Below are 62,096 nucleotides of genomic sequence, written 5' to 3' on the forward strand. Positions count from 1 at the left end.
AAAAAAATACAAATACAAATAAAAATATGACTAAATCTATGACCGCCACTTCGCTGCGCGGCCACTGTATATCACATGACTAGTGTGACTGCATTGTCCCACAACATGTGACCTAAAGACACAATGTCAGCACATGTTTTCTGCAGACACCATGGTTTTATTCCCTCACCCACTGTCAGTAAAAGAAACCGCCTAGCGGTAATTATTGGGATCCAAGAATCATTGAAAGAAGCATTTGGAAGTTCACCAAGGACATGGGACAAAGCGTAAGCACACCAAATTTTGCATGTCTGTTAATGAGTTATTATGACTGCCGCACAGCAAAGCAGCTGTCATAGGTTTCATCAGTTTTTTTTTTCTTTTTTTTGTGCGGAGCAAATTGTTTGCACGTAACAATACAGAGATTGACCCAAGACAACACAAAACAGCCAACAAAAAAGAAATGAATAAACAGAAATGACAATAGACTTACTACAGAGATGACAATGATGATCCAACATCAGACATTGATACACACACAACTGAAAGACATGCATGGAAAAGACTGATATTGTGACATCTACAAAAAGAAAAAAAAGTCATAAAAAGAATAGTTAGGGAGCTCATCTACCATCCATTTAAAGTGCTGGAGTTAAAATTAAAGTACCAGTGTGGGATTGAAGTGCTTGCTATTTGCTTGATTATTATACAGTCTGATCGCTGCAAGGTTCAAATGATTTGTTGTACCTTTCTGTTCTGATTCTTTGTTTTAAACTCTACCAGTTGACATATTGCTTCTCATAAATTGATGGTGGAGAGGGTGAGTAGGGTCGTTGAGGATTTGATCATTCTGTTTTCGGATAAGATCATTGTACAGCTGAACTTTTGACACCTGGTCATGTCCAATGATGTTGCTGGCCATCTTGATCATATGCTGCAGTCTCTTTTGGTCCTTCACATGCATGTTACCAAACACGCAGAAAAGACCAAAGGACACAACACTCTGAAGGAGACTTGTGTCAAACATAACAAGAATGCGTAAATCCAATCTGAAACTCCGGCATGAGTTGCTAAGAAGAAGGACAACATTCACAGTGAATGATATAGTGAGATTGTAAGTTGATGTTAGTAATTGTGAATTGCTTAACGTTATCTGCATTTAGCAATGGGGAAGGAAAGGCAATATTGTACTTTTCTATTTCAACATTGATTTTGGTATAGCTAATGGAGAATTATGGAAAAAATACCAACATTGTGAACAACCAAAATTAGGCTATATTTAGCTGACAGCTGTATCTCTAGTATTTCAACACAATATCAGTGATGTTGGTATTCTCAATGGCGAGTGAAAACTAAGTGGCATTGTAGTATTAGTTGTTGCATGGGAAAAACTGAGTCTTTCAATTCATTGGCTAGATGGATATACAAAGATGTTTCAAGAGAGTTGGTGAGCAGGAGAGAGACAAGGGATTTTCTTAAACAAAGAGCACGATGCGTACTGCATGCTTTCCCTATCTTGAGTAGTACTGCAGGACCTGTGTAGAATTCAGACGTTTCTCTTTGCCAAGTCACAGTCATGGGGTTAGCCCAGATGTAAAGACCTTCAAAGAATTGAATAAGCCAACCGGATGCATTAAGCTATTTTGAAAGTTAAAGAAAGTAACCTACATAGGCTAACATTGCTGGTAAATGAAGGCAGCTGTATAGGCTATGATACTAGATGCACGTAGCTGACAGCTGACTTCTAAATGAAACTACGGCCAGTCAGATGATAGATGATAGAGTTTCGTACTCTTTGTTTTGGGCTTGTTTTCAGAGATCCAGTTGCTTATTTTTCTCTAAAGCCTTGGCAGCACTGGCACAGGTAGGGTACAGGGTCTATGACTGTTTATTGCATGCAATCAAGGAGTGACCAATCGTTTAGGGGTTTGTTTGCAGTTGTCTATGCACTGACAGCTTATAACTGTCTACCGTCTAAAGGTCATTATGCAAATTGAGTGGTTTGTCTGCCCTGTTATTACCAGGTCACCTTTGCTTTTTTCACTCCCCGGCTTTGCTGTATGAAACAGGCTGCATATCGACAGATTTGAAGAGTTTTCTTTTACGTACATGTACAATTTATTTTTGTACATGTAACATAATAAAAAAGAATAGAACAGTGCAAAAGGTGAGTCTGTCTTCATTGATTCAAAATTACTTGGAATCAGACTGCAGAGGGAAATTGGAGGGAAAATTGGAATTTGGGATTCTGCAACCCTATAGGGTCTAACAGCACTATAAAAGTAAAGTAGCGATTGACTTTGACATAGTGAGATTGCCTTCAAGGCTATGTATGCTATGCTATTTTGTTGTAAGTGCATATTCATTCATATTCAACTAATTACAGCAAACAAGCCTGCTGCAACAAGGACTCTGTGCAGTTGTACCACTCATAGATGATCACACTGCCAGAAACCCTGAACATCCTGGAGATCAGTTTTACTGAAGAGTGCTCACTTCCTTTTCAACATGACAACAAAAGGTACCAGCATCTGCATTAAAACAGAGAAGATTGGACAGGGGGAGGCAGAAAGCAGGATTTAGTGCAACACACGGACACACGGACACACACACACACACACACACACACAGTCAACTGATAAAGACCTCATCCTTAAAGGGAACATACTGTATAATGGATGAATTGGGTATTGTGCTGTATTCTCTGATGTTAAAATAGTATACATATTCTACTTTGATTTATGAAAAAAAAAAAAAAAAACTTCAATTGCAATTTTACAAGCCCAATTAAAAACGTACAGTATATTTAGTATTGAAATGGTCCTTTTGACTAAATGGCAACCACAATTGAACTACAACAGCTTTCTGCTATTAGACATCACAGGCGTTCTAATTCGCCCATGTTTTAGTGGCTATTTCTAAGTTCAAGGAGGGCACAACCATGCCTCATGTTCATGATAGCTCTTTGGTTATGCACAACCTCTCCCAATTAGGTGCTGTGTCCACCAATTACGTTTTTTACACTGAGAGCACCCTCAATCTCCTTTTCTCGGGGCTTCGAGAAGTGTTTATTGTTGCTATGTTACCAAAACCAGAGACTGTTTATAACGAGAAGTGACATTGACGAGCCCGGCGCTGTTCTAAAAGTTGAACAGATTTCAACTTTCAGCACTCTGAGCGCTGCGGTAAAAAATGGTCTGCGCCGAGAGCTTTTTTTCCGCCGAGGGCACTTAGCGCTGTGAACGCTGAGCTACATAGACTTTATATTGAAAATTGTCGCCGTCGGCGCAAAAAACGTGATTGGTGGACACAGGGCCTTAATCAAAACCCAGACAAAAATTGTTTCATTCTATGTCTACTTTAACCCTCATGTTGTCCTTGGGGAAAATTTGACCCCAAGCAATGTTTAACATCATAAAATATATGGTTGACTTTTTTTGTTTTGCTTCAAGTTTCATGACTTTTCCTCATTTGAAGGGTACAACAGAGTAAACATGAAATTTGCACAAAAATATGTTTCCAATGTCCTGTAAAAAAAATAGTTACGTTGGTGTTCTTGGGGTCAATTTGACCCCATTTTTATGAAACATGAGGTAAATAAATATATGACACATTATAGATATTATTATTGTAATAGTATGAGAACAAGTAGTTATTATCATTATTACATATACAAGTACATACTGTATTACATATAAGCTATTTTGGCAGGTCTGAAAAAGTCCAAAAAGTCAGCCTTTGGGCTGTTGACACTGGATTGGCCATATTGCCAGCCAGGGTTCCAGGATTCATAAAGGGGTGTGTGTGTGTGGGGGGGGGAGGATTGTTTTGTAGGGCTTTTGATGGTGATTATTACACTCTTGTTACTGTAAGTACCTACCACTAAAAAAACTGGGTAAAAAAAAATATTTTAATCATTTTTTGAGAGGTTTTTTTTGAGTCAAATTGACCCCAAGGATAACGAACGTCGGTCAGATTTGAGGACAGCATGAGGGTTAAGCAGAGCATGCAGGATAACTGTCTTGGCTTCATGCTGCTCTGACTCATTATTGATCAAGTCATGTCATGTTTTTTGTTGTTTGTTCATGTTGCTCATTGTTTGCTACATCTCTCTGCCTCAAACAGACCTGCCATCTGACAAGATTTATGCCAAAGCATTGTTCAAGACGCTCACTCGTGTTGCCTCTCCGCTGACCGTGGGCCTGTACTCATCATGCCAAAGTCGCATCAAGACGATTCTTACAAACATAGAGAGTAGGTATCTGGGGACACATCCTTATTTCAATGCAGAAACTTGCTTGGAAAACCAGTGCATAGGCTAGTTTACATTAGATGACAGGCCAGGCCTATACAATGTTTTCAATACAGTATATTTAGATACAGCTCAGCCATTGATTTCATTAGAGCATATGCTGAGGAAATTGATGAGGCGGTGTTTACACGGTTGAGACCTGAAACCATCTGGCTGTGCACAAGTTTTACGTTAATTTATGATTTATAATTGCCGCATCTGGAAGAATGGCGTACATACGTTGTTTTGTGTGTATACGTTCGTTTTCTCTGAATCACATGTGCGATCATTACAGAAATGATCTAAGATCAAATGAAGGATAGTTTCTACGCAATGAGGTCAAAGGACTACATGATACATATAAAAAGATATTTTCTCTCGTCTTTGTTGGAATTAAGTGTCTGTCTCCCTACACCACCCCTCCTCATCCACATCTCTTTCCCTCACTCTCTCCCACATTCTCTCACTCTCAGATGAAATGGAGCAAGAGACCACAAGAACAGATGGGACAAATCATGATGCCAATGCCTCGCCTCGTCCTGTCCCGCCTTCTCTTTCCAGTACCCTGGCTCTCATCTGGCGGCTGCTCTTCTTTCAACCCGTGTGGACAAAGGAAAACCAAAAACAGAAGAACGTCCGCTTTGTGTTCGTGAGGTTCAGCGCCTGGCACTTTGCCGGCAGTGACCTGCTCTGGGCGGGGCTGGTGATGCGTCTGTGCGTGACGCTGCAACACAAGTTCGGCCGACTCCAGCTGGGCCTCTACCGCATGTGTCAGCACGACGAGGAGGCAGCCGAACACAAGAAAGAGGTCACGGACGGAAAAGCCAACTGGAGCTCCAAGAAGATCTGCTGCATCCCTCTGCTGCTTCTCGTTGCCCTCGTCATCACTGGAGCAATGGTCATCTTGGCTCTGCTCATCACGTTCGGCTTCCCTGAACCAGAGGTTGAGGAAGATGGGCAACCAGAAGCTGAAGAGAACGCAGGGTTTGGAGTGTTAGAAGGGTTTGCCATTGCTGCCCTTGGGGTGCCGGCGGCCGGTGCGGTTCGATTCAGCTTCATGTTGGGGAAAAACCTGATGGTCCACCAAGACTTCAACATCCGACGTAAGATGGACAACAAGAAGGTGAGCGGAAAACTGGGATTCATGAATGTCGTGCGGAAGGAGATGAAGCTGCTGTCTTGCTTCATCCATTTCATGGAGGTCTTTGAGAGGAGGAAGATTCGAGTCGTGCTGGAAATCACCAACCTCGACCGCTGCACACCGGAGAAAATCGTTGGCGTCCTGGAGGCCATCAACATCTTGCTGTCTGACGAAGAGAGTCCCTTCATCTCTCTTCTGGCAGTGGATCCTGAAGTTATTGTGGAACAGGTAAACAACACTGACTGCCAAAAAGACCAAGCTTTCGGTTTCCTGGATCGCATCATCACACTTCCATTTACAGTGCCTCCGCTCTGCGACGCATCTAAGTGGACTGTGTTCAAGAACATTGCGTGTCGATGCTCAGAAATTCCAATCGTATCTCCTCCAAAAGATGATGAGAAACTCTGTGAGAGATCTGAGAGTGGTGAGGGCATGCAATTACTTCCTCAAACCAACCAAACTGAAGATCTGGAGGTGGAGGTGAAGGTGACGGGTACAGATGACGATGACGATGACGATGACGTTGACGTTTTCCAGACTAAATTGCATGAGTACCTCTCTGGTGATACCATGTCCATGAGAAGAATCATCAACTCCTTCCGGGTGACTACCATTATTATGGAGGAGCTCCCCAACTTCCAGTGTCTACCAGCAGAGAAGGTACATGTAGCAGCCTGGGTGGTGTTGGCTGACCGCTGGCCCTGTCGCCTGAGCTGGATTCTCCAGTGCATTGAGGACAAAGAACAGAGAACAGAGATTGACCAAGGAGAGGGCATGGACAGCTCCATGACGCTCTGGCAAGTCTTCAGTAAGCATAGAACTGAGCTGAAGCTCATGAAGGAAGCGGTGGAGGATCTTCTAGAAAGAGATGCTGACCCGGAGCTTTTCGAGAAGTTCCTGAAGGTGGACTTCCCTTTCACTGTGAGTGAGGCGGAGAGGTTTGACCAAAGCACCGTCAATCTGGACGTTTCAATCAAGAGGAAACTCGCCAGGGTTAGAGGGAGCAACAGAAGTCACGAGGAGAGCAAACCAGCTCCAACACAGTCTGGCAAGGCTATCTGACCATCCTGTCCAGGCCATGCTGCTGCCTGTAGAGAGACCAATGTTTAACTGGGTTCTAAGTGGTGAGGGATGAAACCAAAACATTTAAAACATGTTGGGCACATTTTCAGTCATCCTAGCTATTGGAGTAGCGTATGTAGTAAAGATGAAATTCAGAAGCTTGTCTCACAGTCTTAGAGGGAGATCCAAGGGCGTAGATAGATGGGCAGATTACACTGATCTATAGTAGTCTTAAAAGACATTGTTTTAGATTTTGCAGAAGGGAATAGTCTTGATTTAAGAATATACTGCCATATAATGAATACAGTAAGTTCTTCTTTCGGGTACAAAGTACAATAGGGTGATATGTTCATAATTTGGTTTTCCCCCTAATAAACACCTTGTGAAAATTTGTACTTACATGTGATTTGTGAAAACTTTTATTAACCAGTGGCCATTCTTTTGGCACTTTCCTGGATTGAGAGAAGCAGGTCAAACAGTTTACTACTGCTTTAGGTAGCTGCTTTAAGAAGAATATGGGGCCATTGGAAATGCTGCTTTGCCAGTGCCCATACTCACTCTGTTTCATTCAGCAAAACAACTGCAAAACAGGATGTGAGCTGCTGCAAAACAGGATGGTGCATTGGTGCACTGGTTGTTGATGGCAGAGATAGACCATCACTCTAGACCAGAAAGACTCCCTTATTGAGGTCAGCCCTACTGTATGTTCCCACGGCCCTATGTTCCCCCATTTCTAAGAATTGTTTTTTTTTTTACTGAACATTTTGAAAATTAGGCCCCATGTTCCCACAACCATATGTTCCCACAGTCTTATGTTCTCTCAAGGTTTTTCTCATTTCAAAGGTTGGGTTAGTGTTTGGGTTCAGGTTAGGGTTCAGGTTAGGTTAGGGTCAGGGTTAGGTTAGGGTGAGGGTTAGGTTAGGGTCAGGGTTAGGGGTGTAAGCGACTACCAAATTGGTAGAAATGGCGATAAAATCTGATGCAAATTGATGATAAAGGCAATGTGGGAACAAAACTTTGGAAATGATGGACATACAGTAGGGTTGTGGGAACATACCTTTACCGTGCCTTTACTTTACTGTTTCATTTGCAGCACAAAACAACTGCAAAACAGGATATGAGCTACATAACAGGACATGATTGTGGCATTGGTGGTTGATGGCATACTGTAGATGCTGGCACCACTCTAGAGCAGAAAGACTACTTTCAAAGCATCGGCAAAGAAGTACTAGTGTTATAGTAATCTGGTACTTAAGAAGCTCACAACTTGAGTTTAATGCCCCACGCTAACAGAGATGGACCCAACACTGCTCTGTCTAATGTTCTTTGTTGTGGTCCATCACAGTTCTGTTTGTGCCAAACCACATCCTAGCAATGGATTACAGGAATGCCGCAAGAACCTCAGCCTTCTGGCTCTGGAGGTCTTACCTGGTGGGGGCTGGGACAATCTTCGGAACAAGGATATGGGTCGAGTCATGAATTTCAGTTACTCCCAGTGCCAGACCACCGAAGATGGTGTATATCTTATTCCAGACGAGGTGTTTGTCATCCCGCAGAGGACAACAGCTGTGGAGAGAAGCTCAGAGGTTTTTGAACACTGGCTAAATCACACCAGCTCAACCTCACAGACCATCAATGCTGATGCTTCTTTCTTGCCGGTGCTCAGTGGAAAATTCTCCTCTGACAGTCAACAAACCAAAACCTATCAAGTGCGGGACAATTCTGTCACATCTCGTGTGCAGGTAAAATCCATTCAGATGTTCAAAGAGCCTCTGTTGTATGGTATACTTATATCAGGATTTTTGTCTATTAAAAGTGTTTATGAAATATACTTTGCAGGGGACATATTTTACCCATATCTCTTGCCTTGGTGTTAGCAAATCTGAATTAGCTGTGCAGGTCGGTCTGGAAAGGAACACCTGGAAGCAGTCAAATGGCAAATTCAGAAACAGCCGTCTATGGGCCTCTTTCTAGACAGACCTGCAGAGCAAAGCACATTTGTTGACAGGTTCAGCTAGGTTCACCCAGGGTACCTTTACCCCACAATCTTAAATAGTGTCTTGAGGTCTTCAGATGTGAAACATCTGTGTCACACTTAAATACAATTGGGGTGTGTGCTAGCAGACTTGATGTCACTTTAGTTAGCAAATCTGAATGATTCCCTGAATCACATTTTCAGACCTAGACAACCATAGACAAATGCTTATTTCATAATTCTTTTGCATCGGTACTCACCCAAGATGCTCAGATGAAGAGATGAGACCAAGTGAGAGATTTAAATTGAATTCTGCCCACTATAGGGAGCCAGTGGAGGAGAGGAGTTACAGTACATGTGTCCTCTTTGGCTGACTAGGCGTACTGCAGCATTCTGAATCAGTTGTAACAATTTTAATACACAATCAGGTACATGTAGGCCAGCTAACAGTGAATTACCATAGTTCAGATTGGAGATAACCATGGCCTGTACAAGAAGCTGTGTTGAATATTTTGTCAGATAAGGTCTGATTTTCCTAATGTTGTAAGGATGAACCGACATGGTTTTGCAATTGAGGCTACATGCTCAGAGAAGTTAAGTTGGTCACCAATATGACATCCAAGTTTACATGCCAATCTAGTTTGAGGCAGTTAGCTTCAATTGACACCCGGATCTCCTTATATGGGCAAATATGGCAGCTTTGGTTTTTTTTGTAGGCGAACTTCAGAGGTCTATAGCTGTTTTTGCTGGAAACACCAAGTGCTCAGTTTTTGAGAGATTACAGGTTGAAATACTAGAGTCCTCAGGTGGGGAAGATAGGTAAAGTTGAGTGTCATCTGCATAACAATGATAGTCAAATTCATGAGAGTGAATGATCTCACCTAAGCATGTGGTTTAAATAGAGAAAAGGAGGGGCCCTAATACTGATCCTTGAGGGACTCCTGTAATGAGGTCATAAGACTTTGATATCTGTCCCTGCCAAGACACGCTAAAAGTTACCCTTTAAGTTAAGATTTGAGTTAAGCCTTTTTTAAGTGATTTTTTTTTGGGGGTATGACAGTATTGTAAATATTGACTAATATTTACTAAATGTCTGCATTTATTGTGTTTGGCAGGTGAGAAACCATATATACACAGTGGACAACTATCCTGACTTCACCCTGGACTCACGCTTTATAGAGCAAGTGAAAGAAATAGCAGACGCACTGTTAAAGAACAACACTCGACGTGCAACATTCCTCTCGGAGATGATGGTGGTTGATTATGGCACCCATGTGATCACCTCAGTGGATGCAGGCGCTATTCTGGAGCAGGAAGATCATGTTGAGTCCACTTATTATCAAACAAGTGAAAAATCTCTATTCTCTAGTACGGCTGGCTTAAACTTTTTCAAAATCATTAAGTTTGACATGGACACCAAAGAGAGTCAAGAGACAACTCAGACTTTGGAATACAAGACCCACGTCACCCACTCACTCACACAAAGCCACGGGGGGCCCGTATTCTACCCAGGGATCACTTTGAAGACCTGGCAAGAGAGCACGCTAAACAATCTTGTTGCCATAGACCGATCAGGCCTTCCTCTGCACTACATTCTGAACAGAGCAACTCTGCCAGACCTTCCAGACACCATCATAGAGAGTGTGGCCCAGTCTGTGCGCAACGCCACACAGCTCTACTACGATGTTAATACACGACCAGGATGTGTAGACAGCAGTTCGGCAAATTTCAATTTTCAAGCTAATGTCGATGACAACTCTTGTTTAGGGCCGGCGACTAACTTAAGCTTTGGTGGTATTTATCAAACATGCACCCCCCTCACTGGTGGAGATGCAGCTCAGCTTTGTGTAGGGCAAGAGCAGATGAATCCTGACACTGGGGCCTACTCATGCCGTGAGCCTTATTTCTCCACACTTTTACAGTCTGTTGTGATTGAGGAGCATTACAGTTACACTGAGTGTCATGACGATTGCGAATCCTTCTGTTTATTTGACTGTTGCGATAGAGTTTGTAACACTTGGGCTTTAGTTAGGAAAGTAGAGGTCAAGACCTACTGGTGTGCCACAGATAAGTTTACAAAACCTCGCTCAGGGTACCTCTTTGGTGGTCTGTACAGTCCATATGTCGAGAATCCATTAACCAGGTCGAAGAGTTGTCCACTTTATTTTTTCCCACTGACTTTTCTGTCCAATGATTTTAAGATTTGTCTGAGTAACGATTATGAACAGGCTTCTTCACTGTCTGTGCCTTTTGGAGGGTTTTTCAGCTGCAGGGCTGGAAACCCCTTGGCTTGGTTTGAACATCGCTGCCCACCACAGTTCAGCCAACACCTCGCCACGATAGACGACGGGTGCCAAATTCTGTACTGTGTGAAGTCTGGAGCATTTACAGGTGGGCAGCTGAAACCCATCAACTTGCCTCCGTTCACTCACCCAGAATTGATCAGAAAGGTTGACAACAAGACAATGATTATGGTAACTGAGGGAGATCAGGTGTGGCTTCGAAGAGGAGATTCAAATTCATGGAAACGTGCCGAGACTGGGGAAGTAGCTAAATATGTGAGACAGCTCCACACTTCAGCAGGGGGGCAGATTGCTGCAGGATTTCTTGTCACGTTTTCAATCATCTTAGCTATTGGAGTAGCGTACGTAGTAAAGAGGAAATTCGGAAGCCTGTCTCGTAGGGAGGGCTATGGGACTCTTCTCGACACTGGGGTGTAGAAAGAAGAAAGAGAACTGACCATACAGTAGCTTTAAAAGCCATTGTTTTAGGCCCCAGCCGTGGCACGACTGGCTGGGGCACCTGCTCCGCACGCCAGCGACCCGGATTCGATTTCCGCCCTGTGGTCCTTTCCGGATCCCACCCCAGTTCTCTCTCCCACTCACTTCCTGGCTCTCTTTCTACTATCCTATCCGATTAAAGGCAGAAAAGCTTAAATAAAAAAAATTAAAAAACATATAAGAAAATACATTGTCTTAGATTGTGCAAAAGAGAAATAGCTTTGACTCAAGATTATACTGCTGTATAATGAATTCTTACTTCTTACAGGGTATAAGTACAGTGGGGTCGTATGTTCATAATTATGTTTTATTTTAAGACATTGTTTTAGATATATGCATAAGGGAATAGCCTTGATTCATTCACCTTGTGAAAACATTGTAATTACACTGTATTATTGGAACACCAAATTAATAAAAAATGTTGCCAAATCCACCAATTTTCACCAATGATGAAGCCTACTTACTGTAGGAGATATCGCAGGCATGATATATTTCACTGTCTGCGCTTGTGGCACGTGTCATGGAAGTAGGGTGAAAGTCGGCAGCCGCTGTTTTAAATGCAGAGTGGATTTCCTCACAGAAACATTGCACAAATTAAAGCACACGTCTCCACTGAGGAGAGCCTACAATGAGTCTCCAGAAGCTGGTTGCACTGTTAGCACGCCACACTGTGGCTGCTCTGAGTGAGTGATGGGCCAGTAAGGGGGGGAGACCCAAGTGTTGCACTTTCCCCGCCGTCATCTCATCTGGAAATGCACTGAGAGGAGCATCCCCAAGTGATGCGCACCAGAGAGGAGAGCCCGGCAGCACATCTGATTCATCCTCTGAGGGCATCCCAGTGAGGTGAACAGGGAGTCATCCTCTGAGGGCATCCCAGTGAGGTGAACAGGGAGTCATCCTCTGAGGGCATCCCAGTGAGGAGAACAGGGAGTCATCCTCTGAGGGCATCCCAGTGAGGAGAACAGGGAGTCATCCTCTGAGGGCATCCCAGTGAGGAGAACAGGGAGTCATCCTCTGAGGGCATCCCAGTGAGGAGAACAGGGAGTCATCCTCTGAGGGCATCCCAGTGAGGAGAACAGGGAGTCATCCTCTGTGAGTCATCCCAGTGAGGTGAACAGTGAATCATGTGAGGTGAACAGGGAGTCATCCAATTCATCCTCCGAGTTGCTGGATGGAAAGAAAGTATCTACGCCTCTACCCACACTTCCTGTTTACCTCCCACGTGAGGCTGGAAAATAGTTTCTGTCTTTCTGTTTGGGACACTTTGCACTCCATCGCATTTCTTGTAAAAGGTTAATTTATGATTAACTGATTTTTACACTCATTTGCCCTGTACCCTCTCCTCTTAACTGAGGTGAAGCTGTCTTGTGATGTTAACATAAACTGTGTGAGACTTGGCAGACACTTTTGTCCAAAGCAACATACAAATAAAAATAATACAATAATTAATTTAACAGTGAACAATTTAAAATGTTGGTCAGACCACATTAGGGAGAATAGCAATAATAAACAAAGTCAATTCAATCAATAGCCTAATGAAAATAAACAATGAAAAAAAGGAGAATAGCAAATACACAATAATGTCCATTCAATAAATCATATAATAATAATGGCATGGTAAGGCTACATTAAGGAGAATTGCAATAATAAACAACGGCAATTCATTCAATGGCCTAATTAAAATAAACAATACTGTATACAAACCATAACACATAAGAAGTGCATGTTGAACAGATATGCCTTTAGACCTCTCCTGAAAGACCCCAAATACATTAAAATGTATATATTACAAGGGCGACTGACCCCTGAAGAACTCAGGGTTGAGTGCCTTGCGCATTGCTGTAGAAGCCAGGTATGCTAGCCCAGCTTCTTAACCACTACACTGTCATAAGTCCAACGCCCACCAGAAGCGTACGCGGCGCGCCGCGCCATGAAAAAAAATTGAATTCCATTGTTTTCAATGAAGCATCGCCCACTGGAAACGTCTGCCGCGCAGCAGCCGCACAGAGATAGAAAACTATTCTAAAATCCTGCGCGGCAAGCCCAGACCGCAGAACACCGCTGAACGCCGCTTCTGGTGGGCGCCGGACTACTGTGTATATATATGGGTATATAAGACAGGTATGCTAGAATAGAATAGAATAGAATATATACTTTTTTGATCCCGTGAGGGAAATTCAGTTCTCTGCATTTAACCCAATTTAACCGAATTAGTGAACACACAGCACACAGTGAACACACAGTGAGGTGAATCACACAACCCAGAGCAGTGAGCTGCCTGCCCAACCAGCGGCGCTCGGGGAGCAGTGAGGGGTTAGGTGCCTTGCTCAAGGGCACTTCAGCTGTGGAAGACTGGTCGGGGATCGAACCGGCAACCTTCCGGTTATAAGCCCGTTGCGCTAACCAGTACACCACAGCTAGCACAGCTTCTTAACCAATACAGTGTCATATACTGTGTACAGTATATATATATATGGGTATATATGCCCATGGTATACTTAATATTTGCCAGCAGAGCTACTCAGCTCAGGCCACATGTTTTTAGTCATGAGATGCTATACACACATGGACCAGGTGAGGGCAGCACTGCAACAGGCCAACCACATTTGGAGCTGAAAGTGTGTATTCAGTTCTGTAGTTCTGTCCCATCATAGGCCATGAGTGTAGCGTGGTGAACCCAGGTGAGTCTATGAGCACAGCAATCTGACATGGGGCGGAGATTACACGACACACAACAGAAGAGGTTAGCAGTGCTGTTGAACACTGCACTGACGGCATCAGTTAAAGATGAGCTATGCAGGTTCAGGTATTTTTGGCGACTGTAGTGTAGAGCTTCCCCTAGCATTGCGATATATATTTTTTACTCTGCTGTTATAAATAGTCTGCTTCTTGTGGCTTGTTCCCCCAATACAGCTTTTGTTGTGGTGGTGAAGGATTAAAGGTTTCCTGTTGTTTTCCCGTTCTTCACTCACAGGTTTCTCTGCAGAGCTCCTCCTACAGCTTCGGTGTATGTATTTTACGACACTCCTCAATCGGTCTGCCGTTTCCTTTTTCCCTGTTCCTCCGCCAACGGTTAAGTATATGGCAAGAAAATACTACTTAAGTATACTTTTTTTTTACCTGGGTTTACTCACTCTCAGCTTTGTAAATGATTTAATGCAACATACATGACATAGGCCTACCATAATATCACAACGAAAGTGTTCACAATGCGTATACAAGTCCTTGGGGTGGTGTGAGATTATTATTAAGACTACAAAATGAGATATAGATACATACCTGAAACAGGGAAGAGGAGTCAGACAGCAACCCATTTTTTCACGTTTTTTCTGACAGACAGTATTCCAGAACATGAGCAACAGAACTCCATGTTAAACTGACCGTATTTGTCCTTTAAGTACATTTCAGAGCCAATATTAATGCAATGCATTACACAAATGCTTGTGTACGTACGGATATACGTACACAATCCTTGATGGACAGAGCCCAAAAGGTCAACGTTTTTTGGAAAGATCCAAGGAATTATTGATCATCAATTGTACACTTGTTCTCCATGATTTGTTTTGTGAGGCTGACACATTGATCTTGTATGAGGTTTTAGAGGCTAGCTGCTTCACTTAGTTCCCTATGGTCAAACACTCACACACACACACACACACACACACACACACACACACACACACACACACACACACACACACACAAACACACACACACATACACACACACACACACACACACACACACACACACACACACACACTCACACACACACACACACAAATTAGAGTTTTAACCATTACTGAGCAATGCAATAGAGCATGTATGATATGCGATGTTGAAGGAGTTGCAGGAGTAGAGGTGTAGAGAAACTTCAAATCAAAAGTGCTGAGTGGCGGTCATATTATTTACTGCTGTATGGTTTTTTCTCAGAATAGATGTGTTTCCCTGCAAGTCTCAATGTCTCCTCATTGCTTTTATAAAACTAAGCTAAATCACCAAAAGATGATTCTGTATACCTCCTTTTACGAAATCTTTCCAGGGGAGCCTATTACTGTGAACGGTGCTGCATTTCCAGTGCCCTTACGTTTCATTCAATCAGTACAACACATAGACGTGGTGCAAGACAATACGGATATGAGATGGTGCATTCCATTCAAAGGTGTCGGTTGTTGACACTGATGATACTGGCACCACTTCAGGATAGAAAGACTATAACTAGTGTATCAAAACATTGACAAGGAAGTTCTGCTGGTTTTATCTGACACAGTAACCTGCCACTTGAGAGGCTTGAGTTTAATGTGCCACACTAACAGAGATGGACCCAAGACTGGTCTCTGTAATTTTCCTTGCTGTTGTCCATAAAAGTTCTGTTTGTGCTGGGCCCCATCCTAGCAATGCGTTACGGGAATGCCGCAAGAATCACAGCCTGGCTCTGTAGGTCTTACCTGGTGGGGGCTGGGACAATCTTCGGAACAAGGATATGGGTCGAGTCATGAACTTCAGTTACTCCCAGTGCCAGACCACTGAAGATGGTGTATATCTTATTCCAGACGAGGTGTTTGTCATCCCGCAGAAGATGACTGCCGTGGAGAAAAGCTCAGATGTTTTTGAACACTGGATAAATCACACCAGCTCAACCTCACAAACCATCAATGCTGATGCGTCTTTTGAGAAAGAGCTTGGTGGAAAGTTCTCCTTCAAGTGCAGGACAAAGCTGTGACATCTTGTGTGCAGGTAAATAGCATTCAGATGTTCAAAGAGCCTCCGTTGTATGGTTTATATCAGGGTGTTCGTCTACACTCTCATCTGGCGTAATAAACAAGGCAACTTGCAGCTACTGGCACTACTACTGCTTGTTGTCTATGGGGACTATTTTCAGATGCTGCGTACGATATCACTGCGCCTATGGTACGTTTGCAAGTTGCCTTGATTATTACGCCAGATGAGAGTGTAGTTCCATGTCAAATCAGCCTAGAAAAACACCAGGTTTCATTTTCAGTTGGTCTTATTGCACTTTCTAACTTGAGAGGAGACACGTTTTAAATGGGAAAATTACCAGAAATCTTAGTCACTTTTAAACATGAAGCTAGCAGGCGAGAAGCTAATGGTCTAATCTGATTCAGTGATCTATGCTAGGCTGAAGCTAAACGTTGTATCGCCAGACTCACAGAATGGCTGGATGAATGGGAACAAGGTAAATATCGATTGTTTTTCTCGAGGGGAGGTGGAAGCGTATTTCTAAAAATGGCGGAATATCCCTTTAAAATGACTGACCTAAATCAAGAGTGAACCAGCTAATTGGTTTGCCTGAGTGCAGTGGATGTGTACAGTAGCCAACAGTTATATAAAGACACCACATCTGGAAGGTCCAGTCACTGATCAATCAGTATTCCTGACTATAATTCCACCATGTAGACAAAACAACACTCCAAACAACTCAAAGAAAAGATTATTGACAATCATAATTGAGGGGAAGGATACAAAACAAATACTCTAATACAAATACCCCTAGAGTTCAATGAAATCCACAAAAAACGTTTAACCCTAACTTTTATTATTTACAAGAAACATATGTTTGATAAAAACACTTGACAAGAGCCAAATGTATCACATTTAATTTTCACTGCTGGTTATACCCCATGGAAATCGGAGATCGGAAGTGACCAAAGCGTCCCCTGACCAATGCCATCTCAGTGGAGGGTAGAGGCGGCCTGGCGTTGGCCAGTCTACCATGATGAAGTGTTAGGTGCAGTTTTCCTCTGCACTTTGTTTTTAAAAAGAACTGGGCTGTCACATGAACCACTGCACTGGTGTTTGTTTTAGCTTCATTTCGCCAATAAAAGGAAGCTATGCCATAACATGCAAGGGGAAAATAGTCTTCCTATTTTGGTTACACACTTGCAATATAAAATCGTCTCTTGTCAACAGAATGTGTATTTCTGTACTGTCGGATTTATTGGACAGACATGGGAGCAGCTTTGAGGAATCGGATCCCGGGAGCCTCATTCCTGACTTGATGGCCTCGCACATGGTTTCCCATCCGAGGACCCGTTAAACGGCGGGGGCGTCTGCTGGGAGTGTCGAGTATTAAAACAGGCGAAGGATTGGCGTGGCTGCGGCGCTCTTGGAGAGGTGAGGGCAGGAGGAAATATTTTGAGACGGCCAGCGTGTGAAATTGACCGAGAGAACGCAGCCTGTGTAGCCTATCGCCTGTTGGGTGGGGGAGACGAGGCACACCATGAAGAAAATGACGCTTTTACATTCAATCATAACCTGTCCTGTCCTGTCCATACAGTATGTCCAGTGCCTGACACCAGGGGTTCCTATGGGGTTAGAATGATTCTAAGGGCCCAGCACTGACAGGGGGCCCCAGAGAACACTACATAATGCCGTCAAAGTTATACACAAAACATGTTATAAACTATTGACAGATGCAGTGGTAATTCTTGGTCTCTTCATCTCTGTGTGGGTTGCAGGTGGACTTCTCTTGATTCTACTCTCATTCTGACATATGATATTTGGAGAATATGTGGAGAAACTCTGATTATTGCTCAATGTATTGTTGTATTACTGTAAGCTAATGTATTATGGCATGGGAACACCCAGACCTTTCATTGTGAAATTATACGATATATTGCTGTGTGTATTGAAGTACATGTCAATATTGGAAAAATTGCTACCGCAGTCACGGTCAATGACAAGGACGGTCTCAGCCGTGAGTGTTCTGAGGAGAAGCCAACCCAACAGATGTGTTTGTGAGTGCTGACGTCACGTGGCTTAACCCACAAACTTCCCTTCAAACGTAAAGTGGACCTCTGAGGCCTTATGTCAATTATTACATGCTGGTCATCAGTCACTTGAATGCATTTTTCCAGTCATCGTAAACGTTTACTCAACAATAAGTCTAATTCTCAAAACAATTTGTTCAAACTGCCCTACACAGTGGATTACTGGCAGAAGCCACACGTTGCTCAACAGGCTTACTTGTACCCCAGAAGTCAATTCTGATCTGCAAAATACACCAAAATTACTGAAGAAAAACCTTAAAAATCACTAAATACATTGTGTAGTGTATAATTTAATAATTGTTGTATAATTAAATGTTGCAGTAAATAACCACAATCCAACAATACACTCAATTGAATGCATGTGCATATTTACAATACAAATATTTATTGACAATACAGTCCAAGATAAACAAGGCAAAAAAACGCCCTGTAAAAACATTTCAAACCAACGACTGAAAAACACAGTTTAAAAACAGTATCAGAGAAACCTTGTCAAAAATGCCAACCTATGGTATGTTTAGTCTGAGTGGCTCTTTGTCCATTATCAAAACACGCTTTTCCATCAACCGCTTAACTTGAATGAATCTAATCATTTTTAACAGCTGCAAAATGTAACATACAGTATGTTCTAGCTTGTGGCTTTGCTCCTTACATTCTTAAAGGAAACAACAATGACTAAACAACAGAAAACACAGTCAGAACCATACGCTGTTGAATCACTGGCCTAGTAGTAATTGAGTTTCAGTAAAATACACATAAATATGTATATAAATAAAAATATTTCGTTTAAAAAAAGAGAAAGGGAGGTCAAACAATGACACACACACACAAACGGACACACACACACCAACGGACACACACACACACACACACACATCTGCAGACCGACGGAGCATCCACATCTGTGAAGCGTGTAGTGTAAGTGAGCAGCAGCAGCAGGATGAAGGCAGAAATTGAGTCGGTTATCACGGTCCGCTTCAGTGTCCTCTCTTAATGCCTCCAAACACAACCTGTCTCTGGGTCCAAGTGGATTATGTTTGGGGGGGATGCTGAGCCTCTTTCCCTCACACACACACACACACACAGATGCACACACACACACACACACACACACAGATAGGCCAAGTGGAGGAGGTGAAGAAGAGAGGGAGGAATAGAGAGAAAGAGAACGAGAGAGCGAGAGAGTCCAGGGGTCTCCAGGGCTGGCTCCTGCCGCACCCCCCACCTCCTCACCCCCCACCCCTCCCGGTTTATCTCCATGGTGCACACATGCAGAGCTGGAGTGTTGCTGTGGCTTCATGAGGGGGTTGTGTGTGTGTGTGGGGGGGGGGGAAGGAGGCTGAGGGCTGGGGATGAAAGGACGCGGCTCTTCAGCGGGATCCGCTCCAGGGCCTAATTGGATGGAGCGCGTGGCGGGTCGATGGCGCGGCCGCGGTCGTTAGAACCAGTAGAGCTCCTTGCCTTTCTTCTGGGGCTGGAGGCCTGCGGCGGAACACAGAGACGCACACAATAGAACCCGCCGTGAGGACAAGGGACTGCTGTCGCCATGGCTGCAGTGCAGCCTAATCCAAACACTCAGTCGCCAAGAGGAAACAAAACGCTTTGCTAACGCAACACGATGCTGCTTAGCGTGTTTGCATGCTATGGACACGTTTGTGTGTTGACATAACGTCATAACATCATTACATATCGTTAGGGAAAGCTGGGTCTTATGGCATATGGGCACATGGAGAGTCTTATTCTATGTATACAATCATATGTATAATATAAATTATGATAAATGTGGCTTGGCACACATAAACCCCCAGGACATCCCTTTCTACGTCATTAGTGAGGGCTAAGCAGAGTGTACTGTAGCTCAATGGGATGGCAAGTGTACGTACCACAACCATAAAGAGAAGCAAAATATTATTCAAGAACACCTGATCCTCAAATCCTGAGAAAGCTGAGAAACAAAAGCTTTACAATATGCACAGATGTGATGTGCTGAACTGTCCGGATAAGAATCCTCTTTAGGGGTACTTGTGGACTCTTATGCCAATAGAGAGTAGTTAGACTGCTCAAAGCTACATTCTCAATGTATCACTTGATCCAATTGCATTAGTTGAGAGAGTACAGTATGCTGTGTGTATATTGTAAAGAATCCCAACAGTATCATATTGTGCTAGTATTGTACTGATGCCTCTGTGGCAATTCAGACAACACATTTCTAGTAATCCTGACACCTACAGGCAAAACCTGTGTTCATTGACATTTCTATGAAATTTCTGTCACGTGTTCATGAAATAGCAGAAGTTCATTAGACTCTATAGGCTGGTTTCCCATACATGATTTAAGCCTCGTCTCGACTAAAACCTTTTTTTTTTTTAATCCAATTTGCTTTGTCCGTTTGCGTTTGTTTCTCTCTCGCTGTCGGACTAGGCTTAATACGTGTACAGTTTGTTTCTCTCTCGCTGTCGGACTAGGCTTAATACGTGTACAGTTTGTGTCTCTCTCGTTGTCGGACTAGGCTTAATACGTGTACAGTTTGTTTCTCTCTCACTGTCGGACTCGGCTTAATACGTGTACAGGAAACCGGCCTGATTTGTCCTCACAGCAACAAGGAAGCTGTTGTGGTACGCGGCCTCCGCCGAGGCTCTCGTCTTGCGCCAGGGGCCGTCGCCGTCGCTCTCACCTGGGTCCATGTTGAGCGCCAGGCTCTGGGCCACGTCGCCGGCGGGCAGCAGGCCGGGCCACGTGGGCGTGTGCTCCAGCTTGCCCACCTCGTAGTGCCCGGGGAGCGGGCCCAGGTGCGCCGGCCTGACGGCGGGCATGAGCAGCGGCCCGTAGTGCGGCTCCAGCCCCGGCGCCGCCGTGTACAGTTCGTGGAGGGGCCGCGGCGGGCCGTACGCCTGGCTCTGCGTGTAGCTCCAGGAGTCGGAGGGGTGGGCGTGCGGGTGGGGGTGGGCGTGAGGGTGGGGGTGCGGGTGGGGGAGGCCGGGGTGCAGGGCGCTGTGAGCGTAGGGGTCCATGGAGTATGGAGACACCCCGGGGTCACAGTGGCCTCGAGCGGACGGAGAGGGGTAGTTACTGTCCCAGAAAGATGGCGGGAAACTGCGCCGATTGACTGGGGAAGCTGGAGAGAGAGAAGACATGAATCAACATCAACAGGAAGTAGAGATGGTAGAGAAACATGAAGTAACATCAACAGGAAGCAGAGATAATATAGAGAAGACATGAATTAACATCAACAGGAAGTAGAGATGGTAGAGAAACATCAACAGGAAGCAGAGATGGTAGAGCAACATGAAGTAACATCAACAGAAAGTAGAGATGATAGACAGAAGACATGAAGTAACATCAACAGGAAGCAGAGATGGTAGGGAAACATGAAGTAACATCAACAGGAAGCAGAGATGGTAGAGAAACATCAACAGGAAGCAGAGATGGTAGAGAAACATCAACAGGAAGCAGAGATGGTAGGGAAACATGAAGTAACATCAACAGGAAGCAGAGATGGTAGGGAAACATGAAGTAACATCAACAGGAAGCAGAGATGGTAGAGAAACATGAAGTAACATCAACAGGAAGCAGAGATGGTAGAGAAACATCAATAGGAAGCAGAGATGGTAGAGAAACATCAACAGGAAGCAGAGATGTAGAGAAACATGCAGTAACATTAACAGGAAGCAGAGATGGTAGAGAAACATCAATAGGAAGCAGAGATGGTAGAGAAACATCAACAGGAAGCAGAGAGGGTGAAGCACAGAGGAAGACAAGAGCATGTCCACAGCATGCAGATATGATAAATCAACAGTATTTGATTAAATTAATCATGACATAAATGGAAACATGGAACAGATAAAAGATATTGAGGTACATAAATGCTTTACACACATCAACATAACTTCATTGCACTTGCTGTCACTGCAAGGTGACAACAAAGGATCTGGTTTCATATGACCTTAAATTCACACCAACCTCCAAAAATTCACAACATTCCCAACTGCTCCCACTTTTCCTGTTCCAGTGGCCAGCTGGGTGGGAATGCGAAGGGAAGTGATTGGGAGCCAGAGGCTCAGTAATGTTGTGAGCTTAAGCCTCTTTTATGACCTGGCGGCCAGGGCATGTCAGCCGTAGTTCTGCCCTCAGGACGTCTACGCTGCACTCCGGTAACTGTGCAAATCTCTACGTCATGCGTCACACGCAGTGTTACCTTATGGTCATCAGAGATAAAGTGATTTATTATATAGTTTGGTTGTGCATCAGGATATGCTATCTAACTATGTTTATGCGTTATTATTTACACTATTGATTTACACATGATTAAATATTTATTGATATTATTTTGCATAGTCTTTACCTGCAAGCTGCCAAGAAGTAATAGCACATCTCAGCAAATAACTTGTACTACTATTTAATGAAATGAAACGTTTGGTCCTACACATACAGTATTTTAGATAGATTATGTCCCAAATGAATAAGTGTGATTTCCACATGGCCAATGGCAAGGGCATAGTCAGTCCTCTGGCGCATGGCAGGACCCCTCCGGCTATGCCCCCATGCCATTCCAGATGATGCCATAACTACGCAGGCCAACACAAGCAGCGGATGATGCGCCCCACACACTTTTTCCACCGTGTTGTTCAGTCGTTTACGATAAATGCTGAAAATATGATCTGGGTCAAAGTGGCTTTTACAAGGCGCATCTGATGCCAGCTTGTGGTTCGGGTATCAGGACGGTCTCATAAAAATGGCAACAACATGTAGGATCAGAAGAGCTCGCCGTGTATCACTCTTACTGAGGTTTTGTTTTTAGATAGCAGCCGAATCACCTTAGTGACAGCCCGTATTTAAAAAGCCGGAGCGCAGAATGCCTTCTTGCTTAACGTGTGTGTGAGCAAGCACACTCTATTCCTGCTATGCAGCCGGAATTATGCCCCAACTGTCATGCACAACCTGTCCGTATACTTGTGGGCACATATCTTCATGAAAAGGCTAATTGAGACATGCAGTACTTTTCTCAGCAATATACCTATAACGGTTTTGTACGTAAAAACCTTATCAAGGCACACAAAAAAGTGTTAAGCATTTAAAAACTAAAGCGTGTTAATTTTATGTAAATCTGATTGATACCATATTAAGAATACAAAGACATTTTGTATTTGTTTCTTATTTATTGCTTTAAAGATGGTGCTACATGCATTATATTAGGGCTATATTATATTAAATAATATTTATATTAAATCTCGATTTTCTTTTCTCAAAATTCGATTTTCGATTACGATTACGATTATTTTGTGAAATGACAAAAGGCAAGAAATTATTTCAAATATGCTGATTTTTATTGAACATTAAGCAAATAATTTCGTCACTGGGATTTAAGTGCAAATCTTGCTCTTAGACAATATTAATTATTAATAGTCAATTTTAAGTGATTAATATTAAGAAAAAGTATTGAACCACAAATTTCAACACTTGCAAACATAAGTATCGTATACCCTAGTTAAAGTGAAAAATCGATTTTTTACGATTTCACATTTTTGACATCGATTTAAACACATAATCGCGATTATGATTTAAAATCAATTAATTGCACAGCCCTACATTATACACAATATATACCAATTGTGTTTGTGCAGAATATTCGGTTTGCTGCAGACTGGAGGTGGTGTAGCTATGCTGAAGGCATTCATAAAAGACATGGAGTGGTGTAGCTATGCTGAAGGCATTCATAAAAGACATGGAGTGGTGTAGCTATGCTGAAGGCATTCATAAAAGACATGGAGTGGTGTAGCTGTGCTGAAGGCATTCACAAAGACATGGAGGTCACGCTATCACAAGACATCACGTGATGGACTCCAGCCCAGATGTCTTCTAGGCCAAATCATATGGAGCCTGCTTCCTTCCAGGAGCATTATCACACAGCACCAAAATAACACACACACACACACACACACACACACACACACACACACACACACACACACACATACACATCCCAATTGCAATAGCGAGGGGGGGGGGGGGGGTGCTGAAGAATCAGGGAGAGAGAGAGAGGAAGAGAATGAGTGAGAGGGGAGAAGGATAAAAGGATACAGTATAAAAGAATTAATGAGGACAGATATAGATAGACATACTGTACAGGCAGACAGAAAGATATAGATAGACAGATAGATAGATAGATAGATAGACAGATAGGAAGATAGATAGACAGATAGATAGATAGATAGATAGATAGACATACAGGCGAACAGACAGAACAGACAGGTAGATAGATAGATACCGTAGATGGAAAGAAATGCATGAGGTGTGAGCGAGAAAGTGAAGAAGGAGAAGAGTGAGATGAGAGGAAGGAGGTGCGGAGAGAGAGAAGAGAGGAGGGAGGTACGGAGAGAGAGAAGAGAGGAGGGAGGTATGGAGAGAGAGAGAAGAGAGAGAGGAGGGAGGTATGGAGAGAGAGAGAGAAGGGAGGAGGGAGGTGTGGAGAGAGAGAGAAGAGAGAGAGGAGGGAGGTATGGAGAGAGAGAGAGAGAGGAGGGAGGTGTGGAGAGCCTCATCAGTGTGTGCAGCCGGTCTATATAAGGCAGCAGCTCAGCAGCTCAGCAGGCTGAAAACAGTGCACCAGCCAGTGCCCTAAATCACTTGTTGTGGTGACATGTCTCACTCTAGTGTCAGATCTGCAACGCCACAACTCCCAACACACACACACACACACACACACACACACACACACACACACACACACACACACACACACACACACTGCTGCCCTCCCTGAAGCCGAAGCCCCCACCTGTTGTTTTCTCGCCCCCCCGCTCTACCCCCGGTGGTATGGCTGGAGGGTGTTTTATGTTTTTAGCCGTTACTTTTATATTTAGACTATTCCACTGAAAAAAAAGCCCCGTGATGCTGCTCAAATCAAACGGCGGAGAGAGGGGGGGGGCAATAAATCAGCCCTCCAGGATTGTGGGGACGCGAGGTAGAGTGTGTGTGTGTGTGTGTGTGTGGGGGGGGGGGTATTTGAACGTGATACACCCACGCGCCTCAGCACTTACAACCGCGTATAAACATAGCATCTGTTGGAGGGCAGGAAGTGGATCTGCTGCTCAATGAAGATGTCATCGGAGAGAGAGAGGGAGGGAGAGAGAGAGGGAGAGAGAGAGAGAGAGAGGGAGAGAGAGAGGGAGAGAGAGAGAGAGAGAGGGAGAGGGAGAGAGAGAGAGAGAGAGAGAGAGGGAGAGGGAGAGGGAGAGAGAGAGAGAGGGGGAACAAAGAGAAGCAGACAGAGACAGGCAGACAGAGAGATACGCAGGTGAAAACAGAGAGATAGATAGAGGGAGAGAGAATGAGAGAGAGAGAGAACTTTTTACACTGGAGACATTTTTCATTCATTGACTTGTAGTGGTCATGCATCACACCTCCCCATTATCAGAAAAGCAGCCATGACAGCTGAACTGAGAGCCATTGATTTGTGATTTATGATGTGCAATGGCCACATGTCAGAGTGTAGCGCTGAGATGGTGATGGTGTATGCCAATCGATGGACTATATCTGTGCAGCGACCAATCAGTGGACCATATCAGGGCAAAGCCCAGTGCTCCATCGCCACTCTAATCCTGATGCCTTTCAACTAGCGTCAACAGATCTGACCAAGGTGCTACCATCCCACCAATTGGGGGCAAAAACGCCAATGTCTTTTTTCATCCAAATATAGCAAGGTTGCTTTTATAATTGCATATGTTTTATTGCATTTTCTATGTTTAACACTAGTGAACACCCTCTTGTTCTGCTCCATCTCTGCGTCTCCTCTGAACCCACACGCATGTTGTCTGCACTTGTATTCGCTACAGCATGTAACACTGTTGTTGTTTACAGTTGTGCTTCAGGCTGAAAAGAAGTGCGCAGCATAACCTACTCATATGACTCCACTGGAGACACCATCTCCCCACTGGACCAGGTGTCTTCACCTGTCCTGCACACCTGTCACCTGACCTGCACACATGTGCCCCTGTGCCCGAGCCTCACCTGTCACCTGACCTGCACACCTGCACACCTGTGCCTGAGCTGAACACCTGTGCCGCTGTGCCTGAGCCTCACCTATGCCCCTGAGTCCTGCGCTTGCTCTCTCCCTCCATGTAGGAGCTGAGCCTCACCTGTGCCCTTGAGCCTCACCTGTGCCCCTGTGCCTGAGCTGAACACCTGTGCCACTGTGCCTGAGCCTCACCTGTGCCAGCGTGTGGCGTCCTGCGCTTGCTCTCTCCCTCCATGTAGGAGCTGAGTGCGCGGGAGAAGTGCTCGTCCACCACGCTGCTGATGTCGCCCTGGTAGTAGGTGAAGAGGACGCAGCGCGAGCTCAGGTACTCCGCCTCGGGCGACTCCTGCTTCTCCTTGGGGCCGTCCTGGGCTGGCGACGCGCCCGCCGTGTACGAGGAGGACGAGGAGGAGGAGTGCGGCGGCGGTGCGGAGGAGGCGGCGGCGGCGGCGGCGACCGCTCCAGAGGGGCTGTCCGTGGGGTGCGAGGAGGCCACGCTCTCCATGAACTCCCGCGTGCGAGGAGAAGGGCTTCTCACACCAACTGGAGCCTGAACACACACACACACAGCCAGACACAAACGGACACACACAGTTGTCAGGGGTGATGAAATGTACTCTCTCTGTCTCTCGCACACACACACACACACACACACACTCTCTGTCACACACACATGCACACACAGACTTGGAGGAAGTGGACAGTTGTCAGGAGATAACTGCAGCTTCTACAGTATGTGGATCTTTGCATGTGTGTGTGTGTCTGTGTTTGTCAATCTCTCTTTCTCAGTCTCAGTCTTTTTTGAGTGTGAGTGTGTGTGTGTGTATATATATATATACAGTATATATATATATATATATATATATATATATATATATATATATATTTAAATAAAATAAACAAAGAGAGTGCATACACATGTCTACATATGCATATATATGCATGAATATATGCACCTATGTGATATGTGTTTGGGCCATCTGTGCAATACCTCTAATTGCTTGTATAAAACTTTGCTGTTGGTATGTATAGGGCATCTTTTAAAAAGCTGAATTATACAGCGCAATTAAGAGTTTCAAATAATGATATAATGTCCTCCCAGATATGCTGGCTCAGGTTTTAACATAGCAATATAAAAACAGACTAAGCTACTGCACAAACTATTTGTTTCCCAAAACACACTGATGTATGATAGAAATGACAATCTCACACCGGCAAACTGATATATAATAGAAATGACAATCTCATACCGGCAAACTGCTGATGAAAGCGGAGGCAGCTGGCGCGTACGGTGGGTAATGTCCATAGGCTGGGTACATAACATCCAAACAACTCATGATCACCTCCGTCCACTCCCTCGGGCTTCGACTGCCGCGCTCGCTCGTGTTAAAGAAGTAGACGAGCGCGGGACAACATTCCGGTGGCAGCCGAGCGCCAGAGTTCGGTCAATCAGTGCGCCACGAGCACAAGGGCGCTGCTCGGAGTCACCAGTGCGCGCGACGACAGCTGCTGCGCACGGCAGACGGTGCGTGAGGTTTATAGCGGAGAATGACAAACAAGATTGTTCTTTACATGTCGACCCCTCCCACCCCTCCGCGCGCAGAGCAGAGACTCCCACGGACACATCTCCACCATGAGTACCCGGTCATGGCACGTAACGTGCATCTCTGCGTGTAAGCCTACATGTACACTAAAATCCGTTTTGTTCTCCGTATGCACGTATGTGTATTATTACTCCTAATAGAAGAGAAATAGTACTTTAGGAATCAATGTAATAAATCAATCAATCAATAATTAGCCTACTTGCAGATACTAGACATGGGATCTTTCTAACCGCACACTTCACACATGCTGGTGTTCATTTCCTGCTCTCATATTTAAGAGGGGAGATATTTCAGTGATGTTGTTCAGCGGCTCCACACATTTCTGGTAAATATTTCTGTTTGAGAAGTCAAAGGCTGATTTCAAATGTGAAGGCAGTGGGAACATCCGTGCAGTGACAGGAGTAAAGTCGTTTAACTCTGGGGTGGATTCTCAGGGTGGCAGGTATGTGTGAACTGCACAGCACATACCCTGGCCACTCTAGCGCTGGAGGGGAGAGAGAAACTGCACAGATCCAGGACAACTGATAATCCAGTAGTTATACGTGAAAACCCTCAATGGTGCCACCAAACTTTGTTTATCTTCCTGGATGAGCCTCATTGTGATGAAGTTTACAGCCAGTCACAGCTATCACTGCAGATTAGAGGCAGAATGCTCACTATGGCTTTTGGGAGGCCAGGCTCAACCAGCATGCCACTCTTTTTGACAGACACTCTAGAACGCCAGATAGAATTGTGTAGAATATTTGCAGAATTCCATCCACTGGTGTCATATGATGTGGAATGTCTCTGATGTCTGGTTCCTGGCCTAGCAAGGAGGATGTTAGCTTGGACTCCAGAGAACAAACACATGACAAAGAAATTCTCAGGAGCAGAGGAGGGTAAAGGATTACCACAACACTTACGTTTTTGCATTCATTACACAATTATTATTCATGTTAAATGTTTTTACCACAACACTTACGTTTTTGCATACATTACACAATTATTATTCATGTTAAATGTTTTTACCACAACACTTATGTTTTTGCATACAATAAACCCTTGTTATTAATGTTAAATGTTTTTACACAATGATGAATAAGGCCAGTCAAAAAGCACATTTATAATCTCTACCAGACTATGCATAGCGCTTTGGTTTATATGTCTGGATCGGTGCGTAGTTTGCTGAGAGCTGGTGTGTTGGACTGTCTACGTGAAAGGAGATGGTAGTGTGTGTGTGTGTGTGTGTGTGTGTGTGTGTGTGAGAGAGAGAGAGAGAGAGAGAGTGTGCATGTGCATATTTGAGAGAGAGAGAGAGAGAGAGAGAGTGTGTGTGTGTGTGTGTGTGTGTGTGTGTGTGAGTGAGTGCATAGGCGTAGCCACGGGTGGGCCCGGATGGGCCTGGGCCCGCCCACCTGTCAGTCAGGCCCACCCAACTCTGTGCGTAAAAACGCAAACACTTTCGTTTTACTAACTCAAAACTATATCGCTGACTGATGTGGCACTTTCAGACGTGAATGAACAAGAGGAACATTGTGGCAATATTCTGATGTGGTAGTTACCACTACCTGGCGCCCAACACCTACCCACGATTATAATAAAAATAGGTTATATATTTTGCTCTACGTCAGATGCACTAAACGCTGCCATTCTCTCTCGTGCGCAAACAAAATGTGTGCGCTCCGAACAGCCCAGCTAGTAGGCTACGTTATTCTGGCTCATAAAGTTGAACAAATGCATGTAGTTATTTTACAGAAAGAGATAACTAGCTGGGAAGCTATGGTAGGCCAACATGGAGTGAATATATACACAGGGAGATTCTTTTGGTACTCGTAGCTGAGCAGGCGCCACTGGCTGCTAGGACCAAACACGCATCTGCCAGGGCTTCAGCGTCATATTATTTAAAAGTAGACGAACGAAGCCTAGCTATTTGAAGCTAAACAAACGAATATCTGTAGTCCTATGAGTGCAGTTCATTAACCTACTAATCAAAGTAGACGCAGCAGGTCTCAATGTCCCTTCGTTACAACTGCGGCTGATCATATTTTGAAAGTAGGTATTGCCTAAATTGTCACTATAAGGTCGACTGAAATAAAATCTCCGACCCCGGGAATCAATGCTGTAAAGGACGTGAGAGAGTGCAGCTGACTGACATAATAATCTCACAGGTAAATGGCACGATGTCCACAAGCAGTTGCATATGTCTAAATCAGTATCAGCAAACGTTTGGGAACTGGGAGCATAAGCGAATTAAATGAAAAAGGAAAACATATTTTATTTGAACATTGATGGCAATACCCAAGATATTCTTTAAAGAGAGAATCCTGCACACTGTCCATTAAGCATGCAAACATGTACAGTATTCACGACGTTTCGGTCATAAATTCACCTGAGGAAGGTCTATGACGGAAACGTCGTGAATACGGTGAATAAAAATTTGCATGCGTAATGGACAGTGTGCGGGATTCTCTCTTCTCTCTTTTAAGTAGGCTATAACTTGTTAGAACCTATTCCAACGCACCTGTCCCCACAAAAGAGGTGTGCAAAAGCGCTTGTAAACTAATAGCCTACCCAAGATATAGCCTAGTAGGCTACAGACCCAGAGAAGGCTTGGTAGACGTTTCGGATAGGTTGCAGCATCTTATAGCTGATTAATAACAATCGCCTATTTCTCAGTTGTGCGTTAAAAGCGGTAGCACGGAATAGGCCCATATAAACGATAATCGTTATAGGCTATAATGAAAACAACTGTCCCTCAGCTATTGAAAACACTTTGCCAGTGCTGTGAGAAGTGGTAACGTTGCTTGCGATGGTAGCCTAATGACGCATATGTTCATCATTTACATAACTTGGAATCCATTTCTAAAATAATTTGTCAAATTTGAATATTCATATTTTGGGTTTCAGGCCCACCTGAATTTTTCTAGGCCCACCCATTGTATGATTTCTGCCTACGCCCATGAGTGAGTGTATGTATGTATGTGAGAGAGAGAGTGTGTGTGTGTGAGTGAGTGTATGTACAGTATGTGAGAGAGAGAGAGAGTGTGTGTGTGTGTGTGTGTGTGTGTGTGTGTGTGTGCGCACACGCGTTAGAGCTGCAGGAGGGGAGGTGGGGGTGGGGGTGGTGGTGGAGTGATGCAATACTTTAGAGTTCCCAGTTGCAGTGTGAAGGACAGCTGGGCCTGACGAAACAGAGACGACTGTGCAACAGCCACCATGACCACATGCCCTGGCCAGCACTATTAATGACCATGACCCCCCCACCCCACCCCACCTCTCTCTCTAACTATCTCTCTCTATTTCACTCTCTCACTCTATTACCCCCCCCTCATTTTATCTCTGCCCCCACCTCTCTCTCTCTCTCTCTCTCTCTCTCTCTCTCTCTCACTCACTCACTCACTTTCAGTCCTCCCCGGCAACACGCACCAAGTCCCCCCCCCCCACATGTTTTGTAAGAGTGTGTGTGTCCACTAGGAAGGACATACTGTATGGTTGTGTGCTTGTTATGAGTGTGCTGCTGGTGGGGTGTACTAGACTGGCTATCACCTTACTGAGCTCAATCTTTTATTGAACATTAGTCTGGGGAGTCTGCACTTTACTTCTACTGCACAAGAGGCATGATCACTGGGCACAGTTCAAATGACTGTGCGCATTTGAATAGTGCTTCAACCAATCAGACCAACGATCCGGGTGCGTCTTTTGGATAAGCTAGTTTGTGATTGAACCCAACAAACATGGACAGGAAGCAGGAGAGATAGATATGCAATCAAATGTGTTTAAGGTGTGTAACGGGGAAACAACACCAGGCAAAACGCTCATCTGAAATGTGTTTAAGGTGTGTAACGGGGAAACAACACCAGGCAGAACGCTGGTCTGAAATGTCTTTAAGGTGTGTAACAGGGAAACAACACCAGGCAGAACGCTGGTCTGAAACTGTCTGTTTAAGGTGTGTAACAGGGAAACAACACCAGGCAGAATGCTGGTCTGAAACTGTCTGTTTAAGGTGTGTGACGGGGAAGCTCACGGAGCTTCCGATATGATCAATGGATCCGGCTGCACCAGATGTGACAGCGGTGCATACATTGGAAAAACATCACACTAGTCTTCTAAAACTATTTTTACTCTCCGAGAACGGAGCGCTTACTAAACCTGTGTAGCCCGGCTCTATCACTCACGTCTGCCGAGCTGCACACACCTGACCCCTACGTCCCTGCACACACACACCTGACCCCTTACTGTACGTCTGCACACACCTGACCCCTTACTGTACGCCTGCACACACACACCTGACCCCTTACTGTACGTCTGCACACACCTGACCCCTTACTGTACGCCTGCACACACACACCTGACCTCTTACGCCTGCACACACCTGACCCCTTACTGTACGTCTGCACACACCTGTCCCCTACGTCTGCACACACCTGACCCCTTACTGTACGTCTGCACACACCTGACCCCTACGTCTGCACACACCTGACCCCTTACTGTACGTCTGCACACACCTGACCCCTACGTCTGCACACACCTGACCCCTTACTGTACGTCTGCACACACCTGACCCCTACGTCTGCACACACCTGACCCCTACACACCTACATACCTGACCCCTACGCCCCTGCTGCAGTGACCAAACTAGGGAAGGCAGGACAGAGGACGGGGACGAGGCCGCTCCCCAGCTGGACGAGAGCAGGGAGCTAGGAGACAGCACGATTAAAATAAGTCTCTCTCTCGCGCGCGCTCGTTTGTCTTTCTGTTTCTCTCTCTCTCTCTCTCTCGCTCTCTCTTACACATTCTCTCACTGTGACGCTCTCTCGCGCGCGCTCGTTTGTCTTTCTGTTTGTCTCTTTCTCTCTCTCTCTCTCTCTCTCTCTCTCTCTCTTACACATTCTCTCACTGTGACGCTCTCTCTTTCTTCCTTTTTTTCTTCCTGTGTGTGTGTGTGTGTGTGTGTGTGTGCTTGTGTGCGCGCGCATTTGTGCTTTTTCTATTTGTGAATCTGAGAACCACTGTGTGTATTTGTGTACTCACAAACTCAGAATAAACAGAGGTTACATCATTGCCTGGTGATGACCTCTCACATCTCACCTCGAAGTCCGTCCCCCAGCCATCCCTCCTGGTCCTCCCCTACCCCATCCCTCCTGGTCCTCCCCTGCCCTACCCCATCCCTCCTGGTCCTCCCCTGCCCTACCCCATCTCTCCTGGTCCTCCCCTGCCCCATCTCTCCTGGTCCTCCCCTCCCCTGCCCCAGTCCCTCCTGGTCCTCCCCTACCCCATCCCTCCTGGTCCTCCCCTACCCTACCTCATCCCTCCTGGTCCTCCCCTCCCCTACCCCATGTCTCCTGGTCCTCCCCTCCCCTCCCCTACCCTACCCCATCCCTCCTGGTCCTCCCCTCCCCTACCCCATCCCTCCTGGTCCTCCCCTACCCCATCTCTCCTGGTCCTCCCCTCCCCTACCCCATCTCTCCTGGTCCTCCCCTCCCCTACCCCATCCCTCCTGGTCCTCCCCTACCCTACCCCATCCCTCCTGGTCCTCCCCTCCCCTACCCCATGTCTCCTGGTCCTCCCCTGCCCCATCTCTCCTGGTCCTCCCTTCCCCTACCCCATCCCTCCTGGTCCTCCCCTCCCCTACCCCATCCCTCCTGGTCCTCCCCTGCCCTAACCCATGTCTCCTGGTCCTCCCCTACCCCAGCCATCCCAATAAATGTATATTTATTTATTTATCAATATATAAATAAAATATATTTGCTGTTTGAAGTTAAAGGGAACGACCAGTGCGATTAAATTCATGAATGTGGACTGGCCACGCCTTTAATGTCTATACTTTGCGCCTCTGACCATCTGTTTCTTATCGCCAAAATAGGGCCCTAAAAAAGAACTTCAATCAGCTTTTAGTCTAGACTTAGTCCCTGTCCAGCTCTTTCCAAATATCTCACCACTGATAGTGTGATAACCATTAGATACATGAACACACAGACGGCAAATGCCGTAAAAACTGTGCCAAGTAAACACAAGTAGGCTACAACATGGAAAGTTGAGTTGTTGTAAAAGCATTTTAATTATGTTTGTCTGCTATTGTTCTGTTACACGATGCAACCATGAGTCCAAATGGCGAAAAGCCTCGGCCCAAAATGACCCTTCCTCCAAAGCCTCGGCCTAAAGCCACCCTTCCTCAAAAGCCTCGGCCTAAAGCAACCCTTCCTTCATCATGTCTGTGTCTGGCTGCACATGGCGGGGGTGAGCTTCAGCTTTGTTGTTCATCCGTTCGGGGTTTAGCGCAAGACAAACGTAGCAAGACGCTCCATGTGAGGCGCACAGCTGCAGGCCGACTTGCTCAGCTTTTTGCTCCATGATACCAGCTGTCCGAACCCATCTGACCAGGCTGCAGAAACCACCCACCCAGACAGCCTCGCTAGCCTGCTAAGCTAACTAGCCTGCTGCTAATGATGGTGTGCTGTGAGCTACAGAAACCACCCACCCAGACAGCCTCGCTAGCCTGCTAAGCTAACTAGCCTGCTGCTAATGATGGTGTGCTGTGAGCTACAGAAACCACCTACCCAGATAGCCTCACTAGCCTGCTAAGCTAACTATAGCTTGCTGCTAATGATGGTGTGCTGTGAGCTACAGAGACCACCCACCCAGATAGCCTCGCTAGCCTGTTAGCCTAACTGGCCTGCTGCTAATGATGGTGTGCTAATGATAGCACACAACAACCAGGCTACTCTGTGATTAGCATCCTCTTACAGCAATACATGTCAGGCACAGTTACAGTACCCAAACAACTCACTACAAACATCAACCATCAACTGCAACACCAACCAAGTAACTTGAAATTTCAGCGCAACCCGATTAACCTTCTTGCCCCATCCCAGCTCTGTGTCCTGTCAACATCACCTAAGCACGCTATCAACGAGCCTGAACCTACACAAAGTCGCCAGGCATCTACAGGCACCAAACTAACCCAACCAGTCTGCTGAGCCACACAATTGGGCAACCTTAACCTCAACACCAAACACGTCCATATCCTCAACTTTAATAGCCTACCATAAACAACACATCCATTTCCACAACTTTAATACCATAAACACAACACATCCATATCCACAACTTTAATACCATAAACACAACACATCCATATCCACAACTTTAATACCACATAAGGGTTAATACCATGAACACAAACACATCCATATCCACAACTTTAATACCACATAAGGGTTAATACCATAAACACAAACACATCCATATCCACAACTTTAATACCACATAAGGGTTGATACCATAAACACATCCATAACTTTAATACCATAAACACAAACATGTCCATATCCACAACGCTCTCCCCATGTTTCAGCACACCCCACCACCCAACTGGAGTAGGCTAGTCTAGTCCAGAGCCATAGATAGAGAGAGTTGCGACACTCTTTGATGTTGCCGCCACGATCAACAGTTCCAAAAAAACCTGTGCTGAATGGCTGAATCGCTGGAGGGTGGGATGTACTTCTAATGCTGGAAGGTGTAATCAATTAATTCATTGACTACTGACCAAGAGATTGGCTGTAAACAGTTCCAAAAGCCCCATAACGAGGAAATAGCCTGGAAAAAGCGCTGCCATTTTTTCCTATGGAGGTCTATGGGAGTGTCGCCACTCTGTTTTATCTACCGCTCTGGTCTAGTCTAGTCACGCTTCTTCACGACTCCAGTCGTCTGAGCAGAACACAGCTGACAACACACAGGTGCTGGTGTTGGTGCTCTGAGGCTTGCCCTGTGTGTGTGTGTGTGTGTGTGTGTGTGCCCTGTGTGTGCCCTGTGTGTGGAACAGAAACAGGACACTGCACACTAATCATCACTCACCCAACAGTGGCCTGTCCACAGGTGTGTGTGTGTGTGTGTGTGTGTGTGTGTGTGTGTGTGTGTGTGTGTGCGTGCGTGTGTGTGTGTGTACTCATTGTGGATAAACATACCAGGACCAAGAGAGGACACAAGACATTGTTTGTGCATCTGTGCCTCTTTACGCAGTGCCTTACCTCCGAAACATGACTTTGATCTACTCAGAATTGTAGCACTGTCTTTATTTTTGAAAGAGAGCACTAAACAAGATATCACAGAATATGACTGCTTCTACTAGCCTTGTGGTTAGATTAATTGGTGTTTTAAAAAGGACTGACAATATCATTTTAATGTGATGAAGTGGTGAGTCTTTCTTAATGTCATACCTTCATTGAATAGGGACATTAGCTCCAAGAATTTACTGGTTCACAAAGTCACTAAAAAGCCCAAGACTTCATTCTGGCTCTATCTTGGCAGTGTTCAGCTGAGGGCGGTTCAGGGGTTATGTTGGCCACTGATCATCATCTCTCCGTTAGGAGACATTCCTCAGGTCCTTCCAAGAATATTCAAGCACCCTACAGCCCCATGGATAGCTCTCAACCAGTCACTAAACATCTGAGGCTGAACATCTAAGATAACATGGAGAAGGAAAAAAAAAAAAAACAAGACAAGGTGAAGTGGCAACATTTTGACCACTGATAAAATGCTCCGTGATGAGAAAAAAAAGCATTGTGGATCATTCAGGTTAGAAGAAAACATCCCCACCTAATTAGTTGCCTGTGAGTACAGAAGAATGTATTGTACCAATAACTTAACTGTAACCCTAAAATGAATACAGTGTCGTCCAGAGCCACATGTTAACTTGGTCAACTATGCTATCAATGCTGATTTTCTTTCTCTGTCTGTATTTGGCACATTTTGAAACAGTGTGGAAATGGATACCTTCGAAAGTAGTTTTTGATCATTTAAAAACAAATAATATCAATCGCTCAAAATCTATTTCCAGAATTATGATTGAGAATATAGCTTGATATTTCCTATTGACACTGACTCTAATGCAGTCAGATCAAATGAATAACCAATGGCAGAGATGTTTGCAGCATTCTGAACAGAGTACATGGCAAAGATCATGAGAAGTTTCTACACCAAATGGCTTCCCTGTAATCTGAATAGGAGACAGCCAGAGCTGAGCATAGCATTGCACAACGTTTGTATATACCATTTCACTTTCCAATCATAGCCAGGCTTTGACCTTCTGATTGTGTACTGGCCAAAACACTACCCTTTAGCTGAACACAGTGTGGGTGAGATGCGTGAATAAACTCCAAGCTTGCTTAAAGGATGACAGACACCCCTCTTGGCCAAAACACTACCCTTTAGCTGAACACAGTGTGAGATGCGTGAATAAACTACAAGCTTGCTTAAAGGATGACAGATACCCCTCTTTGCCCCGGTGCCTGTTTATTAAAAGCTAACCCTCTCAAATGGACAGAATGCGAATTGACGGCATCCCAGAGGTAGCTTACGGGTGCCACATTCCCCCGGTGACACTGCAGAGACTTCAGCATTGTAGACAGACAGCTGATGTCACCCAGTCTGTGGTGGGCTGCAGGGGGGGGGGGGATTGTCACCCCCACATCAAACATTGTAGGCCACGATGCTTTTGGGGTCTGGGGGTATACTGTTGGGGTCGGGTAGGGTTTTGTGGGGGATTTGGGGGTACTTGTGTGTGTGTGTGTGTGTGTGTGTGTGTGTTGGAGTTGGGTAGGGTGTTGTGGGGGATTTGGGGGTACTTGTGTGTGTGTTTGTGTGTTATGGGGGGGGGGTCTGGTCTCCTCAGTGTGCCGTTACCGGTACGTCCCGCGAGACCGAGGAGGAGGGTAATTCAGGAGGGCCGCCATGTCACATGGTCAAGGAGTGGTGATTTACAAGTGATCCAGTTCCACATGGGCCACATGGCGCGAGGAGCGCAGAATGCCCGGCATGAGCGTGAGGTCACCGCCGCCTCGTTCGCACAGCCACGGGGGAGACGGCGGGGTGAGCAGCCGGGTCAGGCCCAGAGGAGAGGGCTCGCTCTCCTGGTGCTCGGAGCGCCCGCGCCCGCGTCGGGTTGGCTCTGCTTCCTTGACCCGCGCGCGTGTGTGTGTGTGTGTGTGTGTGTGTGTGTGATAACAGCCCCGCCGCTCAAAACAGCAGGACAATGGCGGTTAAAAGGAGAAGTGCGCCCAAGGTTAGCGGCGCAGGGAGGCCCAGTGAAACATGAGCACGTCAGCGGGGGGCTGATCACAAGAGGGGCCGCCAGCGACACAAATAGGAGTGATGAGAGAGTGATGCATGGAGAGAGAGAGAGAGAGAGAGAGAGAGAGAGAGAGAAGGAGAAGTTGGTTGAACAGAAAAATAAAGATATGTAGAGAAGGACAGACACGCTCTCAGCAGCAGAGCTTTGCAATAGTCAGAGTGCTGGAAATGACATGACTAGAGCATGACTAGAGCACAGAGAGAGAGAGAGGAGAGACAAGGAGACTGGGAGATGACAGGAATGACGGCGCTGAGTGTGTGTGTGTGTGTGTGTGTGTGTGTGTGTGTGTGTTGCTAGGGTCCTGTCCTGAGAGAACCAGAGGTCTGCAGCCGGAGCCCGAGTCGCTGGTTGGGTCCTGATTTACTCAGCGGTGACATCATGGAGACCACAGCTATTTTTATTGGCTGGGAAGCAGCCAGATCGCACCTTCACTGTTCTCCAGCAGCCTTGAACAAACCTACAAAATAAAAAATAAACCACAACAAACATAACACCATCAAGGACAGTTGCAATGTATGCACAGCCTCTGGACATGTCAGATGTATAATGCAAAATGGATTTTTGCCACTTTTTAGAGAGTCAGGATAATTGTTCAAATAATGCAAACACTTGACATCAGTGCGTGGTACATATCCGTTTTCTGCGTGCAGCCTTGTTTTTTGTCCCCTGCGGGTCATTAATATGAGTGTGTTTGGTGTGTGTTGTGTTTGTCATTAGTATGAGTGTGTGTTGGTGTGTGTTGTGTTTGTCCATGCCATGTGTCAGGGCTCTGAGCGCGAGCTGGCAGCCCGGGGGGGTAACGTCATCCTGGGGCTATCTCCGTGCCGGCCACTGCGGCCAGTCGACATGATCGGTGCACTGCACGCTGATTTTAAATATAAGGACCACCTGTTGGAGCAGCCTCATGATCCACGGTCCTCCAGGCCCCCCCCCCCCCCCCCCCACTCTCCACTCCGTACCCAGGGACGAGGGCTGGCGGGGGTTGGGGATGTGCTGTTCTTCCTGGCTCTCTGCCCAGCAGTCTCAAGTGCTTGTCACACGTTGTTTTAAAAGAGTCACTTACCACCAAACAGATGATGTCACCTTGCGTGTGTGCTCTTCAAACAATTACGACAAATTAACTCTTGGAAACGAAAACAAACACAGGCAGCAGTAATCTGAGTGCGTTATTTATGCAAGGGCAGACTGAAAATATGACTGCTGGTAAAGGTTACCAAAATACATTTAAATATCGACGCAATCCCATTGACCTATCCACTTTGGTGCGCTAACAATGGCTTGATCAGCTACTTAGCGTTAACAGGCTACTGTCCAGCACGGCTCCCCGTTATGAAAGGCTTTCTCTTTGTCCTGTGAGGGTGGCCACAGGGAGAGGTGGTGTGTGCGTCGCGCACAGTAAACGGATGCGCTAATTATGGGGACAGGAGCCTGTAAAGGACATAATGAGGCGCTGTACACAATGACCAGAGGTGGGAGCGGAGAGCACAGAAAGCCCTCCAGCACCCCAGCCGTCCACTATACGGCCCTAATGAGGGGCGCGCAGCCCTTTCAGACCGGGTTATACATTAGCTTTCTATGTAAGGCCTGTGTTTTGTGATGATAATGACCCCTCTGCTTGTTGATGGTGATGAAGATGGCGGTGAATGCCGATGATGTTGGTGAAGAGCAAGTGCATGGTGTTGCGAGTGGCAGTGGCTGGCCAGAATTCAAAATTCGATTAATTATTAACACTATTATTCTTATTCTTATGATTACTTCACATTATATAGCCCTCTAAGAGAGATTCAGCTGAATGCCCTGTCTAGCAGGGCTGATTTTGCTTTGGGTGTTAAGTGTTGGCTTCTTGACAGGTTGCTAAAGTATGCTGGAGGCACCATGCGAGTTATGCAGCCTCAGAGCCCAGAGTAAGTGACTTACTGCTATCTATATTTCATATTCCATATTTCAGGCTTTCTGCAAATACTCAGGATGAGTTTATTTTTGCACCCTGACATCATACCTCACAGAGCATAATACATATTTGGATCATATCGGTTTGCCAGTGATGTTCAAGGAACATTTCCTAAGTTACAAACGCACAGCCAGAAACAGAATCAAAAGAATGGGGGGTGGGCACACACACACACACACACTCACACTCACACTCACACTCATACTCACACACTCTCTCACACACACACACACACACACACACACACACACACACACACACACACACACACACACACACACACACACACACACACACACACACACACACACACACACACACACACACACACACACACACACACATACACTGCACTATGTGAGACAGGATGGATATGACACCATCTAGTGTTTGAGCAGAGATACAGTGACATAAGCTAGAATGCTCTGACATCATCATAAGCCAGAATTGAAGTATTTTAATTAAATAACAAGATCAGGGTGGCAACTTAGTGGGCCAATGAACACTCCCTCAAACCCATTTCTCCACAAACAATAAACCCTCCAGTGAAAAGACTTTTGACTATAGGGAACGCAAAAATAGGCTATTGCGAGAGAATGTAAAAGGGTCTTTAAAAATAAATTCCCCACCTCTGAAAAGATAATTCCCCCTCCATGGTCCTTTAGTACCCTATAGATCAGTGGCGACCAGTTGAGCAAGAGTGTCTTCGCATGCACACACTCCAACAATAGGCCTAGTCTCTGTCCTTAGCTTGCAAATTAATGGGCAAATTCATTTTCCTCATGGTTGAGTTTTATGAGGTTGCTTTTTCCCTAGGTTATTCTTGGCTAGGACTTTCCTGCAGGGCAGTTCCAGTGCATAACCCCCCAGGCCAACTATGTTGACAGACAGGCCACAGATGTGACAATAATTTTTACAAAATAACGAAACCCATTTGGAAAAGGTCTAGCCTACTCTCTATCTAACGTTTCGGCACTTGGCCATGGGCTACTATTTGTTGATTTACACAACACACACATACATACATACATGTAAGTTCAGTTACAAATGGGTTTGCATAATTCTGACATTTTAGTGTCTCTAAATAAAATTTCGGCTGTAAATGGTCGTCAGGTCGTATGGCCATTGGTCATACCAGAGGCAGCTGACTGCTCAGTGCGCGGCTCGAACGAACAGCTCAGTACGGAAGTCGACAAATGAAAACAACAGCGCGGGGCTGATGGGAAGAGTCGGGAGTAAAAATGGCGTCTCCGAAAACTATACCTAAGGATGCACAGGTAAAAGACGTTTTAATACATTAGCTTTACATTAATGATGGGGGACGTATCAATTCCAATAGCAGTTCTACATTGTGCATCAATTTGTGTTGAATGTATTTGTCCTACTCTAAATATTGACCCGCCGGTAACGTGTATAGCTATCTATGCTAACTGTTAGCCATTGTTGTCGTAGTAATCATTAAATAACATAGCCCATACGTAGTGTACACAATAGGTTGATGGATAGGTAACATCTTTCGACGTATTCATCTTATTTGCATTGCCTCATTCATGTGTTGTGGATGCCTTTGATCTGTAAAGGTAGCAACAAGCTAGCACCTAGCCTACAACATTAGCCTTCCACATTGACGTCGGTGGGAACATGTCAGTGCCAATGATGGGCTACTTCAACTTCTCGTTAATGCGTTGCATGTAGATAACCATTACTTTCCCCCTTTTAAGGTTATGGTTCAGATTTTGAAAGACATGGGGATCACGGAGTACGAACCTAGAGTTATCAATCAGATGCTGGAATTCACCTACAGTAAGTGAAGTGTAACACTTGTTGTGATCAGGAATTACTTGCGCTGGGTTTGCATTCGTTACAAGTGAAGACATATTAGGCTATAACGTGTTATGTATGGCTTCTGTATAACACATATGGTGTTTTATGCTCTCAACCAGGATATGTAACAACCATCATAGATGACGCCAAAATCTATGCTACACATGCCAAGAAATCTAATGTCGACGCCGATGACATCAGACTAGCCATCCAATGTCGAATGGACCAGTCGTTCACATCCCCTCCTCCACGAGATGTATGTAACATATTTCATCTGGGTCAAAGTTAATAGAATCATTGAATATGCCGTATTAGGTTAACACATCTGTAATAGCTGAACTCAAGAAACAATGTTGGAAGGGCTTCATTGTACTGCTGTCTATCTATTCTGCAGTATACTTTACTGCTAAATGCCAAAAGTGCACGCTGTGTCCTCCTCTCAATTTGCCAGGATAGAAAGAGAATTTCTGGCTGTGTAATCTTTACACCATTAACCAGCATGTATCATCTCTTTGCATCACGTTTCCCCGCTGACTAGTTCCTCCTGGAGGTTGCTCGGCAGAAGAACCAGACTCCTCTTCCTCTCATTAAGCCCTACACAGGCCCACGACTCCCCCCTGACCGATATTGCTTAACCGCACCAAACTACAGACTCAAGTCCCTACAGAAGAAAGTAAGTCCAGGCACACTGTGTTCTGCCCTTCAGGCAGTAGTGTTTTTTCTTGTTGTTGTTGTTGTTGTTGTTTTTCTTGTTGTTGTTGTTGTTGTTGTTGTTGTTGTTTTTAATACACAAACACAAAGTCTGTATACAAATAGAAGCCCAGAGTGGACTTGCTCTTAGTTCTTCGTCAGGGTTGGTGGTGAGTCACTGACATGGAATGTAGATTTGTCCCAAAGAGGCATCTCTGAGCACAAAGTTATGCCATTCTGTACGAGTTATGTTTTGAAGCAAACTACTCCAATGCCCTTTTGAGGAAGGGACATCTAATGTTTATGTTAATGTTGTTTTTCATCTCTGTGGTGTAGGTGACGTCCTCAGCCGGGAGAATCACGGTCCCGCGTTTGAGTGTCGGAGCTGTGTCCAGTCGGCCGAGTACTCCGACTCTCGGTGAGGGAAACTTTACATTACGTGCTTCAGTTTAGGCCTGCACGATTTGGGGGAAGTATCTGATAGTGATTTTTCTGACAGATATGGCGATATGATTTTGATTCAATTCATTGATTCAGTTAAATATTCCAAATGACTCTTTAAGCTGTACCACATCTGATTGGTGAGCATGTCTAGTGGATGAGAACAACAGGACTCCTGATTGACTGGGAAGCTCACCAATCAGAAGTTGCACAGTGTAGGAGGATATGTATAAATGATCTGTAAAATATGTCACATGCAACCATGCTTAAATTCTGCTCACTGCACATGTATTATAATGTATTATATAATAAAATATTCAGTATTCATTATGGAATGCTGAGCTGGAATGATGTTTTTCCTGATCATCCTATTTTTTAAAGCAGGCCTATCTACGGGCATGTCATTTGGCTACAGGGTTTCCACCGGAATTATACAGGGCTTGTCATCAGATGAAATGTTTTGCTGCGCGTGAAAAGCTTGCCGCTCCGTCCTACATTGCAGTTGAGACACCAGCAGTGTGTTTGATCAGTGCACTTCTCTCCTGTGTGTGTGTGTGTGTGTGTGTGTGTGTGTGTGTGTGTGTGTGTGTGTGTGTGTGTGTGTGTGTGTGTGTGTGTGTGTGTGTGTGTGTGTGTGTGTGTGTGTGTGTGTGTGTGTGTGTGTGTGTGTGTGTGTGTGTGTGTGTGTGTGATGTCACCAGGCACGCCCTCTGTTCAGACGGTGGCCTCCAAAATGGGGACGCCGGTGTCGTTAGCTGGCCAGCGTTTTACTGTTCAGATCCCCTCCTCACAGGCTTCAGCTGTGAAGTCAGGTGAGCACCAGAGACAGAAGGGCTTCATGGAGGTGGAGGCGATGATGCAACGACTGACTCAGTCCTGTAGTGATTGTCATTTTATGGCGATTAGAATTGCATAATCAAAATTTTGAATCTCAAAATCACCCGATCTTATATATATTTTTTTGTTTGTTTGTTTGTTTGTTTGTTTTTCTCCAACGCAGCCACCCCATCCACACCAACAGTTCAGAATGTCCTCATTAACCCGTCAATCATAGGCTCCAAGAACATCCTTATCACAACCAATATGGTGTCCCAGAATTCAGCAGCAGACTCGGGCTCCCTGAAGAGGAAGCACGAAGATGATGACGACTACGACACCCTTTGACCTTCTACGTAGTGACATCTAAGTGTTCTGAAAGCAGAAAATGTTTTGTACATGGTTTCTTAAAAGATGGCCGTCTCTAGTCCTTCAAATGTTCCTGTTGAAATGGAAATGTATCGTCAACCATTATTTCGTCAGATCCCAATCACTGAGTGAGGTTATGAACACATCATCTACACCCAATTTCTTTTCTTTTCTGTTTATATAAATAAATTTTGGGAAAAAAATACTTTTGGACGCCAATTACTTAAGAATGTTTTATTGAATTAGCCTTTTGTATGCATACATATTAAGATGCCATTGGTGTCTCTGTCATTTTGGGGTTTTATCCAAAACTCAGGACCACCATGACTTAAGACTTACACTGAAAGACTGACAGGATTTGCCAACGATTCTTGAAAGATTGTAGACTTTTAACTAATGCCCCTCATTCAAGCTTCACTGAAAAGACTACAATCTTTCAAGAATCTTTCCCAAATCTTGTCAAAGTAAGGTAAGGTAGGCTTTAACAAGGTGGTGTAGTGGTTAAGGAGCTGGGCTAGCATGCACATATGCGGGTGGTGGCGTAGTTGTTAAGGAGCTGGGCTAGTATGCACATATGCGGGTGGTGGTGTAGTGGTTAAGGAGCTAGGCTAGCATGCACATATGTGGGTGATGGTAGCGTCGTGATTAAGGAGCTGGGCTAGCATGCACATATGTGGGTGATGGTAGCGGTTAAAGGGACACTTCACCGATTAGCATTAAGCTTTGTATCTTTAAAAAAAAAGTCATGTTTTGAATGGTCGTGCATCATTCCCTCAGTTTGCCTTGAGATGGGAGAACTACGGATTTCAATGTTGGACTTCCTGCTTTCAATGATGTAAAAATCATCATTTAACATCATTGAAAGCAGGAAGTACTATTCATAGGTTTCATTGAAATCCGTGCCTTTAAGCAAGGCACTTAATCTTAAATGGCTGCGAGAACAATGTAATCCCTTGTAACATAATTGCCATATACTGTAAGTCTAGTCACCTTGGACAACCGTGTCTGCTAAATTAATAAATGCAAATATGCATTACTGTGACGGGCCTTCTGAAATTCTGCTATCAAAAGCACAACCACTCACAAGCAGCCACCTAGATTCAGTCATGTTGACAGTGATGCAGTTCAAATGGGTGGGTGACATTCCAGGCCTGAAAGGAAGGTGCATACCGGTAGCACTATTACTGTTAAGGGAGATTTTAACAAAAAAAGTGTCTGTCAAATATATGGGAAGAAGCTCAGATATTAAAGAGAGATGTGTTAAGATGTGTAAATACAGGACTAACATAGAACTAGAAAAGCACTCTGAAAGCGCAAACCTCCGTCAAGCGAAAACATAACCGTCTCCTGGATCCAGACAGTGCCATGGATCACTCCCAAAATGTAATGGTTTCTTTCTTGGGTCATTTCAGACCTTTCCTGAACATTTCACTGAAATCCATCCATAACTTTTTGAGCTATCTTGTTAACAAACAGAAAAACAAACCCCGATGAAAACAACCTCCTTGCTGGAGGTAAAAATAAGAATAAATGTTATCATACAGACAAAATGATCAAAGATGATGAAATAAAGTATTTTATAATCCTTTCAAAGCACTTCATAACCACTGGTGTTAATGCAGTTGGGTGGGCCTTCATAACCACTGGTGTTAATGCAGTTGGGTGGGCTACGGGCATGTTGGAAAGGAAGTAAACACAAATGATGCAGTCAATGGTTGAACAGCACAGGGTTTTAACTGCTGACTGGTAAGGCCATCTTGACCAGCAGCCTTCCTGCTGTTCAAATCACCAGCTGTACAATATTCAACTAACTCATCACCACTTCTCCTTCTACCATTCTCCGTGCTCAGTGGTCAATATACCTACTCTGCACAATATTTATGGCCTATGGCGCCCTCTGGTGGACAAGCACTGGGACAGTAGATACGGAGAACCTTGTTTACTGAGTCGCTCAAACAGCCACATCATATGAGTGATTACAACTGCCATTAAATGTTCTTATCAGTAACTATTATATACCAGTATCAAACATTTTTGTTTTCCTGCAAGGATTTTCAACTAGTGTTTTGCAGCCTACTGTGGTCTGTGAGGGCATTGCTGATGGTCCTTGGTCATGGATTCAATGTAGTTCCAATGTGGGAATCAGTAGTTTTTATGCAGTGGTGGTTGCTCAGGTTATTGCTTCCTAAGTCAGAATGATGGTCTGTAGGTCACAATCAGAATCAGAAAGTCCCTGGCCTGTTGAACTAAAGCAGACCTAGTGGTTTCAGTAGTCCACAGGCCCCACAAAGAAAGATAAACTTAGTAATAAGAATTATTATTGAGAAAACAAACATTTCCATATACCCTGTTAGGCATATTATGGATTGTTCTGGAATGTTCTCATCAACATTATACCACTTCCACTTCAAAATATAAAAATAAAATCGATGACAAATAAGGCAGATAACCCTCAAAATATCAACTGTACATAGATATGACTCAAGGTATCTTTATCTGTAATATTATGTATTGTGTTGTTAGTGTCAATGTTATGTGTATGTACAAATTAATAGATTTTTTGAAGAGTTTATTTCTGTTACCATGTATGTTCTTTGGCTTTAATGCCAAAACAAGGTTGATGCTTCATTGCCATTTCATACACAAAGGCAATTCACTTTGCTGCAAAAAGCAGAGAATAACAATATAAAGGTATGTGGGATAAATAATAAAATCTTTATTATGACCGTTGAGGCCTAGTAAACATGTTGAAGTGCCAGGTAGGCCTACTAAAGGCTTGTCAGACACTTGGTACCTCCACTCCCATAGATGGCGCTTATTGATCAAAATAAATTTGCTCTCCGTACACTTGGGCGGCTCGGCCATGTTGAAATAAGTCGCTCTCATCCAAGCTCTCAGAGCGAAGGAACTGCAGCCCGCCATTGTGTAGAATCCAATCTCTATAGAGAGACAGGGCACTTGGCTAACTCTTAGATAGACATTTCGTAACCCTGCCGAATTGATTTAAAAAATAATTTAAACACGCAGGCTCCAGGGAGAAAGAAATGTCAGCCAGCAGCCTTCTCGAACAGGTAAAGAGAGTCACTTTCTGAACTAATACGAGACCAAAAATTCCACCGAGACGTAGCTAGCTAGCTGGCTAGGTAGCACCAGAGCAGCAGTGACTCTCCCTGTGTAGTGCAGTAGGCCTGACCACCTGCTATAGGACTGACTGGTGAATATAAATTTCTTTATTTATTTTCCCTTCTTTTCCTCTCATAACTCAAACCTTCATGAATCACCTGGACCCAATCCAGAGACCGAAAGGCCAAGGAAATAAAGGTAAGTTTTGTTTTTATGACCAGTTCTTCTCACTACTTATCCGTCCGTGTGCGATGGAGACCTTAGGTTTTGCTTGCGCTGTTCAATGATAACCACTAGCAAGCAAGCTATTGAAGGCCCGTATTCTTTAAAGCTGTTTTTGATAAATTGACTGAGACTGTCTCAACGATACCTATCAGAACATGCATTTTCATTCCGTTATATTCTCGATGTGAACAATGTCCCCACTATATTCTACGAAATGGCGTGCTATTTATGTTCACGCTCCAGGAAGCCAGTGAAGTTGGGCTAGCCTGCTAACGGTGCTAGCGATAGCTTCGTGATAAATCTAAGGAAGTGGACTTGGTGATGCATGTTCCTTAGCAAGCTAGCCTACAGTCTGGACGGGAAATTTGAGACGGGTGTCAAGGGATTGTGATAATTTTCTACAAAGTGATAAGCGAGTGAAGAGGGTCCCATTTTGTTTGTCATAACAAGCTTCGGTTAGGTTAGTGCTCAATATTTTAGTATAAACACGATTAAATGTTAAGCGAAGACATCGGCTATGTGACGTTTACGTTACTGTAATTTAGTTCAGCGCCCGGGAAAGACGCAACCACTGCATGCCAACAGCGTGCTCCTGACTGATCGTAAATCATGCTCACCGTATTGGCTGTCTTTCTTTAAAGAGCCATAAAATTATATTTCACCTTTGGATACTCGCCGTCTGCTTTCAAATGGGCACTCAATACTGAAGTTAATATGGAAGGTAAATTAGCCTACACGGTCAGCTACGTCAGCACTTCAACACACGAGGAACTGAGGAGCGCTGTCGGTCAATAGCAGTTTCAAGAAACAAGTTGAATATTTTTATTGCAGTTTTTATTTTATAATCTTTAGCAGGTAGTTACCTACGGTATCCTATGACGCAATAACTAATTCAATACCCTTACTAGTGGCGTATAAGGCTCCACGTCTTTAGTCTTTGTAGTTATCCTTGTTGTCCACTTGTCTAATGTATGTTGTTTATTTTCCACAGTGCAAAACGGGACGGTCACACAGAAGGACACGTTAAATGATGACGAGTTTGAGCCTTACCTGAACACTCAAACCAGACAGGTATGTCCAAGTCAAGTCCTTATTGAAGACAACATGTCAGAAACCGACCTGTATGTCCAATGATTTTACACTGATCAGTTAGACCAACATGAACACTTTTTATGTGTATGTTAGTTTAAGTGATGCACATCCATGGTTCAGTGCTTATCTCACTTGCATGCATTAATGTTTTCTTATCTCATCAAGTGAGATGGAGTTTAAAAAAAAATCCAGTATAAAATTCTGGAACTTTCCTGAGCGCATCACAGCACCCATGACTAAGCATGTGGTTAAGTCATGGCAATGTAATGAGGGAAATATTTTATTGGATGCTCCATGGTGGTGGGGGCGTGTTCACAAGTAAATGGGCCAGCGTGGGTATGAAAGGGACTGTTTTCCTCCCGCCATGGAATGTCATCCTTTTGTCATGATTCTGTTGCCACGACCACAATGCAGAAGGGGATGTGTGAACCTGCTCTCGCATGTAAACTCCTTTGTTTAGACATATTGCTATCGACATTAAATACACTGATAAAGTGATAATGATGATATCACTTGGCAGACTAAGCTGAAGATGGATGCTTGCACACCGACATTTATTACATATTTATGTCTTTGTTTGTTTTAAGCCACTCACAGTGTTTTAAATATTCAACATTTGGTTTGATAGTCAACGTTTGGACCCTGAACATTTTCAGCAGTTATCCTTTTACTGGGTTCTCATTGGCCCCCTCTCTTTAAGCTCTACAGTACGTTCAGTATGTTCCTTGGTGTGGTTTCTGCTGCCTCCATATGGTAACATGCCTCTCCTCCTCCTCCTCCTCCCCGCAGAGCAATGCCTACACGGCCATGTCCGACTCCTACATGCCCAGCTACTACAGTCCCTCCATAGGCTTCACGTACTCGCTGAACGAGGCGGCATGGTCTACCGGCGGAGACCCCCCGATGCCGTACCTGGCCTCCTACGGACAGCTCAGCAACGGGGAGCACCACTTCCTGCCGGACGCCATGTTCGGCCAGTCCGCCGGCCAGCTGGGCAGCAACCCCTTCCTGGGGCAGCACGGCTTCAACTTCTTCCCCAGCGGCATCGACTTCTCGGCGTGGGGCAGCAGCAGCAGCTCTCAGGGACCGTCCACGCAGCAGAGCTCGGGCTACAGCAGCGGCTACGCTTACGCGCCCAGCTCACTAGGGGGCGCCATGATCGACGGACAGTCCCCCTTCGCCGCCAGCGAGCCGCTCAACAAGGCTGTGGGCATGAACAGCTTGGACCAGAGCATGGCGGAGCTCAAGATCGGCGGCGGCGTTGGCGGCGGTGGTGGCGGGGTCGTCGGCGGGGTCAACATGGCGCCTAAGGTGGTCGGCTCCGGCCTCCCCGGCGGACCCATGGGCCCGGTGTCGGTTCCTCCCGCGGCTCCCCCGGTGTCCATCGCCCCGGCCAAGCCGGCCTCGTGGGCGGACATCGCCAGCAAGCCGGCCAAGCCGCAGCCCAAGCTCAAAAACAAGGGCGGGCTGGTGGGCGCCAACCTGCCGCCACCGCCCATCAGGCACAACATGGATATTGGCACGTGGGACAACAAGGGCACCATGCCCAAGGCCAGCACCCCGCAGCACGTGCCCATGCACCCCAACGGCCAGCCGCCCAATCAGCCCTCCCCGCAGCCCGGCGCCACGGCCGGCGGGACTCCTCAGCTGCCCATGAGTAACGGGCAGCTGATGCACCCCCAATCCCAGCTCGCGCCCCACCAACTCCCGCCCAATGGCCAGCAGCAGCATCAGCAGCAGCTGCATCAGCAGCCCATGGTGTCCCAGCAACAGCATCAGCAGCAGCAGCAGCAGCAGCAGCATCCTCCGCCTCACTCCCAGCCCCCTCCCAACCCCCAGTCCTCCCAACCCACCCGCTGGGTGCCGCCCCGTAACCGTGCCAACGGGTTCGGGGACGCCGGCGGGGGCCCGGGCCAGTCTCCTCCGAGCGCGGGAGGCGCGGGAGCCGGCGGCGTTCCCGGGATGCCCTCCTCCGAGCCCCACCCCGTGCTGGAGAAGCTGCGCCTGGTCAACAACTACAACCCCAGGGACTTCGACTGGAACCCCAAGCAGGGCCGCGTCTTCATCATCAAGAGCTACTCGGAGGACGACATCCACCGCTCCATCAAGTACAACATCTGGTGCAGCACCGAGCACGGCAACAAGCGGCTGGACGCGGCGTACCGCTCGCTGGGCGCCAAGGGCCCCGTGTACCTGCTCTACAGCGTCAACGGCAGCGGTCACTTCTGCGGCGTGGCGGAGATGCGCTCGCCCGTGGACTACAACACCTGCGCCGGCGTGTGGTCGCAGGACAAGTGGAAGGGCCGCTTCGACGTGCGCTGGCTCTTCGTCAAGGACGTTCCCAACAGCCAGCTGCGGCACATCCGCCTGGAGAACAACGAGAACAAGCCGGTCACCAACTCGCGGGACACGCAGGAGGTGCCACTGGACAAGGCGCGGCAGGTCCTAAAGATCATCGCCGCTTACAAGCACACCACCTCCATCTTCGACGACTTCTCGCACTACGAGAAGCGTCAGGAGGAAGAGGAGAGTGTGAGAAAGGTAACTGGCCGCTGCCGCCTGCCCGCACCGCACCTGGAGATTATGTGCAGTCAAGAGTTGGGCTTAGACGTGGCACATATGCTGAGATTACCTGCTCTCCGTGTGGCATAGGGCTCGTTCTGTCTGAAATATCATCTGAGATTACCTGCTCCCCGTGTGGCATAGGGCTCGTTCTGTCTGAATTATCATCTGAGATTACCTGCTCTCGTGTGGCATAGGGCTCGTTCTGTCTGAAATATCATCTGAGATTACCTGCTCCCCGTGTGGCATAGGGCTCGTTCTGTCTGAATTATCATCTGAGATTACCTGCTCTCGTGTGGCATAGGGCTCGTTCTGTCTGAAATATCAACTTAGATTAATGTTCGTGTTCTTGAAAGAAAAAAAAAAAAAAAAAATCTGAACCATGAATACTACTACTGTCTGAATTGTGAGGATTTGGGTAAATGACACAATGCACTTTGTTTACAGTAATTTCCCGCATATAAGCCGCATCGTGTATAAGCCGCGGGACAGTGTTTTATGCAAGTTAAAAGAAACGAAACCATATTGATACCACATTAACTGTCCCTGTGTATTAACCTCATAGCTGAAGAAATTTTGCTAGATCAATGTATAAACTGCGGCTAATAGTCGGGAAATTACGGGTAATGCAAATTTTCTGTTACTAGGTTATTCTAAGTAACTTGGGCTATGATGGTTTATTGTGATTCTAGTGCATACTTGGTTGTGGGTGTGTGTGTGTTCCATTACAAACGAACAAATCAGGCCATCATCTGGTGGCACAGTGAGTACAGTATTAGGAGTGTGTTCTCCTCCATAGCTGCCAGAAATGTGTATGCAGACCTGACCTGATATTTACCCTTATAGTTTGAGTCTTGCATGCTCCTTTAGGGAGTTTGTGTTCTGATTTTTAACCCAAAAGTCAGTCCGATTTCTTTTATTTTCATTAAAGGCGTCCGTAAAGCCTCATTAGACTGTAACCAATAAACCCTCTGAATGTTCACGCGATGTAGTGATGCAGAAGAGGAGGGTGCAATCGTGGGTTGCCTCTGCGGGCTTCACTTTGACGAGCATCATGTCCATATTTTATTTAGATGCTGAAGGGTTTAGAGCGATCTTTTGATGTCAGCTCTGGCACCATGTTCAATCCAGTTCAAAGTCCATTTATTTGACACTTCACAGAAAGTCCTTGAATTAGCAGGTTTCTTTGAAGAAACTTTTTTTTTTTTTTTTTAGACTAAATTATAGATCTGAGCAGAATGTGAATGAACCTGAGAAGCTGAATCTGGAAGTGTGTTAGCAGCCCGCAGCTCTGCTCCAGAGCCAGGCATTCCCATGGAGGGCTCGCTTTGGTGTGTGTTTATGTAGTGAGTGGGTAAACTGCCAGCCATTTTTGTCTTGAGACCCAACACACGTGTAGTTCTGGTTCCTTGCTGAAGGGGGTGCTCTCGAGCTGAATAATTCCTGCTCCCCTTTTCAGCTGGTCGGTCAGGTGTTGTGACACATGAGCCGGTTTGCCATTGAAGTCAGTGTTTGCTTGTATTACACTGTTTTGTGTCCACATTTGAATGTTCAAAGGCCGCATCTATTATTTAAATTGGTGAATGGGTTGCATCTGAAAAAACGGCAGCATCATTTCCTTAACAAAGCAGTTCTCCACATGTAAAGGATTTTTTTTTTACATTTATTATTACCACAAATGATTTAAATTATTTTATTTTGCCATGAGCATGGTCAGCCAAGTTATTGGAAAACAATGAATCATGCAGTACCTGCCTCCCATATGTTCAATGCCGTCAAAAAAAAAAAAAAAAAGTTGAGACTTGACTTGGCACTTGGTCTGTGTGTGTGTGTGTGTGTGTGTGTGTGTGTGTGTGTGTGTAGCTGGGCTAGTGTGCAGCGTCCAGAGAAGTTGTGGGCTTGACTCCTGGCTGCCCCTGTTGTGCCCTTGAGCAAGGCATGTTAGCCTATCTTGCTCTGGGATGAATGGTCCTTGTATGTGAGTGGCTTTGATAAAAGCGTTAGCCAAATGAATAAGTAAGGAAGGACACCACCATTTAAATGCCCCTGTGCTGTGGGCAGTGTGTTGTGGTCAGCGTTGAACACAAAGGAGCTCTCTCTCTCTCTCTCTCTCTCTCTCTCTCTCTCTCTCTCTCTCTCTCTCTCTCTCTCTCTCTCTCTCTCTCTCTCTCTCTCTCTCTCTCTCTCTCTCTCTCTCTCTCTCTCTCTCTCTCTCTCTCTCTCTCTCTCTCTGCATCTGCGGTCACCTGCTGACCTGAGCTGAGAGCAGTCACAACACTCGTCCATCTCATATAATGGATTTCTTTAATTTATTGGTTTATTATAGTTATTTACGAAATTAAACCCATGAGATACTATTGCTCAGTGCAGTTGATGGTAAAGGCTCTTTGCTTGTGTTTTGAACGGCATAAGGATCAACACGGGGGCACTTGCGCTGTCGCTAGTTTGGAGTTTTATGCTGCAACTCCAACTCCAGTTTAAAACAGTGCTAAACTCCACTAGCAACAGACTAATTGCTTGGGAAAGTCAGCAGGTTTCTAGTGGTGTGTGTATATATGGTGGTCATCCGATCACAAGTAACATTGGCTCGTTGATTAGATGCTTTTGTGTTACTTTTAACTCATACATAATGTATATGTTCCCATGTATACTAACTGCCAGTGTGTGTGTGTTTGTTTCAGGTGGAAGTTCAGACTGGGGACCCTTACACCAGTAACACCAACAGGGCCCACTACAGAATGCAGGTATTAAACAACAACAAAAACAAATAAACAAACACCAACCTAGTAAACAAACCATGAGGCAGTATGGCAGTCGACTCATAGGGGTCGTCTAGAAGAGGTCCTGCTATATGTTCGGTGAGGGCCAACGGCCGTCCGCATGTCCTGTTATAAGGAATTAGTGAACGAGGGTGGCGGCGCAGAACTCCCCGACGTGCAGCGGAAGAGTTTCCGCCATCTCGAAGGCTGTCCTCCCACTTATCACCCGGTCGCCACCATAGGCAGTAGTGATGGCTTTATGGCGCGCACACACCATAGGCAATAGTCATGGCTTTATGGCATGCAAAGGAAACTAGTGGTTCAGTTTAAAAAGAAGCCGACTTGTTCAGTTTGTCGCACATCTTTCTTTGGCCCTAACAGCGATATGGACAGTTAGCTTGTTTACAGTTGGTTCCATAGTTGTGAAGCCTGCTTCCAGGCTCAACCGGCATCATACTATGGTTGTTATAGTTACCATTCATAAGGATTGATATGGAATGGTGATTAAACTATGGTTGTTATAGTTACCATTCATAAGCATTGATGTGGAATGGTGATGTAACTTTGTTTCACCAGATCTACTTCATAGGTGTCCGATTATTCAGAATTAATAGCCACCCCACTGGCCAATCAGAGAAGAGTATTTCTTCTCGGAGGGTGATAAGGTGCTTATGTTAGGGTGCAGTTGTGTGTCCGACTAAATGTGTTTGAGTAGAGGGAGGCTATGCTTGGACTGCTCCGTCTTGGTTGTCACTGCTTAATGATTTCAGGATTACCATCCCCTTGATGGTGAAATGTAAATAGAATAATATTAATATAATAATATTTTCTTATCAAATGCCTATTTCGCAGTTTCTCACAAGACCATGGCTTCCTTAAGATAAAGTACTTGGGCCAAGGTGCTTTAAAGTAGTAGAGCAGTCATTTGTATCTTTTTTGGTCTGTTTTATATTTAATTAAAAGAAGAAAAAAAAAAAAATTCTCCACATGTGGAATGTCATGGTCTACACATGACCTACCGATTTCTGTATGGTGATGCAGGTTTCTCTTAAATTGACAGCCTAACTAGCTTAGTAGAGAAGGAAGAAGTATGAAGATTTTTTTTATATATATATTAATGTATTATTCCCATGCAGTGCAGTACTGCAGTACTTGTAGGTAGTGAAATGTCATGGAAAGTTCATTAAAGGTCCTTGAAAAGTCATGGAAAGGTTTGGGAACGTGAGCTCCCGGGAAGAAACAAAATGTTAGTAGTGTGTACACAGACTATGAAACAATACGTCAATAGTGTCGAACCTTTTGGCACCTTTAATTTAAATTATCCAGAATTGTAGATTTTTTAATGGTGTCTTGTCTTTTCTTTTTTGTCTCTCTTTGTAGGATCGCCAGGGACGAGTCAAGTAACAGTCACCATTTTGGGCAAAAGACTGTGATGGCCCTGCTTTTCTCCTGTCTACATCCAGATCTTTTCACCAAGTCTGAGGGGGAGAAATACCCAAGGATTTGAAAAAAAAAAGAAGACTCTTGATTTCTGTTGACTTAAAAGACTTGGAACTTGTAGTAAAAGAAAAAGAAGAAAACCATTATTCATAGGACTTGAACGACTTAATAATTCTATAGGATCCTAGGTGAACCTCGTGTTTTCCTTTTTGTCCCACCCCTTTTCACCTTCCTGTTTCTTTGGTCCTTTTTTCTGTTTTTCCATTTTTTTAAGAAATCATCTTCAGTTTTTACAGTCCAAGCAAGGCAAGGCTTTGCTTCTGTGTCACACAAATCTAGAGAGGAGTTGTGTAGTGTTGGCTCACTACTGCCCTCTTCAGCATGGGCAGGTTGTATCATTTCTTTGTAACCCCCACCATCTCCCCATTGGAGATTGAAGTAACCAATCCAGAAGCAGAGTTGGGGGTTTCTCCCATCACTTGTAGTGGATGTTGCATCGTTGGGTAATTTGACGATAACCGTGCACATTGTGATCTCCTTTCAAACGTAATTCTTTTTTTTTCTCTCTCTTTTGTCCTTTATCACTCCCGCCTCAGTCAGATGGCAACACGACAAGAAATGTTTGACATTGTCCTTTGTTTATCTTGTGTTTAAGAGAAGGAATTGGTTTAAGGAAAAGATTTAAGTTGGCGTTGGTCATTGTATAATTTGTATGGTATGCGGAAGTGTCCTTGTCGGCAGTCTTCTGAGCGTTTGGGTTCCATTCTCCTCTCTCTTGGGCAATTTAAAGCGTTGCCAGGGGTGCTCTCCTCCTTCAGTTTTGTTTGTTTTTCCTCTTCCGTTTCTTAAGTCTGCATCGGGATGGGTCTTGCTCCAATTCTTTCTATTAATCAGTTCAACGTAATAAACGTGTATACCCAGCAGAACGTGTGTGTTTGTGTGTGTGTGTGCGTTCACCTTTGTTTGTGTAGTTGTCTTGCACTACATTTTGGTTTTCCCTTCACTCTGAAGAAAAAAAAAAATGAATGCATAATAATTCAATAACAACGCCCCTGTCTGTGTCCTGTGTCCGCTCGCTAACCTCCTTTTTGTACACCTGGTTCACCACGTCTCGCACTCACCTGCCCCCCCCCCCCCCCCCCCCCTTTTTTCATTACTCTTCTCTTCCCCGTGGTATCATGTCATTGCACAGGTTCTTAACTTCTAGTCGGGTTTGCAGTGGCCGAAATAAAGATGCTACGCAATGGCAGTTTGGATGTTGTTTCTTGATCATGGAAGCACCCAGTTCACAGGTTACGCTGTGTCCATCGCTTGATTGTTAGTCCGATTTTATGCCTTCTGTTATCCCCTGCTAAAGTCCTAGATGTCCCCAAGCATGCTGCTCTCAAATGCTGGTAACTTAGGTATGTTTGATCTGCAAATAAAACACAGTGGGATTCAATAAAAGAATCTGTTTCAAGAAAGTGTTTTATATTAAACTTAATGTAAAGCGAGTATTCTGAGGTGGAACTTCACCGTGTGGGCCGTCTCCAGTTCTGCGGCGCCTCGTGGGTTAATTAAAGGAGTCTGACCTTCGACCTTTGATCTGTTCTGGTGGGTAAACAATCTCGCCTGGACTCCACACGAGGTGAAACTTGAGTAAGAAAGGGACGGTGAATTTGAATCTTACAGGCGGCCAATTTTTTTATCATTATTTATTTATGTTTCTATTTTGATTGATTTGATATTTGTTTTATTATTATTATTTTGTACAAGGTTTCGTTTTCTATATTGACAGAATGTGCACTTGTTTGACTTGAGCCTGTGCTCATTTTCCAAAATTGTGCCCTTGATTCACTAGAGTGCACTCAGTTTACAGTAGTATGGTGGGCTCTTTTGAGTGCTTGTTTCAGTAAATAGTGCACTCAGTTTACAGTAGTATGGTGGGCTCTTTTGTCTACAAGGTGTGCTTGTTTGAGTAAATAGTGCACTCATTTTACTAAAGTTTACACAAGAGCACAATTTTGTAAGATTAGTGCACAGTTCAGCAAATGTGCCAACAATTTAGTAAAACGCGCACAAATTCTCCTAATATTCCACAGAATGTGTCACCAGGGTCTGTCCTCTTAGAGCAGATGCATTCTGAGAGGAAAATGGCGGCGGGTCAGTGCATTAACAAAGTATGGCCAACAGAGGGCGACACATCCTAATAAAATGACATGCTGTTGAAGGCTGGCAATTAGATGCTTGCTTCAAAGTACAGTTGCCTATAAAGCTCTCTGGAAATCCTGATTGGGCAAAAATAAGATGTTATGTTATAATTCAGTATAAATGTATTTAGATTATGACTATTGATTATCATCAAAGTGGAGGGTGGCTGTGTTTCTAAATGCATGAGCCTAGTCATCAGTTGGCCCTGTGTGTGTGGTTTGAGAGTTGCTTGAATATTTACCCCCCAAAATGGTAAATTGTGTGCGTATTCTCTTGCCCCCAGATCAGGCCATTGTTGGCTGTGAGGCGCCCTTGCCATATGGGCGCTTATGGAGACGGGCGCGTGTGACGTGCTTGATGTGGGCTGGGGTCACACACGCCGCACATCAGTCTGCTGCAGCCGTCTTGCACAATGACAAACAGTGCTCTCTACGTCTCAGGGTTCAGGATCTGTGTGTGTGTGTGTGTGTGTGTGTGTGTGTGTGTGTGTGTGTGTGTGTGTGTGTGTGTGTGTGTGTGTGTGTGTGTGGGGAGGGGGGCGGCGCGTGCCGGAGTCTGCGGAGACGGCCCTGGCGACCCGTATAGCTCATCTCCAGGGACTCTGGTGTCTCATGGGAGATCCCAGATGAAATGGAGGAAGGGGCGCCATCCTTAAATCCCACAGCGCATTAGTAGAGGGGGTGGGTGAAGGCACATGCGATGCTCTTTTCAGCTCTCGTAGTAATGTCAGCTTTTTGGGGGCAATTTAGGGTTGGTGGTTTGTTTGACACGTCTCTCTGTAGTGTAGTGTAATATTGAGATGGTAGGTCTATTTGCATTATTTCTGATGCTTACACTATTTTAGTTTAATTTAAAAAAAAAAAATAATAATTGAAAACCCTTTGGGACAGACCTGTTAAAATGGCCTGCCTTTCCTGAGAGAGTCATGAAAACCTGTTCTCATGTAGACTACACCCAATAGTCTTTGGTACTTCACCATGATCACCATGATATTGCAGCCTAAATTCGTTCACTGAAGGACCATATTTCTTTGCTATTGGATATGTTCATGGTAGGATCCAAGGATTGTTTTGTGTGAAATAGCCTAAGCTCTGGTAGGCTAGTTCTGACGCAGGCTAAAGCAAAAAAAAAAAAATCTAAATTATGCAAGAATTCAAAAATGTCCTGAGTTCAGAAATATAGTCAGGAATGTAAGGCTACAATTTTAGCCTATGAGCCAGGTATTGATGGCTATATTATATTCTAATATAATCAGATGATGGGTAAAGTGCTAGTTATAGGCCTATCCTGAGGTCCAGTGCATCCTTCACTATTTTCTGACTGATACGTTAGTGGTGTGCAAGCTGTGCAAGGGGACGCAGGGAATGGACAGTCTGAGTAGACTCATCCCCCAGACAGGTGCCATAATGTTGGGCTGTTGGGACCAGCGCCGCCCGTCAGATGCTTTGGAGCTCCACGGTTGTCTGTAAGAAGAGACAGGCTTGATCAGATCATCGTTGGTGACCGGCTTGGCCCATGCACTGGTTCAAGCTATTTATTGATTCGTATGATTATTTCAGCGCAGGAGACGGCTGGTAACCCAACAAAAGCTCCGATCTGATTGTTTGGTTTGGGACAGACAATTTGCCGAGTGGCCTAATTCCGCCTCCCTTGGTCGGTTGACATGTTGATTTAAAATGCGCCATACAGACACCGCCATTACCATAAACGCATCCATCTTCGTCTCCTATTAGCACCGCTTGGTCATGCTTCGCCCGAGCCGTATTTCCATAACGAAATCATAACGGTTTGCCAGGTTGGGTTTGTTTTCGGAACAGGCGTCAGATTTGCTTTGTCGCCTTTTTCTAACACGATAAATCCCATTGCGCATCATGCAGGCTAGCCTAGGCTAGGCCTAGTCTGACGCCTGTAATAAAATAAGCCAGTTTGTTACACTTTCAGTTCGAGATAGGCCTACCTACACTGTATATATTCTCCATTCCTTCCAGAAAATGTTGTTTGGTCGAGGTCCTCTCGATCCGAGATTTGTGCTGCACAATTGCCTACCCAGACGTGGGGATTGAGGGTAATGTAAATATTCAAAAAAATGCTTATAGCGTATAGTATCTTTAATGCTGTTGCCTAGTAGAATAAATGAAGGCCTAGAGCTATTAAATAGCGTGAAGTGTATGGTTTGGTGAAGACGGGAACGGATTGGAAATTATAGAGGGCTATAGGCCCCATGAAAATATCCGATTCATTTTGTTATTAGGCTACAGAAATAAAATCTAAATGCTTTACATAACTAGCTGTTCGGTGTAAAACAATACATACAAAACAAAACAATATACGGGGACATTGCATTTTGAATTTCAGCCTCAGTTCTCTGCACCAAGCCACGTCAACTCGTCTTTGTGTTCAGCGTATCTGACGTTCATTGTCCAAACAGGGGCGCGGACAGACATGCAGCCTGAACTGGCCTACTGCTTAGAGCCCGAATTTAATGACACGCCGCTGGAGCTCAGGGCTTCAAATGAACGCAGTGTCGCCGTTAGTGATTAATATAATGCATTTATCACTTTGCAGTTATTTGTTCGCCTGGAAAGGTCACTGGCGTCGGAAGGGTCATGGCGCCATCAGCCGAGCACCTCGCATTTGCTCGTCACATTGCGCATATTTTGCAGCTTTATTGCGTATGTGAAAAATAAAGATGGTCTTCAGCCTTTCCTAACATAGCCTTCGCCTCAAAGGAAAAACGGCTACATTTCCCAAAAATATTCCCCATCATGCCAAGAGCTATATGAAGCAGGATGATGTCGAATGTAATAGGATTGCCCGGTCTATTTTTAACTAGATCGACAAGGCAAGCTGTCGTTAGGTTTCTGTTTTAAACGTAGGCTATCAAAGGCAAAGTTTGTTTGGGGTAGGCTATTTCAGTGTTGCGACAATATGGCAAAGAGCTATGTGAGGCCTTGGGCGACCGTTTTATGCATTGATTACTAGTCAAATCTAACCTTTAAAATATAATGTTATAGAAAATATTTATTAAAAAAATTCAGGCATGAAGATGGAATTATTTTGTCGAATCCTAGCTCACAACCGCGACAGTAGCCTAATGCGGCGACGTGCAGCTGAAATGTAGGTCAAACCGCAACCTCTGCAACATTGTTTGATGTTTTCGTGATAGAACATGTATTTATAAGCGAAATAAAAAATATCCCGTAGTTGCAGTTTCATACAAATTGTAGTAGAGTTGACCTCTTTAATTCCATTATTATCAGTGTATTGGTGAAACGTGTCAACTCTGTATCCTACGGCCCTCTCTACCAATTGTACGACCTGCGGGGTCTTTTTCTACGTTTGGGCAAATTAAATATTGTTGTAAAAAAATAAAAAAATACTTTACAAGCAACTGGGGAAATGTACAAGGTGGTGAGAGCATGAACATACTTTCTTGCTGATAGAGCTGTAATGCCAACGGGTGTATCATTGAAAATGCTTTATTCAAATGGCAACCTGAGCAGTTAGCAGTTGTAGGCAAAGATGATATTCACAGGACAAATCAAAGCAGTGTGCGACTATCTCTCTCTCTCTCTCTCTCTCTCTCTCTCTCTCTCTCTGTGTGTGTGTGTTTCTGCTAGGGAGGTCATCTGTGTACACACAATCCTTTGATTTTATCAGCCCCACTGAAATATCCTGCACATGGTTGGGTGACCCAGTCCACTGTAGGCAGAGCCACGGTCCTGTCCTGACTGACAGGTGAGTCCAGGTGACGGGTCCCTGCCGGGCAGGCGTGCAGGTACGAGACGCTATACGGCCGCTCTCTTGGCATTCACCGCGTGCCTTAATTGTATTGAAATTAAATCAAGGTCCACTGTGAACACAAAGAGCTCCAGCCAAGTTCCACGCTGCCTTGTCCATCCATTTCTCCGGCCCCATCTCTCTCTGTGCGTGTGCACACAGTGTTTCCATACGTCTGTCTATACACACAGTGTTTCCATACGTGTGTCTGCATTCACTCTCCCCTCTGCTAAGCATGTGCTGCCTTACACATGGATGTTTTGGTCTATACCCTAATTCTTCCTGTGTGTGTGTGTGTGTGTGTGTGTGTGTGTGTGTGTGTGTGTGTGTGTGCGCGTGTGTGCGTGCATGTGTGTGTGTGTGTGTGTGTACGCGCGCTGTCATCTGGTGGGGTGACTGTTCCTGTCCTTCTGTCCTCCTCACCTGTCCTCCTGTGTTCGCTTCTGCTGCTGTTCTGCGCTCCTCACATGTCTTCAGTCTCACACACACACACACATACACACGCACACACACACACACACACACACACACACACACACACACACACACACACACATACAAACAAACAAGCAAAGTGTGGATCCAAAAATCGGATCTATATTGGATTGCATATATATATATATATATATATTATATGCAGCTTTGCTCCTGTTTTTTCCCCGCAATTCTCCCCCTCCCGCTACACATACATGCACTGGTCCGCGTGTGTGACGTGTGTGTATGCATGTGTGTGTTGGCACACATGAGTGTGTCCTGCTTTTTAAAGCAAGCTCCCAAAACAGCAGCATGCCATGCAGCCTTAGCCCTGCCACAGACTCTATAGCCCCTATAGTCTAGTCCCTATAGTCTATAGTCTAGTCCCTATAGTCTAGTCCCTATAGTCTATAGTCTAGTCCCTATAGTCTAGTCCCTATAGTCTAGTCTAGTCCCTATAGTCTATAGTCTAGTCCTATAGCTCCACAGCCCTCCTGCATGTCCTGTGTCCACACGCATGCTCTGCCCGCTCTGCCCGCTGTGCCCCGTCTATGTAAATAAAGGCTACTGCAGCAGAGTCCTCCTGCCCCGGGCACACGCTGCTGTCCCCTGTAA

At 45.1% G+C, this 62,096-nt stretch overlaps 5 protein-coding genes across 6 annotated transcripts; 4 read left to right on the forward strand and 1 right to left on the reverse strand.

The window, feature by feature from the left end:
* The first annotated feature begins 2,487 nt into the window (after positions 1-2,487).
* LOC134067122 (NTPase KAP family P-loop domain-containing protein 1-like) lies at positions 2,488-6,473 on the forward strand. Its single transcript, XM_062522197.1, has 2 exons — positions 2,488-2,500; positions 4,744-6,473. Exons 1-2 carry the CDS (start codon positions 2,488-2,490, stop codon positions 6,471-6,473), a joined length of 1,743 nt encoding a protein of 580 aa, XP_062378181.1.
* Positions 6,474-7,694: 1,221 nt separating this feature from the next.
* On the forward strand, positions 7,695-12,622 carry LOC134067377 (macrophage-expressed gene 1 protein-like). The gene is made up of 2 exons (XM_062522643.1): positions 7,695-8,215; positions 9,564-12,622. Exons 1-2 carry the CDS (start codon positions 7,769-7,771, stop codon positions 11,166-11,168), a joined length of 2,052 nt encoding a protein of 683 aa, XP_062378627.1. The 5' UTR covers positions 7,695-7,768; the 3' UTR covers positions 11,169-12,622.
* A 5,761-nt stretch (positions 12,623-18,383) lies between these two features.
* vgll2b (vestigial-like family member 2b) lies at positions 18,384-27,557 on the reverse strand. 2 transcript variants are annotated; one of them, XM_062522653.1, is made up of 4 exons: positions 27,284-27,557; positions 26,226-26,583; positions 20,694-21,134; positions 18,384-19,501 (listed from the first exon to the last, which is right to left on the reverse strand). In XM_062522653.1, the coding sequence occupies exons 1-4, from the start codon at positions 27,368-27,370 to the stop codon at positions 19,458-19,460; spliced, it is 930 nt and encodes a 309-aa protein (XP_062378637.1). In that variant the 5' UTR covers positions 27,371-27,557; the 3' UTR covers positions 18,384-19,457. The 2 variants fall into 2 exon arrangements, with proteins under 2 accessions (XP_062378637.1, XP_062378636.1); XM_062522652.1 differs by lacking the exon at positions 18,384-19,501 and having other exon boundaries at positions 20,260-21,134.
* Positions 27,558-40,839: 13,282 nt separating this feature from the next.
* Positions 40,840-44,041, forward strand: taf9 (TAF9 RNA polymerase II, TATA box binding protein (TBP)-associated factor). Its single transcript, XM_062522655.1, has 7 exons — positions 40,840-40,973; positions 41,418-41,499; positions 41,640-41,776; positions 42,059-42,193; positions 42,547-42,628; positions 43,353-43,463; positions 43,652-44,041. Exons 1-7 carry the CDS (start codon positions 40,938-40,940, stop codon positions 43,813-43,815), a joined length of 747 nt encoding a protein of 248 aa, XP_062378639.1. The 5' UTR covers positions 40,840-40,937; the 3' UTR covers positions 43,816-44,041.
* A 2,642-nt stretch (positions 44,042-46,683) lies between these two features.
* ythdf2 (YTH N6-methyladenosine RNA binding protein F2) lies at positions 46,684-55,963 on the forward strand. The gene is made up of 6 exons (XM_062522644.1): positions 46,684-46,907; positions 47,133-47,157; positions 48,176-48,255; positions 49,066-50,817; positions 53,520-53,582; positions 54,978-55,963. Exons 1-6 carry the CDS (start codon positions 46,881-46,883, stop codon positions 54,999-55,001), a joined length of 1,971 nt encoding a protein of 656 aa, XP_062378628.1. The 5' UTR covers positions 46,684-46,880; the 3' UTR covers positions 55,002-55,963.
* Positions 55,964-62,096: the final 6,133 nt, after the last annotated feature.

The sequence above is a fragment of the Sardina pilchardus genome, chromosome 20 (assembly GCF_963854185.1).
Source record: "Sardina pilchardus chromosome 20, fSarPil1.1, whole genome shotgun sequence".
In the NCBI taxonomy this organism is placed as follows: Eukaryota; Metazoa; Chordata; class Actinopteri; order Clupeiformes; family Clupeidae; genus Sardina; species Sardina pilchardus.

What these genes read in the sequence shown, in the direction of transcription:
- LOC134067377 (XM_062522643.1), top strand. Translation starts at nt 7,769, where the DNA reads ATGGACCCAACACTGCTCTGTCTAATGTTCTTTGTTGTGGTCCATCAC. An exon ending in CTGTCACATCTCGTGTGCAG is followed by an intron (nt 8,216 to 9,563) that starts GTAAAATCCATT and finishes TGTGTTTGGCAG; the next exon opens with GTGAGAAACCATATATACAC.
- ythdf2 (XM_062522644.1), top strand. Translation starts at nt 46,881, where the DNA reads ATGTCAGCCAGCAGCCTTCTCGAACAG. An exon ending in GAAAGGCCAAGGAAATAAAG is followed by an intron (nt 47,158 to 48,175) that starts GTAAGTTTTGTT and finishes TATTTTCCACAG; the next exon opens with TGCAAAACGGGACGGTCACA. An exon ending in AAGAGGAGAGTGTGAGAAAG is followed by an intron (nt 50,818 to 53,519) that starts GTAACTGGCCGC and finishes TGTTTGTTTCAG; the next exon opens with GTGGAAGTTCAGACTGGGGA.
- vgll2b (XM_062522652.1), bottom strand. Translation starts at nt 27,370, where the DNA reads ATGAGTTGTTTGGATGTTATGTACCCAGCCTATGGACATTACCCACCG. An exon ending in CTTTCATCAGCAGTTTGCCG is followed by an intron (nt 26,584 to 27,283) that starts GTATGAGATTGT and finishes GTGTGTGTTCAG; the next exon opens with GCTCCAGTTGGTGTGAGAAG. An exon ending in GACGCCACACGCTGGCACAG is followed by an intron (nt 21,135 to 26,225) that starts GTGAGGCTCAGG and finishes CTCTCTCTCCAG; the next exon opens with CTTCCCCAGTCAATCGGCGC.
- taf9 (XM_062522655.1), top strand. Translation starts at nt 40,938, where the DNA reads ATGGCGTCTCCGAAAACTATACCTAAGGATGCACAG. An exon ending in CATCCCCTCCTCCACGAGAT is followed by an intron (nt 41,777 to 42,058) that starts GTATGTAACATA and finishes CCCGCTGACTAG; the next exon opens with TTCCTCCTGGAGGTTGCTCG. An exon ending in GGCTTCAGCTGTGAAGTCAG is followed by an intron (nt 43,464 to 43,651) that starts GTGAGCACCAGA and finishes TCTCCAACGCAG; the next exon opens with CCACCCCATCCACACCAACA.